General features: G+C 35.6%; 2 protein-coding genes across 6 annotated transcripts; one reads left to right on the top strand and one right to left on the bottom strand.

The window, feature by feature from the left end:
• Positions 1-16,489: 16,489 nt before the first annotated feature.
• LOC131150900 (mitochondrial phosphate carrier protein 1, mitochondrial-like) lies at positions 16,490-20,183 on the top strand. Its single transcript, XM_058101973.1, has 6 exons — positions 16,490-16,877; positions 17,980-18,329; positions 18,411-18,454; positions 19,304-19,518; positions 19,619-19,743; positions 19,887-20,183. Exons 1-6 carry the CDS (start codon positions 16,734-16,736, stop codon positions 19,936-19,938), a joined length of 930 nt encoding a protein of 309 aa, XP_057957956.1. The 5' UTR covers positions 16,490-16,733; the 3' UTR covers positions 19,939-20,183.
• Positions 20,184-23,035: 2,852 nt separating this feature from the next.
• Positions 23,036-52,751, bottom strand: LOC131150874 (eukaryotic translation initiation factor 6-2). Of its 5 annotated transcripts, none has more exons than XM_058101934.1 (9): positions 52,486-52,751; positions 51,157-51,198; positions 48,186-48,245; positions 47,867-47,963; positions 47,668-47,753; positions 47,509-47,553; positions 33,422-33,552; positions 23,595-23,705; positions 23,036-23,516 (listed from the first exon to the last, which is right to left on the bottom strand). In XM_058101934.1, the coding sequence occupies exons 3-9, from the start codon at positions 48,193-48,195 to the stop codon at positions 23,259-23,261; spliced, it is 738 nt and encodes a 245-aa protein (XP_057957917.1). In that variant the 5' UTR covers positions 48,196-48,245; positions 51,157-51,198; positions 52,486-52,751; the 3' UTR covers positions 23,036-23,258. The 5 variants fall into 5 exon arrangements, with proteins under 5 accessions (XP_057957917.1, XP_057957908.1, XP_057957926.1 ...); XM_058101925.1 differs by lacking the exon at positions 51,157-51,198 and adding an exon at positions 52,258-52,374 and having other exon boundaries at positions 52,486-52,746; XM_058101943.1 differs by lacking the exon at positions 52,486-52,751 and adding an exon at positions 52,258-52,374.
• Positions 52,752-72,089: the final 19,338 nt, after the last annotated feature.

Raw genomic sequence — 72,089 nt, 5'->3', positions numbered from 1 at the left:
TTCAGTATAGAGTTGTAGATGTCCCCCTGGTAGTTCGGACCAAGGTGGGGCGGGCCCATGGTATGCTAGATATATGAAAAACCTATTTCGTGTGACATGAGTAGATTTTATTATGAAATACTATTTTCTGGGAATATGATAAAGATATGGATTTTTATAATGGAAAACTGGCGTACGAGCCGAGATTTTTATATGTTTGCCAGTGTACGGGCCGAGCTATGTATATGATTTGTCGGCGTATGGGCAGAGCTATGGAAATGATTTGCCAACATACAGGCTGTGCTATGGATATGATTTTTCGACGTACGGGCTGAGCTATGGAAATGATTTGCCAGCGTACGGGCTATGCTATGGCTATGATTTACCGACGTACGGGCCGAGTTATGGTAAAATGTGAAATACTGGTGTACGGGTTGATGATTTTCATGATATACGTATATATGCAAAATGATATGACTGATTTGATAATTAATGGTATGAAATATCCATATATCACAGTTTCAATATATGTAATATGTTATCAGAACCTGGTTGGCTTTGTCTAGGCTAGCACTTGCACGGTACTGATGCTACGTGTTCATGATTTATCATGATATTTGTGTTAACGCCACTGTACGAAGTGGTGTGAGATTGGATGGTCGATGTGATTTTAAGAAGTGTGTAAGCGCCCCTAGTGTACGGACCAGGTCTGACAAACCCATCGGACTTACAGACTGTACTTTTGACTTGGCAGTGATCGGCCAACCATTGTCAGGTCCCACCTTCGGGCCACACAACCTAATCATGTGGGGGTAATACATGACAACAACCAGCTAACCTACCAGGATTGTTTTTGTATTATTATTATATGAGATCAGTTATACCATGAGAATATAGTATGTTCTGTCATGTTTTGATTGTACATGTTTTTCCAAAAATGTTTTATATATACACATACAGTTTTATAAGTTATGTTTATGAATATATGTATACCACAGAAATACTTATGTTGCCATACACTAGTGTTAGTTTATTTCCCTTATTGAGAGGTGTCTTAACTCGAATTTCATAAACATTTTAGAAGCCCCTGATAGGAGAGCGGGTAAAGCTCCGCTATTATAGTTCTGTTGATCTGCCCTCTCTGAAGGGTAAGTTTTGGCAGAGACGATTGGATTTTTGTGAAAATGTCCTTAGGTCTTTCTTTTTGGGATGTATAAACTTAAATACAGTGGTTGTAGTAACTCTGGTATTGTGATGTATGGTATAATGAGATGTATATGATTGTATGTTTCTTATTGCTTAGGCTTCCGTTATATGTTCTAATGTATCCCTGGTACCCACGGGTCCAGGTGAATTATGATCTGCTGAGTTTTGTCATATTGATTATATTTTATAATGGAAAAAAAATTTATGAAAATTAAGCAGGTCGTCACACATCATCCCATGCAAATCTGGCATTCTTCCTGGTTAGTCGCATCAAAGGCCCTAATAATCCTGAGAATCCCTCTACAAACCGTCGGTAATATCTCGCCAGTCCCAAGAAACTCCTAATCTCTTGAACATTCCTTGGCCTTTCCCAATTTACCACTACCTCTATTTTACTGGGATCCACTGAAACTCCATCCCCTGATATAACATGCCCCGGAAAATGCAACTTTCTCTAACCAGAATTCACATTTACTAAACTTGTCATACAACTTCTTTTCCCTGAGCGTCTGAAGTGCCAGTCGTAAGTGTTCCTCGTGCTCCTCAAAATTCCTTAAGTAGACCAGTATATCGTCAATGAAAACCACAATAAACTGGTCTAGATATTGTTGAAACACCCGATTCATTAAATCCATAAATACTACTGGTGCATTAGTTAACCCAAACGACATCACCAAAAACTCGTAGTGCCCGTATCTAATTTGAAATGTTGTCTTGGAGATATCTTCTGCTTTAACCTTCACCTGAGGATAGCCTGATCTGAGGTCAATCTTAGAATAGACCCGTGTACCCTGAAGTTGATCAAATAAGTCATTTATATGGGGTAGAGGATATCTATTCTTAATGGTTACCTTATTTATTTCTCTGAAATCTATTCACATGCTCATAGACCCGTCTTTCTTCTTTAGGAACAACACCGATGCTCCTCAAGGCGATACGCTGGGTCTGATAAACCCTTTATTCAATGGATCCTGTAATTGGTCCTTTAATTCTCCCAATTCAGCTAAAGTCGTACAGTAAGGAGCCCTCGAAATCGATGCTATCCCTAGAGGTAAATCTATAGCAAAATCTACCTCACGATCAGGAGGCAACCCAGGTAACTCTTATGGAAAAACATTTGAAAATTCCCTTACCACTGGCATACTGTCAAGCTTCGATTCACTTTCTGACACCTCCACTATAAAAGTCATAAACGCCTGACATCCGCTTAAGAGCAGTCTATTCACCCGCATGGCTGACACTAACTGTGGTGAGGCATGCACACGTGAACCAAAGAATCTGTATTCTTACTTACTAAGGGGTCTAAAAATTACTTCTTTCTGATGGCAGTTAATACTAGCGTGATTAGTTGCCAGCCAATCCATACCCAATGTTACATCAAACCCTTGCATGTCTAATATCACAAGATCAGCTAGTAGTACTTTCCCTTGAATGGCCACTGAAAAATTCCTAAGTACCTTCCTACATCTCACAGTAGATCTAGTCAGCATGGCTACACCCAGCTCAACATCTAACAACTGTACTTCGATCCCAACTAACTTAGCATACCCCAATGAAACAAAAGAATGGGTGGCACATGTGTCAAATAAAACAATAGCTTGATACAGAAAAGCAGTAGAAATACCTATAATTACGTCTCCAACTGCTTTAGCATCTTCTGGCATCAACGCATAAACCCTCGCCGGAACTATATTCCTCTGCTGGCCTCCACAAGGCGCTTGATAACCTCTCCGATAGGGTTTAGGAGCTAGGACCTGGATCGGCAGTCCTGGGTATGCTCGTACCATGTGGTCGGGTCTCCCACATTGATAAAAAACGTCTCTCCCAACTCAGCACTCTCCTAGATGTCATCTCTTGCACGTCTAACACACAGGGTAGGTCTGCACTCCCTGATTCTCACGAGGTCCCGTCATCTGCCTCTGACCTCCCCTATAACGGTCTCCTCTCCATGGGCCCCAACAAGAACCTACCTGAAAACCCTGAGGCACGGGCCTCTTTCTCTGACTTTGAGCTGCGATGCCTCTCTGCATGCCACTCTCAATAACCACAACCCTATCCACGACCTCCACGAATGTCTGAACCCAGAAACCGATAACCTGCTCAAACAAGTTTTGCCTCAGACCTTCTTCAAACTTTCTCTCCTTCTTCTCCTTGTCTGGTGCCAAATGCGGGGAAAATCGAGATAACTCAATAAATCAAGCTGCGTACTATGATACTATCATCAACACCTGAGCTAAGTGCATAAACTCTGCTACCTTTGCACTCCGAACGATAGCAGAGAAATATCGCTCGAAGAACAGCTCCTTGAATCAACTCCACATAGCTGGCATTGGATCCGACCTCTGCTCCTCAATCAACCTCGCTGATCTCCACCGGCGTTTTACCTCTCTTGTTAGTTTGAACGTCGCAAATACTACCTTCTGTTCGTTTGTACATGGAAGCACTGTCAATGTCTCCTCAATGTCCTAGACCCAACTTTTGGCTACAATCGGGTCAGTTCCTCCAGGAAAATATGGGGACTTCATCCTCGTAAACTGCTCGATTGTGTAGCTACGCTCCCCTGAGCTCTTGACCATCTCAGCCATCACCTGCTGGGTGACTCTGCGCAATACTGCTTCAATATCTCCACCTCCCATACTGGAAGGTCCTGCTCTATCACCCCTTGCATTCTTACCACTGCTCCCTAGGTCCATCCTGCAAAGACAAAAACACCATTTAAGAACCCTATCTCACAAGTAGATCTAATTTATTCCATTCAACTAAGATCTCATATTCATTATTAACTATCCTCTCTGATCTTAATTCAAAATCAAATCCTGTAACCTAGACACACGACCCGATAATAGTTTACTATGACTTTCCTGAAATCGTTACCCAAGGAAAAACACATAAACCACCATGGAAATCCTGTACCCAGACTACAGAACAAAACCTCAAATTCTTTCCTATACTCTGGTATTGTTTTCGCTGCACTTTTAAGTTTACAGAACCTAGCAACCTAGGCTTTGATACCAAACTGTAACGACCTGTTTTACATGCCAATTTTTTTTTTTAAACTGTACTGTAAAATTTCTACTGCTTTGATATCTTTTAATATATTCAAACCATCATCTAGGTCCAGTCAAGACCTGTGATATAAGAGACACAATAAACCACCTAAATAGCGAGAAGCATAATACATACAACCATATCAATATATACAATACCAGAGTATCATAATATTTTCCAAAATATACATACACAACCATTCCAAAAATACCCTAAACTGAACCTAGGGACTACTCAAACTGACTTCCCAAAATACTCACCTTACAGATAGGGCAGTATTGAAGTCCCCTCTATTTGCGAGCCTGATCTGCTCGCCTAACTGGATCACGTGAAAAATATTAAATCATTGGGACGAGACAATGCTTAGTAAGATGAAATATGCTATTACTAGTGTGTGGCAGGTGAGTACACATATTTGTAAAAACTGATTTAGAAATACCATAAATAATTGAGTCTGAGAATACACGTGTACTTATTACAATATAGCTCACACCTATGTTGCTTAACTTAAACTTTTTTTCTGAATTTTATAAACATAATACTTCTAATATTCATAAGTATATCTATGGTTTCTGTAAATTTGGATATATATATATATATATATATATATATATATATATATTCCTAGATGGATAAGTGAAAGTCATGATTTAACCCCTCATGACAGGGTTATGCGGCCTAAAGGCGGGACCTATCTTGATTGGTCGACTAGGATAAGTCAACTGAATTCTGAAAGTTAAATCGACCTCCTCAACCCTAGCTGACAAGGAGCCTTTCCACAACATAGGCACAATCGACTGCTGAAAATCCACATACTATCTGAGTTATGTGGTTACACTCTAAATTGAATATAGTTACGGTATTGTGCTCTGATAACTGAATCTAGTACATTAGGGTCTGATACTATATATGTAATTGATGATTCTATAATACTGTTTTCCCATGATTTTGAAATAACCATAACATTACAAAACTGATCTGAAAATCTGAATAACTTTCTGAATATTTAATGTCTGTATATCTGTGTATCTGTCTGTGTATATGATAATCTAGGTGTTGTGGTTCTGAAATCATGGTGGTCTAAAACTGCTGAAAATATATGTTTTTGTACATATGCTATAAATTATGTTTCTAAATATACTATATAATTTCTATCTATATAAGTACTGTAAATTCATCATTCTATAATATATATATATCCCATGATATTTTCTGTTAATATACTATAAAACATGGTATTTGTAGCTGCATAAATACTGTACTAATTTGCTATAAGCTCATGCCACACGATTTAAATAAATAAATTCACATGTTCTAAAATTTGTATTTTCTACTATACAAATATTTTATAATCTGAATATTAATAATCTGGTAAAACATGTAATTTCTGCTGATAATCATACTAAAATTCCTAGCATAACATATACCCCTTACCTAATTATCTAAGTACTAACTGCTATTTATAGTTTCACACGTGCGACATTTATAATTTCAACATCCTGAGATATACACATATAATTCCTCAATCAAACAACTGAATTCACCTAAATAATTATCATATACATATTTCCCCAAATCCACATATGCACTATTCCTAAACTATAATCCATATATCATTTTATCTGAGTTCCTGAAATACCACCCATTGGGTCCTCAACGCTTGCCTGTAGGGTCCCAAAACACCTTATTCCTAAAAATATAATACCCTAATTTTACTTCACAAAACTCTAGTATATTCACATATAATACAGAATCTGACCTCAAATGAACTGGATAATACTGAAAATGCTCAAATAATCCACTTACCCTGGTTTTGGGATGGTTCCCAAACTTCTCAAATCGAATTTTCGCTCCAACTAGGTTGTAGAGAATCTCCCCAGGATTACCGTGGTAGCTTATGATCATCAAACAGAGGAGAATCGAATCCGAAAACCTAGAGAGAAGGAGGGAGCACCAACTTTTAGAAAGGGGAAGTGAATTGGATGAAATTCTGTACTGAAAAATGAAATTTGGCATACTTATATTGCTACCTTCATCGACGAGAATCTACTTACACATATGACAGAGAATGAACAAGATCCTGCAGGTCATCTGCAGAAAAACCAACCTCATCTAACAACACATGGTAATGTGTGGGCCTTGTGGTCCCCAAAAAATTAAAGCAAATAGTAAAATAATTACAATTAGCATATATAGTTGAAAGGCATAAATAAATCTAATTATCCCACCTCATTAACATGTGAAAAAGTAATTGGAATTCTGGATCGTTAAATAGCCAGTTTAAGAATTTGTTTATATCTCCTAACCCACGAGACCCTAGAAGACAGAAGAAGAAAGAAATAGTGATGTTTTAGCTAGGCACTAGTTCACATTTGAAAACATGGTATCTATAGCTACAACATTCCTTTGGACTATACCAGAGTCCTCCCGAGTACATCTCATGTGGAGACTACCTAGTTGATCTCACAGATAAAACATGGAAGGGCTTAGATGCATTGATTTTAGTATTAATTAGAACTAATCCAACCAGTAGGTCAATATGAGAGGGGAATATAAATGAAAACTGATGAGATAGATAACCAAAAATGCACCGACAATTTAGTTGCAGCTTAAGATCAATCATGTACATTAAATTCTGCACAAACAAAAAACATGAAAATTCAACTGTCAAAAACCAGGTTCTTAATTAATACCACAACTTCATGTTTATACTCATAATCATTCCAACATGTGCGCATAGGTAGAAATCATTGTTTCGGGGATGGCAAACTTTGTTGTCTATGACAGTTCCTGTAAAGTGAAAAACCAAAACAAAAAAAGAAACAAAATGAGAGATATGTATGCTCAATGATGTAACCAGTTTTCCAGCTTGAGCTTATAGAGTAGCATACTAGGAGGAACATTGTCTGGACACCCACCAGCTTGGAAGAACTTGGTGTGATGATTCTTCTAAGCAACAATTACCACAAATTTGGGACATCACTTCTCATCAAGGAACTTACATGCTTGTACATATGAAACATTGTTAAAAAAAATTTTTAAAAATTTATGATCACAGATCTTTTTCAAATTAATTCAAGGAAATAGTGGGAGTAACAAGTGTAAAAAAAAAAAGAAGGACTTGGATAAGCACAAACACCTCTATAATTTGATCCAACCCAATGTTCAAAACCTGGTTGAACTGGGAATTGCTAACCCCATCCCTAAATCAAAGAGTTAATAAACTAATGAGTGAAGATTAATCTAAGATAAATGAAGAAAATAATTGATAAGAAAATCATCCTTTTAATACTTGATAACATTAATACTTTGGATCCAAAGGAAATGGATATTGATGTTATCAAGTATTAAAAGCCATATTTTTGTTTCTATTTAGGCGAATGATTCAAGCAACAAAATGAATTTTTTTTTGGAGGTTTCAACATGCTAGTAAGGCCAAAAGATTATCTTCATACAATGCTGTAACTTCTCTAATATCTATAAGATAGTTAATGAACCGTACAAGCTAAAGAGAAATGTTGTACTATGGATCGATGAATGAAGATGCACAACGGAATAAATAACAACAAGTAAATAACACTCAATCAAAACAAGAACAACAACATGAATTATGTGGTTCGGCAAAGCCTATATCCACGGAAGCAATGACAAACAAATTTTACTATGGAAATCACAATGTACACAATACACTTCTCAAATGATCACTCATTCTTCAATATATGCCCAGAATAACATATATAGAAGTTCCTCGGAGGTTTCCCCCCTTTTGCCCAACCACCCAACGTTTAAAAATTCAAAATTTAGAAAAACTGCTTGCAGCCCAGATGGCCTTTGTCGATGAGTACAGGGCTTCATCGATGATCCGTATAAGACCTTTCGTCGACGATGACAAACTTTTGTTGACGAATCCAGAAGTTTGAGATTTCATGCTCTCTGTATTTTCTCATCGACGAAGTTCAATGCCTTCGTCGACGAACCATTGCTGTCACCTCGTCGATGAACACACGACATTCGTCGACGATCTCTACTGTGCTGCCCCTTCATGTTTTTCCTTCTTTCTTCTTTGTTTACAAAAACCAAAGTATAAGAGCCACAAATAACAATCTCCACCTTGGCGATTAAATGCCTCTTAGGAGAATCTCGAAAAACATGAGCTGCTCCATCTTGAACTTGAAAATGCTTGGTTGGGTATGTCTCCCTTCTTTCACTTGGAGACATGGAGTAAGTCTAATCAATGCTTGAACTTTTTAGAAGTAACTAATTTCGTCAGAATATCTGCTACATTTTTAGACGTGTGAGCTTTCTCCAACACAAGTTCACCTGAAGCAATCAATTCCCGAACCCTGTGGAACCTCACATCAATGTGTTTGATTCTAGCATGGTATATTTGATTCTTCGCCAAATAAATAACACTCTGACTATCACAATGCAGCACCACACCATCTTGATGTAACCTCAACTCTTTGACTAACCAATAAGTCATAAGGCTTCCTTTGCAGCTTCGGTAATTGCTATATATTCCGCCTCTATCGTGGATAATACTACCAGAGACTGTACCATGGATCTCCAACATACTAATCCTCCTACAAGGATAAACACATATCCCGTTGTAGACCTTCTGTCATCCATATCTTCAGCATAATTTGCATCAACAAACTCCATAACTGAAGGACAACTCTATTGCTTGCCGAACATGATGCCATATCCTGATGTACCCCGCAAGTATTTGAATATCCATTTTACAGCTTCCCAATACTACCTTCTTGGATTAGAGAGGAACTTGCTCACCACGCTCAGTGCATGAGCTAAATCTAGTCTCATACACACCATGACATGCATTAAACTCCCCACAGCACTAATATAGGGGACCTTTGACATGTCACAAATTTTCTCATCCGAACTTGGGCAATTTGCAGTAGACAACTTGAAATGATTCGCTAGAGGTGTATACACTGGTCTTGCATCAGCCATGCTAAACCTCTCCAACACCTTCTGCACATAACCGCTCTGAGATAGCCATAATCTCCCTGTAGTCCTATCTCGGCGAATCTCCATCCCAAGTATTTTCTTGGTTGAACCAAGATCCTTCATATCAAATTCCTTATACAATAGGTCATTTAACTGATTCACCTCAATTAAATCTTTTGCAGCTATCAACATGTCATCGAGGTACAATAATAAGAAAATAAGAGAACCATCCTCAAGCTTGTTCACATATATGCAGCAATCATACTCACACCTTTTGTAGCCAATCTTGATCATGTAAGAATCAAACCGTTTATACCATTGCCCTGGAGACTGTTTCAGCCCATAAAAAGATTTATTCAACCTGCACACAAAATTTTCTTTTCCTGGTTCAATGAATCCCTCCGGTTGTACCATGTAGATTTGTTCCTCCAAGTCACCATGAAGAAACACCATCTTCACATCCATTTGTTCCAAATGAAGATCGTAATTAGCTACCAACCCCAACACAATTCTGATAGAAGTCTGTTGGACCATTGGAGAAAAGATCTCATCATAATCTATCCCCTTCTTCTGTGAGTATCCTTTTGCCACCAATCGTGCCTTGAATTTCTCTCATTCCTTTTCTAAAATTGCCTCATTCTTCCTATATACCCATTTGCAACCTATCGGTCTCTTCCCATTTGGAAGTTCCATCAAATCCCAAGCTTGGTTCTTATGTAGTGATTCCATCTCCTCAATCATCGCTCCCATCCATCTATATTTCTCCTAGCCATGCACTACCTCTTGAAATGTACTTGGATCGTTGCAACAAGTAAGGAAAGCATAAAATACTAACTCTTCAAAACCATACCTTGATGGAGGCCTGATAATTCGTCTGGATCTCCGTATAGGAATATCGTCGACTTGCTGGTTTCTCAAGCTAGAGCTCCCTACAACTGTAGGACCATGATCATTTTCATTGCCCTGAGCTTTCAACTCCACTTGCACAACATGTTCATCACTGTCCCAAATTTTTGGCTTTTGTTTCTATTCATCAAACTCTTGAGTAGGCTTCACCATAGCCTTCTCATCAAAGACTACATCCCTACTAACCACCACCTTGTTTGCCACTGGGTCCCACAGCTTATACCCCTTTACACCTTCTGGATATCCCAAAAAAAATGCAACGACGAGACTTCGGGTCAAGCTTAGACCTCTCCTCACTAGACACATGAACATAGGCTGGACACTAGAATACCTTCAATTCGGAGTAGTCTACTGCATTTCCTGTCCAAAGGTCTTCTGCCACTTTACTCGCTAGTGATGCCCTTGGTGATCAGTTTACCAGAAAACAAGCCATACTAACTGCCTCAGCCTAGAAGTTCTTCGATAGCCCTACATTCAATCTGAGACATCGAGCCATTTCAGAAAAAGTCTGGTTCATTCGTTCTGCTACACCATTTTACTGAGGTGTCCGGCGAACTATAAAATGTCTCTTGATGCCCTGCTCTGCACAAAACTTCATAAACTGAGAATCGGCATACTCGGTCCCATTATCCAACCTTAAGTATTTGATTCTCCTCCCTATCAGCTTTTCCACTTCAGCCTTCCAAATCTTAAACTTGGCAAATTAACGTACTAAATTTGTGACGCATGAAGTAAACCCAAACCTTTCGTGAGTAATCATCAATGAAACTCACATAATACACATGTCCACCCTTTGATGTAACTCTTAACGGGCCCTAAACATCTGAATGCACATAGTCAAGAATTCCTTTCATCTTATAAGTAGCCGATCTGAACTTTGCCCTATTCTATTTTCCAAGAACACAAAACCTACAAAATTCCAACTGTCATGATTTCAAACCTTTTAACAATTTTTTCTTGTGTAGTTCTTTCATGTCATGTTCCCCCATATACCCAAGGCGCATATGCCACAAGGCGGTCTCATCTGATTCATTATCCAGGGTTGCAACTCCATCTACAACGGTAGTTCCCTGCAACGCGTAAATATTCCCATCTAGTTTCTTCCCTTTCATTACAGTCAGATTACCTTTCCATACAGTCAAGACTCCACCTTTGGACTTGTAATTGAAGCCATTACAATCCAAAGTGCCAAGAGATATCAAACTCTTTCTCAATTCAGGTATGTCTTACATTACACAATGTTCTTACAGCACCATCAAACATTTTTATCTTTACATTTCCTATGCCAATGATCTTGCAAGAAGCATCATTACCCATAAGAACTAATCCAGATTTCACTAACCTATAAGTGCTGAACCGCCCCTTATACGGAGTCATGTGATAAGAACATGTCGAGTCAAGTATCCAAGAGTCCGTTAGATTATCCGACTTCGCTGAAACTGATAGAACATCACCATCCGCTGAATCTTCTTCTTGAACAACATTCATAGATTTTGAAATCCCCTCATGCTTTTGTGCATGTCTATTCTTCAAATCTGGACACTCCGGTTTCACATGCCCCTTTTAACCGCATTTATTACACTGGATTTCCTTCTTCTTCTTGTATTGATTTCAGGATTTTTGATTACACTCATTCTTAAACTTTCCTTTGCCTTGATCATTACTACCCTTTATCACAAGTCCTTCTCCTTCATCACATATCTTCAACCTTTGATAAAGATTTAACAAGGCACTTGTTACCTATTCCAGATCAAGAGTCTCTTTTCCCCACGTAAGAGTAGTCACAAGATTTTTGTAGGTATGAGTTGAGGGCAAAGAATTTAACAGCATCAAAGCCTTATCATCCTCATCAAACTTCACATCAACCCTCATTAAATCACTTATAATTTGATTAAAGACATTGATGTGTTGATCTAGACTTGATCCTTCAATCATCTTAAGCCAATATAAACGCTGCTTAAGAAAAAGTTTGTTATTGAGAGATTTAGACATGTACCGACTTTCTAACTTTTTCCAGATAGCTGCTGGAGAATCCTCCTCCATCACCCGATATAAAACTTTGTCGACCAAATACAAGCGTATTGTTGACACAGCCTTTGCTTTCAAATCGACCCATATTGCCTCATCCATTCCTTTTGATTGAGTATCAAGCAAAACCTTAGTCATTCCTTGTTGCACAAGAATGTCATTCACCCTCCTCTGCCATAAATCAAAATTTCCGGTTCCATCAAATTTGACAACGTCAAATCTTACAGAAGACGATCTCGATGTCATAACAACAATCGCTTTGATACCAATTTGTTGTATGGATCGATGAATGAAGATGCACAGCAGAATAAATAACAAGTAGTAAATAACACTCAACTAAAACAAGAATAACAACACGATTTACATGGTTCGGCAAAGCCTATATCCACGGAAGCAATGCCACACAAATTTCATTATGGAAATCACAATGTGCACAATACACTTTTCAAATGATCACTCACTCTTCAATATATGCCCAGAATAACATATATAGAAGTTCCCTGGAGGTTTCCCCATGTTTGCCCAACCACCAAACATTCAAAAATTCAAAAATCAGAAAAACTGCTCACAACCCAGATGCGCTTCGTCGATGAGGATAGGGCTTCATCAACGATCCATAGAAGACCTTTCATCGACGATGACCAACTTTCGTCGACGAATCTAGAAGTCTGAGATTTCCAACTCTCTATATTTTCTCGTCGATGAACACAAGGTATTCGTCGACGATTTCTACTGTCCTGTCCCTTCATGGTTTTCCCTCTTCCTTTTTTGTTTACAAAAACCAAAGTATAAGATCCACAAATAACAAGAAAAAAGAAATCTCATACATACATGGTGCACAAATCTAGAAGACTACATCAAACGAGAGATGCAGTTTCAGGACTTCCAGAATGTATAGTCTAAAGGTAAGTTGGAGCTTTCAGCTTTTTTAAACAATTAGGAGAAGAGAAGCATATATATAAGTGCTAAAAACGACAAATAAAACAAGATCAAAGCAGAATGTAATTACCTAAATAAGACAGATCAAGCACCTAGAAAATGCTCTGATCAAAGCCACTGCTGATGATCTCCACTAGTACACTTTAACTATTAATTAATTATATCTTCAAAAGAAAGAAGAAGAAGAAGAAGAAGAAGAAGAAGAAGAAGAAGAAGAAGAAGAAGTGAAATGATAGTTAGGAAAGAAGAAATTGAGGCTGCAAGGATGGTATGGCCACACGTCTTTCTAAATTCTTGGCACTCAGGCTGAGATAGTGAAACTGGAGTCTATTCCTGTAATAAGCATATAATGATGCTACGTGGCTCATTCCTATTGAAGGTTGGTCATTGTACTTGAATAAGGATCAACCAAAGCAAAATATATTAAAGCAAAAGAATCCATCCATCTGTTACCTTCTACTGTTACAAGCTCACATTTTAGAAATTTTATTAAGACATTATTTGACAAATAAATAATGCTTGTATGAAATTCATAGTGGTGACGCCAAATAAGTACCACAAATTCTGCATGTACAAATTGTATGATCTACTATAATCAAGAAAAATAAATAAGTGACTTGGAATTCCTTATGTAGAAGTGTTGAATTTAATAAGTGTTGGATTAAAGAAGCCCTGAAAATTATAAGTGGCATTTGATTGTATTTAAATAAGTGTTATTATTAGTTTTAAATATAATTTAAATTAGAATTATTAAGATTTTTAGTTAACAATTTAAATAATAATTATTTTTAATTAATATTTAAATATTTTCTAATAAATAAAATAATATAAGATTTCCCTTTTTAATTAAATATAATCTTGTTATTAGTGTATATTTATAACGTATGACTGTTATATTAATTTATGATAAAAATTGTTGGCCTAACTAGACTCTTCAATCTTGTTTTGATGATAACAAATGAAGATATTTTTTTACATGTGTTGTTGAGTGACTGTATTTCAGGATTACATAACCCTACACTCATATTTGTCATGAAAGCAAGCTGCAACTCAAAGCCAAAACAAGAGAAAACTTCACCGAGTGTTTAAGCATTAAAAGACAAATGAAAAATCTTAAAGACCTAGAAGGACTCGAAGTTAAGAGGAATATCAAGAGACTTGCAGATTTAGTACTTAAATGTCATATTCAATAAAGTTGTTTGTAAGTACTCCATATCAAATATAATTTAGAAATATTAAGCTCTTTAGGGGAAATACATGGACTTAGAGACCTATTTTAAAATCCCAAAAAATGTTTTATGAAAGACCAAAGCAAGAGAGCAAAACTAAAATTGAAAACCAAAAATGAAAAATCAGAAAGAGGACTGATCAGCTGACTGATCAGAAATACTCTGGGTTCACTCAGCTGACTGGTAGAAAATCTACAGCAAAGTTAACTGCCCAGCCGACTGACTCAATGAATTGAAATCACCCAACCGATTGACAGTGCCCAGCTGACTGACTTATTTTGAACTGTGTCACGCCAGCCAAGTGACAATTTCCTTATTTTAATTTCTAGCAGACAGAAGGGTGTCAGCCGCTGTCCAGCTGATTGACCCTGTGGAAATATACTACCCAGTCGTCTAGTCAGCTGATTGACTCCATGGGATTTGATTTTTTAAACTCCAACGAAAAAAATTCAAAAATTGGTTTTTCAATTATGAACGTTATAAAAATTTGGTGGACACTCCAAGTCACTTGGGGAACAAGGAAACTAATCCTAAATTGCCTATAAATCCTCCTTTAATCCTAAGAATTCAATCACCAAGTAATCACTCGACACTCTTACATTCAAAGCTTACAATCTCTCTCAAAGCTCTCTATTGCTCACACTCTATCTGGGAGATAACTTCTGAAATCGTTGCTGAATCATCAAACCACGGTTCTTACACTAAGTTTTATCAATCAACGAACCTTTAGTGATCTCTATACTTTAGCTTCATACTTTTTTTATTATTATTTGATTGAAGTATAATCTGTGCTCTAACTTGTACAACTCTACTATGTTTTGAGAGTTTCTTTGTACTCAAATTATAGTAGCCTTCTCATTGTATTATTGACGGTTCAAAGTTGATTTGAATCGTTGTACCAAACGGGGATTGATTGCTTGGAGAGGTTTCTTCCTGAAAAAGAGGGAATATTGTAAAAGGTTTGCTCTGCCAAGAAAGGAGCATACTTAGCAGAATCTTTTGGTAGAATTGACCAAAGGCGAGGACGTAAGCTAGGGATAAGCCAAACCTCGTAAATCTCGGTATTTTTCTCATCCTTACTCTTTTTATTTTCTGCACTATATATTCTTGTGTATGCTAAGTGTAGGTTGCAGAGCTTAAAATCAAAATTCTAAGAAGACTCTTGATTTTAGAAAGTATGTTTCAATTAACCGTTTGCGGAAACCCATAAGGGAGTACGTTGGTTAATTTGCGGAAATCTTAATCAAGAGAAACGCAATAAAATTTCATTGAAAGTAGGGTTTGCAAACAACTACAGGGCTGCTACCAAAAAGCATAACATTCTTGAATGATTGATTGATTTTCATATTTTGGTTGGTTGGATTGTATTTTTAAATTTTTAGTACTTTGTGGTGTGATTTGGTTGTGATCATAAGTTGATTAATTTACTTACATTATTGTTGTTGCCTTAAAACAAATAAGAAGTTGAAAAATAAGTTAAAATTTTTAATTAATCCAATTCACCCTCTCTTGGGAACGCTATTCTAATTTCAAAAATAATATTTTTAATTAAATTTTAAAATTTAATTTATTCTATGTGAAAATTTAAATGAATAAATGATTCTTTGCTCCAAAAATTTATTTTATTATTATAATAATAAATAAATTAAAAAGGAGAAGACAAAAAATTAAAACAGCCCATGTTACAAATTGCAGTTAAACAGATTTTTGGAAATGGAATATTTAGGATTATTAATAAAAAAAAATTAAATGCACAGTAAATCTTACTGGAATAAGCAGCGAGATTTAAATGTTAACCCAATGAGTGTTGATGCGTGATAAGAAAATCTCGCTACTTAGTGCAGCGAGATTTACTTAGAAAAAAAACTGGTCTTGACACGTGACAAATCTCGCTGTTTGGTCCAATGAGATTGCATAAGCGTCATTTTGAAAAATATTTTTTCGGATAGGGTATTATTTAATATATTATTTTAAAATAATAATAAATCAGGAAAAAAACATTTACACATTTATGCATATTTATTTATTTATTTGAAAATATGCAAATCAAGGACAACCAAAATTGACAAAGATTACAATGGATGTCATAAAATAGATCTCTTTCTTTTATTCTATTTCAAATATAATTTTAACCAATTAAATTTTACAAATATTTCTTAAATACCTATTGTGCCCCTCCTCCCGCTGTTCTTACAAGAAGCTTCTGTTCTGTGCCCCGACCGCCTCAACTCCTAATTGAAAACAGAAAAAATGGAGGGAGGCGTTCCGTTTGGGAAAAGGTGGCTCTTTCTACAGGGAGGAGGAGGAAGAAGATGGTTTGATGCATGAAGAAATAGCACTGGTACTGAAGCTTTTCTGTTTCTTCTTCTTCTTTGGGTCAATGATTCAATGAGGGTTTAAAGAGCAAAAAGTGGGTAATATGCACATCTTATGATGAGGAGAGGGGCAGAAGGAAGAAGCTGCGATGAACATTCGCCAAAGTATTACGGGGTTTGTGCTGTTGGAGGAATGCTCAGTGCTGGAACCACCCATCTCGCCATTACTCCTCTCGATGTCTTAAAAGTCAATATGCAAGTGAGCTTCATCTTCTTCTTCTTTTCCCTGCTCGTTTCATTCTCGTAGGTTTCTTTTGTTCTTCTCCTTCTTCTGTTTTTGTTCTGTTTGTTTCTCTCCAAATTCATTTGTTGCCTATCAACTGTTGCGCGCATGGGTGTTTGCATATTTTCCCTTTTTTTTTTTTTTGGGGAGCTGTTGATTCAATGTAATATCTTTGGATTAGGTTAACCGTCACTAATACTTCGATTGAAGGTAGTGCCCTTTTGAGTTTTCATTGCAATCGTGTATGTTCGGCATCAAAAACCTTTATTTTGGAATTTGGGTTTGTGGGTTGCCTCAGTCGCGCGGTATATACTTTGCAGACTCTTAAACAGTTAAATCAGACGAACCCACACTATAAATGCTCCTCTTCCCATTCTTTCTGTGAATTGCCCGATCTTTACTGAAAAGTAGAGAGAAGAAAAAGAAGGAGAAGGAGAAAAAAAATCTAACATTATGTTTGGGAGTTCAAAAAGGAGGGAATGGAAGAGTTCCCAAGTTAATTCTAAAGGAAGGGAATGAAAGGGAAAAGACTCGAGAAAGGATGAGGCGCTTACCCTCCCCTTGTTTGGATGTTAAATTAGTTCTCATATTGAAATTTGCTGCTTTGAAGGGTTTGCATTTTGGGGTTTCAGCGGGAATGAGGAATCCCTGCAATCTCCTTCCCCTTATATATATATATATAACTCCCAAGCAGAGCTGTTATTAGATTCCTTCTTCCATATACTCTCCGACAAAATGTTTAAGGAGGGAAAAGAAAAGAAAATGAAAACTAGTGTTTTCATATTTTTGAATAGTTTGTCCCCATTTCTACCCATCTCTCTGATTTGGGGGAGAAAAAAAGTGGTTCTTTTCCTGCATTTTTTTTTCTCTCCACTTTGCTCTTGTTCTTTTCTCTTCTATCACTCTATGGAAACCATACAAAAGAAATGGAGAAAAATCCAAATATTTTCTCTCCTCTTTTTTTCACATCTCTGACCAAATGGAGGGTTAAACTTATTATGACTTATTTGGGAGGTTTCTGCCTCAATGCCTATTTTTTGTATCAACAAAGCTTGACATATTAATCCATTATTTTTAGGTGCATCCAATCAAGTATTGCAGCATTTCCTCATGTTTTGCCACTTTAGTGAGAGAACAAGGCCCTTCAGTTCTTTGGAGAGGTTGGTCTGGTAAGTTCTTCGGTTATGGTATTCAAGGTGGTTGCAGATTTGGTTTATATGAATACTTCAAGAAGCTTTACTCAGATGTGAGGGTAGATGGCAACATGAGTGCCACTTTTTTCTTAAGCAGTGCATCTGCTGAAGTAATAGCCAATGTGGCTCTCTGTCCTTTTGAGGCTATTAAAGTTAGGGTTCAGGCTCAGCCTGATTTTGCAAAGGGATTGATTGATGGCTTTCCAAGAATATATGCTTCTGAAGGCCTCTATGGGTAAAGAATCTTAGAAAAATTTTTATCTTTCTGTTAAATCTCTCTTTTATTGGAGGCTATTTCTGATTTTTTTTGTTGCAGATTTTACAGGGGTCTTGTTCCACTTTGGGGTCGAAACCTTCCATGTAATCACACAGTTATTTGAAATTTCTAAATTCCTCTTTTGATTAATATTGGATGCCTTTCTACATTTTAGATCACAAGATTATCCTTTTCATCTAATATTTTGAAAGTTTGGAGTAATTATGATAAAAGTTGACAGATGCATGGGCAGTTGGTCTATCAAATATCCCCACTAGCATATGAATCAACACAACAGTCAACCAGGTATTGAAGAGTAAATTACCCCTGGAGGCTGAGAATCACCTTCTTAATTTGGTATCACACTACATATGTACTGCTAGTTTACTCCCTGACAGAGAATACCTGATTCATTGATTGCATTGACTGATTGTGGTTAGAAGTGGATTAGGCTGACATTAGGCTAGACTACACTTGGCTCCAAATATCTTAATCAATTGTTAGATTCGTAATATGCTTGACTATTAAGCATAAATCTGTTATTTTCCTAGCTGTAAGTTTGGAGTAATTATTATAAAAGTTGACAGATGCATGGGCAGTTGGTCCATCAAATATCCCGACTAGCATATGAATCAACACAACAGTCAACCAGGTATTAAAGAGTAAATTACCGCGGAAGCTGAGAATCACCTTCTTAATTTGGTATCACACTGCATATGTACCGTTAGTTTGCTCCCTGACAGACCTGATTCATTGATTGCATTGACTGATTGTGGTTAGAAGTGGATAGGCTGACGACAGGCTAGACTACACTTGGCTCCACACATCTTGGTCATTTGTTATGTTTGTAATATGCTTGACTTATTAAGCATAAATCTGTTATTTTCCTAGCTGTTCAATGTGTATCTGTTGCTTATTAGTTTTTCTGATTTTTTATTTATTTTTTGTTGCAGTCTCAATGATTATGTTCTCAACTTTTGAGCATTCTGCGGATTTTTTATACCGTAATATCATGCAGAGAAGGAAGGACGATTGCTCTACAGCTCAACAGCTTGGGGTGACTTGTTTAGCGGGCTATGCTGCGGGAGCTGTTGGATCCCTTGTTTCTAATCCTGCTGACAACATTGTTGCCTCTCTTTATAACAAAAAGGCTGATAGCCTCATGTGGGTAAGTCCCTTTATTTTGTTTTAGTTTGTTTAGTATCGCCTCCTTGGCTCCAAATTATAGTTCAGCTGTTAGGTTTAAACTTGAACTTTCACATAAGCAGGTTGTCAAGAAAATTGGGTTTGTCAATTTATTTACAAGAAGCCTTCCCATTAGGATAATGCTTGTCGGACCAGTTGTTACACTGCAATGGTTATTCTACGACACCATTAAAGTGATCAGTGGATTGTAAGTTCATTTTGCTCAACTAGTTTGGTATTCTGTTCATTAGATGCGTGTGCTACTGTATTTGAAAGATATGTCGTTTGAAAAATGTTATCCTTTATTGCTTTTATGATGATGTGGTCTTTTAAATGGAAATTTTGCTGCAGGCCAACGAGTGGTGGGCTTAGCACTGATTTAGGAGGGGAGGATGGATCATGAAAAAAGGGTGCAGTTGGAGACTTGCAGTTCAGTAATTTTAGAAACAGGGGGCACGCGTTTTTTTTTTTTTTTTTTTTCCAAAATTTGAGAAACTACCAGAGAGTTAACTTTTGGGATTCTTGTGAGGGTTGCTGTTTTCTTTTCCTTTTTTTTTGCCTGCCACCATTTTGTGGGAATATTGAGTTTGCTTTCTGGGGAAAGAGGATATGACTTTGTTGATAATAAATTTGTACTAGACTTTAAAGTTAGAACCTGAGTGGAGTTAGAAAGGCTTTACTTCATAAAGGATTTATGCTAATCCCATAGCGTAAATCAAGATATCCCTAATTAGTCATCAATTTACATTGGTTCATTTCTTTTTGAGTGAGAGGATGAGTATTGATGCACAGTGAGATAGAGATGGCGTGTGCGTGTGAAAGATAGCTAAGTGTGAAGTAACTTTTATGAAGGTATTAATTTTGCATGCGAGTTTAAATTTTTATAATTGAGATGGCTAACTTAGATTCATGTTATGAAATTTCCCCCCTATCGTCATTTTATTTTCTTGGATTCATGCACGATTCCACTTTTTCTTTCCTTTTTTAATTCAAGTTACTTTAGTATGCTTGCAAGTCGAGGTCAAGCTCATGTACTCAGCTCACAGGTTTGTGAGGTTAATCATTGTTTAATTTTAAAATCATAATGTGTACTATATATATATAGTACACATTATATTGGTATCATAATTTATTATATATTATAAGTTATATAGATAAGTTTCCAATAATGGAGTTGAATTTGGAAGATGGGAAAACAAGTCATTCTCAGGAAATCACTTGGGTCTGATCATCCAATCTTGGCTTTGATTATGTCATGGCCCATTTATATTTGAAAGATTTTTTTTTGACGTCTCTTTGAAAGCAGCGCACCCTTTCCTATGAACCATAAAATGAAATATGGTTGGTGGATGATAGATTTGTCAATTTTGACTGCTTGCATGGTGAGAAAAGAAAATAAAAAGAGAGATTGAGAAGAGAGAGAAGCAGAAGGAGAGAATTGGAAACAAAGAAGAGTTTGAAAAGAAAGAGAAGCAGAGAGAGAGAGACAGTGAGAATTACCAAAAAAGGAGCTCCAGCAAGCTTCAATAGTGGTCACTGGTCAGCCAAGGCGCTTGATAGTATGTCAGTAGCAGCGACGATGGATGCCTATAGGTGGCTCAGTCGCCCGCCTAGGGGTGGCTCGACCGCTCCGATCTCCCCATGTGTATGCATAACCGAGATTGTTTACACCGGTGGGGCTTCATATGCTATCCATCCCATTCCCTTCCCATCTTATTACCACACTACACATTACCGCAGCATAACAAGTACATCTTTCTTCAATATATTCACTCGCGCACACACACACACACACACAGATATATATATATATATATATAGACCAACTAGATTGTAGAGGAACCATCACAGGTTGCCTTCATTCTCCTTGGTACCTGAAATGCAGAAGTTTGGAGCAATCAAACCACATCTCAGTAGAGATCCTTGTCACCCATTTTGGTGAGCTCATGGAGTATTTTAAAGAATATAAAATTCAACCCCCAACATTTGAATGAGATTTATTGATGATAAATTAAAATAAAGAATAGTTCTCAAGAATCCAATTTATGCCAAGATGCTCCATTATGCATATCCTTCTAAATTTTATCATAGATTTCAACCATTTGAGTTATCATGCCAAGACAAGCAAATTTACTATCCTTCTAAATTTTAATCAACAGGTGGAATCTCAAAATTGTGAAGCAAATAGGCTAAAGCATATAACATCAGACTGAATTGATATTTCGTTTATGACATTGATTTCATGTTACATCCAAACAATGAAATTAAATCATATATTCCATTACAGAAATTCAATTCTAAACTTCATTCCATTTCCTTCGTCATCCCATTCAGTGAACCAAAGAGACTTGTAAGCTCTTAGATTTTCTTAGAGACAAAATTACAAAAGGTTGTAGCATAAGACAAAGCAAAGTTGACACTAAACCCAACAATAAATATGTGCCCTTCCATCTTAATTCCTTCTTGCTCAAAGGAAATTGATGTGAAAATATGTCACTTGTCAATGCTCCAATGTAACCTATCTTCGAATAACTTGTACATCAAAACCAATATTTTAAAAGGCGAAAGAGAGGATGTGTGAGCCTTAAGATGTTGGAGAATAACCCTTTTAAGAATTTTTTTTATAAATAAAAATATGTAAACAAATTACATGTATTTTAAAAATTAAGAAAATCATATATATAATGTAAACAAAATCAAATATCATTTGCAAACTACTTATTAGGCATTTAAAAATTATTAAATTAAATATATTATGTAGATCATGACAAAAGATAATTATAACTTTGCGAGGTTCAAATTATTTTTAAGACCTAAGATGTTATACTTCAAAAAATCAACCCATTATATCAATTCACTTATTTTAGAAAGTTCAAGGTTCAAAAATTTTATAAATAATTTCTTATTTTATAACAATCCTTTTATACAAAATGAACTTAAAATTTTCTAATTTACTCAGATTCATGTTAACAGGATTTGGTGAATTTTACGTTGACCATCAACTACCTAACATAAATGCTACTCCTTTATCCAAGCTGGCTGCAGTGTAAGTAAGAACAATTTGTGTTACACAAGTAGAACATGTACATATTGTTTCAATATTGGAAAAAATAAAAATAAATAAATAATCCAAACAATTTACAAAATTAAGTAATCTAGACAACTTAAGAAGAAAGAACTTAATAGCTCTTAAACTAGTAAAGGACTTGTTATTATCGTTGTCATGATGCACTGAAAATTTTCTGACCAAAGTCACTCCCCCAAAATGCCTAAGCCTCACTTTTATACTAAATACGTTATGTAATGCATTAGTCTTCATGAGATTTGATATTTTAGATTAAGCCCTAAATTGTTTTAGGCCTTCCCCTGCCTTGAGGCAGACGTCGCTGGAGCCTTTTGGAACATTGCAAAACAATTGCAATACCAGTGCCCAGGACTTTATTTTGGAAAAAACTAAATTTAAAAACAAAAAACAAAAAACAAAAGCAAATTACAAGCAATTGGCAAGGATATGATCTACAGCAATATATATCATCAAATGACCTGAGACGTGCTTGTAGATAACAGCATCACACCATTAATGGCAGCCAAAATCCCATTCTGTATGATAAGGCTACTCCAGTTAAAGCAATTAGGAAAAAGAAAATGAAAAAAAAAAAAAAAAAACTATTTATTTAGCAGCAATGCTTCGGATTTGAACTTTGAAGCCAGCCAAAATCATTCTCACACATAGCTGTCGATCAGTGATTTCCTCATCTCATCGACAATGGCACTTGGTTGGGCTTCCCTCAATTTGAAGACGCTCTCAATAACAGAGAGTTCAGTAGCTGTGGTGTCTGACCCACAAAAAGCTGTCCAGTCATTTACCGTCATGCCAGCAGCAATCACTTCGCTACCACGGTTCACAGTGCCAGCCACTAAAGGCACCTGAAGGAGTGTAGAAAGTTCATCCAAATCTTCAATGGAAGTATGGGGATGAACCTGAAGCACCAAAAGATTTTGGTGAAAATGCAGCAAAACAATATCCTTGGACATCAGCTCAAAAAGAAAATTTCTTACCAAGCCACCTCTGTTCGAAAATGCACAATAGCTACCCACAAGAATATTGCCAGCAATTGTCTGCCTAAAAACTTCCACTCCAAGAACATCTGCGATCATCTCTTCAGTTTCCTGATCAAAATACACAAACCAAGACCATCAGAATCCAGAACACAGTATAGATTAATTTAGTATGCAACAGAGTGAAACACCATACTCAACCTAAGCTGATCAGAGTAAAGATCCAATGCATTAAGTTTCAAAAGAAGAGATAATATCAAAACACTACAACAATAGCTTGGTATAGGAAGTTGAGGCATAGTGACAACATCTTTTCAGAGCATCTTGAACTTATTGGGTATTCAAGAATCAAGGCTCGAGAGGCCTTGTTAGAGAGAGAGAGAGAGAGGAGGGGGGGGGGGGGGTTGATCATATTCATACTCTTCCACATCAGTGATGCCTTTGTAACAGAATTATTTGGATAATGGATTTCTTCTCCTAAGTTGCATAGTAAATATGGAACATTTATTCAGGTAAAATGTCCCAAAAGGTATCGATTCTTTCAATCTATGGTTACACCCATGCTGACTTTGGCCAATGAAAAGCTTTTTCAGAGTTAATCACAGAAGGTAACTGATGTTGATTTAGGAGGGCTTCAAGAAGAGCAATTCAATTTGTGAATCTGATTAACTTCACCACCATTATTGCTGTAGATGATTATGTTGATTGGAAAATTGAATCTACAGGAATATTTTTTAAAAATTCAGCCTGGAATTATCTAACGAAGAATCTGTAGGTGAATTGGTGTCCAATACTCTGGTCTGAACATTAAATTTCTAAGCATTCATTCATTGGTTGGCTTGCCATGTTACTCCCAACTTTGGAAAGACTCGTCTCTTGGGGGAAGATTCATTCTTCTATTGTGTTTTTTTGAGGCTCACCTGGAGGATGAGGACCGTCTGTTTTTCAGCTGTATTGTCTCTAAATCAGTTTGATCCTGAACTGATCTTACCTGGGATTGCAAATCCCAAATTTGTCTATGACGAGTGAATCTAATTGAGTTAGTGCCTTCAATTGATTTCTTCTGTGTAATATACTAATTGATAGGGCCTCACTGGTAAGTGCCACAAGATCTCACACATTGGAACCCATGGTTATGGACCCAATCCATTTGTATGAATTTTCAAGCTACTTATTAGACTCTGCAAGAGCTTTCATCAATTGGCAAGAAGATCTGTCCTGGATACTGACCTTTAGTTCATAATATTCTCCAACATGTAAGATGTAGATACCATGGAGATAGGAGACACAGTGGACTCCTGCAGCTGGCTGTTCTTTTTTTTCATTTTGTTTGATTTGTTATGTATTTTTTCCTTCAAACTAATATATTCTTCTTATCTTCTTGTTCTTATTCTTCTCATTCTAATAATAACAACAACAACAACAACAAACCAAGCGTTATGTCCCACTAAGTGGGGACAGCTATATGAATCCTTTTCCTACCAATTTACACAATCATGGGCAATTTCCTCCAACAAATTCAGGGCTATTAAACCCTTACTATCTCATTCCAAGCTATTTTAAGTCTAGCCCTATCCTTTCTATTGCAAATCATAGTAACTAGATCACTCCTCAATGGCGCACTATTTGGCCAACGTTCTACATACCCAAACCATATGAGTCACCCTCCCTTATCTTTTACAAGAATTATGTCTAACTCGCAGCAAATTTTTTTTAATAACAAAGGAAGAAATGTTAGGAAATAGAATGTACAATCATAGCAAGAATATTAAATACTCAAAAAGAAAAGGAGAAAAACAAAAGCTAAAAAACAAAAGATTCACCTCAGATTTGCCATCATCAAGCCTAACTTCATTTTCTCCTTGATCAGACAACATGAGGCCCAAGTCATCCAACAAACTTTGAGTTTCAAGGCCCTTCCCAGAAATTTCTTAAATTGGAGTAGCCAAAATTCCATCCTTTACCTTTTGTTCTTCTATAGGAACATCATCTTCAAAAATATTAAAATTCCATCTAAGCCTTCTAAAGGAGGCGACATGTAAAATAAATCTCTAAGGTGATCAGTAGAGGAATCAGAAGAATAACCATGTTGATCCCGAATTTGATCCAAAAGCAAGCCTCTCACAGAATCAAAGTCGCTGCTGCATGCACTATCATCATCTAAAACATCCCCCCATCTCTTATTATCCTTACAGGTACTGGCCCTCACCAATTGGTTCCTCCCCTATACTTAATCCACCTTTCGGATCTCTCAATAATTTTTTTTTGTTATTTCACTAGATGAATCTCAAATTTCTTCAAGATGTTTCTTCATTTCAAAAACTTACTATGAATATGTTCATTCCTTAATTTATATTTTATACCATTCATCCACTTTTAACATTTCCATCTCGGCAACTTTTACTTTTTTGATGTATTGTTTCTTAGTTGCCCAACATTCTAATCCATATAGTATAGTTGGTCTTATAGTTGTCCTATATAATTTTCCTTTTAATGTTAACGGTATTCTACAATCACAACACACCTTAAGCACTTCTCCATTTTAACCAACCTACTTTTAACTCTATGGATTACATCTTCTTCAATTTCTCCTTCAGCTTGCATAATAGATCTAAGGTATCAAAATCTACTAGTGCTATTGATTTTTTACTATCAAGTATAATCTTTTATGCACCATTCCCCCAACTATGATTGAAATTACATTTATATTCTGTCTTATTTCTACTTATCTTAAAACCTATAGATTCTAAAGCTTCTCTCCATAATTCTAACTTATATTCTACTTTGACCCTAGTTAGCTAGTCGTTGACCTAGCAGAAGAAAATGCTCTCAATTCAGTGAATTGGAGGAAAAGAAATCATGTAGCCAACCCCACCTAGTGGGACTTAAGGCTTGCTGCTGTTCTTTTTGATCAATCAAGACAATATCATCTGCAAACATACATCACATAACTTCATTTTAGATTATTCCTAGTAAATTCATCCATCACTAGGGAAAAAAGATAAGGGCTCAAAGCAGATCCCTAATGTGCACCTATTACGATTGGAAGTTCCCCAGCCTCTCTATGTGTAGTCCTAATACTAGTCATTACTCCACTATACATATCTTTAATATCATCAGTATACCTATTACATAAGCCCTTTATAAAAAAAATCCACCATAGAACTTCCTTAGAAACCCTATCATACACTTTCTCTAAGCCAATAAAAATAACATGCAAGTGCCTTATCTTTTCTATAATTTTTCCATTCATCTTCCTAGAAGATATAGGACTTTTTAAGTAGATCTCCCATGCATAAAACCAAATCTTAATCTTTATCCAACTATCTTTTCACCGTTTCATTATATGATCCATAAGTGTAATTTCACGATAGTTATTACAATTTAAAATATCTCTTTGTATATGACTATTAAAGTGTTTTTCCTCCATTTGTCTACCAATTTTTTAATCTTTTTAATTGTTTTAAATAAATTTGTTAACCATATAATCCATTATCACCTAGGCATAACCAAACTTCAATTGGAATGTTATCTGATCTCGTAATTGTTCCATTTTTCATCTTTTCTAATGCTAACCTAACTTCATTAACTCTAATAAATATCATATTTTTAGCCTTTTCCTTATTTGTCAATTCTAAGATTAGTCCTTCTACTTGATTTTCATTAAATAGCTTATTAAAGTAACTCCATTATCTTTCTTTTATGTGTTCTACCCTAACCAAGACAATATCATCCTTACTTTTTATACATTTTACATTCAAATCCTTGCTCTTTCATTCTCTAGATCTAGCAAGTTTAAATATGTATCTTACTCCTTCTATATACAATTTAGTATATAAATTATTATGTGATCTATGTTTTGTTGACTTTTTGAGTCTTATCTCGTTTTGATAATAACAAATCACAACATCTCATTTGTGCGTCAAGTGTATGAACATGAATAAGTTTCAGAAAGCACAAATGAACGATGAAAAATGGAAGCCATGAAGCACTCAAACGAGCACATCATTTGGCACATTCCATGGTATACTGAAGAGCAAAGCTTGAAAACATGTGTATTTTTTAGTTGTAATGCATTTAAGTTTCAAATGTACATGCATATCTTATTTGATTTGAGATGAGGCTCACTCATGACCTTAGATTGACCTTAGGAACTCAAGTTTTCAAAGAAAACCTTTTTATTAAAAGTGATAAACAAATACAAAAAGGTTTGAAATAAGTTTGAAATTGAAAACGGCTGAAAATCTCAAGATTATAAGGGGTTTAGTCAACTGGATATAAAGCCCGATCGACCGAAGTTCATTAGTATTATGATTCGGTTGACTGGATCATTGCTCAGTCAACCGAATCTCACGAATATGGAAAATCGCCTTGGGTTCAGTCGACCAAACCTCCATTCGGTCGACCGGAACTCTCAGGTAAGACCAAGAAATGCCAGATTAATGGCCATATTTTTAAAATATAATATTATTTTAAAGGTCAAATGGTCACATAACGGCTATATCTTGCTTTAGCCTATAAATACCAAGCTAAAACACTTGGAGAAAACTTTTGATGAATCATTAAATACTCTTGAATCATTTGAGCATATTTTGTACTCTTTTCTCAAAATCAAAAGTTCTCATACTCTCTTTATTTGCAAAAGTCCATTTGTGAGAAAATCATTTCCTACTCCTTGAGCTTTATTGTTATCATTTGAGAATGCATTAGAAAGTTTATTCATAGTACGTATCAGCTCTTGAAGGAGCATTTGTTGTACACCAACCTTTATTTCCATTCGTATTTTGCGGTTCGGGTTTGAACCGTGCCAAGCGAGAGCATATCGCTTGGAGAGGTATCTCCCCCTACAAAGAGGGATAATGGGTGTCTCCGCCTGAGTGAAGGAGGGTTGTAATAGGTATCTCCCACCCGAGTGAAGTAGGGATTGTAGTGGCAGCTCCGCCCTGGTTTAAAGGAGCAAGATAGTGGAAATCCTCAAGTGGTTGTCTTGAGGCAGGACGTAGGCGAGTATAGCCAAATTTTGTAAATCGCGGTGTTGTTCTCTTTATCCTTACTCTCTTAAATTTTCCGCATTTGCATATTTATATTTATATCGTTGTGATTGTTGTACATGCTTTAAATTTAATTTCGATATCGATTGGGAATCGACTAAATAGTTAAATTTTTTAAAATACCCAATTCACCATTCTTTTGGGATAACACCAATCCTAACATGTTTAGTTTCACTAATGGCCTTTTTTACATCTTTTCTTCCCTTTTTATACTTTTCAAAGTCTTCCATGTTTCTACATTTTTGCCATGTTTTATACCATTTTTTTTGGGGGGGTATTTATGGCTTTTTGAACATCTTCATCCCACCACCAACTTCCTTTCCTATCCAAGAATCTTCCTTTTGATACACCTAAAATCTCTTTTACTATCTTTTTAATAGAGCTAGCTATCCTAATTCAAAGAATGTTTGAGTCTACACCATCCCCAATAGTCCAATCACTATATTTGATCATTTTATCTTTAAATTTTATTATATTTTCTCCTTTTAGGTTCCATCACCTAGTTCTCTTCCCCTCATTTATGTTATCCTTTCTCTTCCATTTTTTAATAAATATATCTAACACGAAAACATTATGTTGTGTAGTTAAGCTTTCAAGTGGGATAACTTTACAATATAATAATAATAATAATAATAATAATAATGTTATTATTATTATTATAAACAGCAACTCTCCCTCCCCCTCCCTCCCCCTCCCCCTCCCCCTCCCCCTCCCTTCTTATCGTTTTTTTTTTCCCTTCTAATAATAATTATTATTATTATTATTGTAAACAGCTCCTTATTCTGGAGACATGATAGTTGGCAGGACTACAGGACTGAGTTTGGGGCATCTTCTTCTAAGAATTTTAATTCTTGAAATCAGGATTTTATTGTTGGTTCAGAAGGGAATTCTGAAGATAAGGGAGTCAGCTCGGATAATTTGAAGAGTCAAAAGGTTACCTCTCATCATAAGGAAGTACAATTGGGTTTTAAAAGAAGTATTTTGAAAATAATTGGGATTCGTCTTGTGAAAAAAAAAATTATTTTGAGAGATTTTAAAAGTGTTTTAAGTATAGTGGGGGAGCCAATCGTTGAGAGAGTTAATACAAGGATATTAAGAGATGAGGGGGATGTTTCACAGGATGATAGTGGAGTTAGTAGTGGTTTTGAATGTGAGAAGGTTTACTTCTGGATCAAATTCGGAAGCAGCAAGGATATTTTTCCAACTCTTCTTCCAATTGTCTTGGGGATTTATCTTATGTGCCGCCTCCTCCTCTAGAAGGTTTAGATGGAATTATATTTTTGAGGATGATGTTTCTGAAGAACTGAAGGTAAAATATGGGATTTTGCCCACTCCAGTTCAAGAATCTGCTAAGAAAGACATTCAAACTCAGAATTTGTTGGATGGCTTGGACCTCACGTAGTCTGATCATGGAGGAAATGAAGTTAGGATCAATGGTGGTAAATCTAAGGCAAAAGAAGGGTCAGAGGGAATTAGTGAATTTGAAATGTTGGGTGAATTGTAATGGGAATGGACTAAAGAAGGATTTTTTTGCATAATTTTAACTTTATTTTATTTATTATTATTTTTTTATTTTATATTTTCTTTTTGTTCTTTGTATTTGTATTTTTTTTTTGAGGATTTATTATCCTTAATCTGATTATAAATTCTCTTTCTTAATTTATCTCTCTCCCTCCCTCCCTCCATTTAGCAAGTGAACTAGATGTAAATCTTGTCCTCATATTTTGCTTGAATGCAGAACATTTCTGGGGCAAGGGAGAAATCCAGAAAACTTTTAGGCCCCATTTGGAACTCAGAAAATATTTAGGAAAGGAAAATATCAAGGAATCCACATTTTCATGTTTGGTTATCAAGGAGTGAGAAAGAAAATAAAAAAATATACCAAATTTATGAACAAAAAATTGATTTTACACATTGATATTTAGTTTTTCCTAATTTTAAGTCACAGTAAAACAAACTTACATTTTTGATAGTATTTTATATAGAAGGAAAATAAGAGGGAATATAAGTTTCTCCTTATTTTCGTTTCCTTTCCTTTTCTCCAAACAAAATCCTTAATCCAAACGGACCCTTAATCTTCAGTCAGAAATTCAAAACCTTTAACCCCTAATACCTCATTTTGATATCCAGCACTGCCAGCCTTGTTATCATATTAGAGTCAACCATGGTTTTAAATCGCAGTAGCGGGTAGCGTAACATAACGGTAATGGGTGTAACGGGAAATGGGAGTAGCAGATGTTACGTAACGGGAAGCAGGTGTAACGGCCGTGAATTTTTTTGAAGCATGCAAAACCTTGCGCATATAAGCATACTTGCATGTTTTAAGCTTTTAGCTCTTCTTAGAAAGAGTTAGTGTATTTTGGATCCTTTAGTTTGAGTAACTAAGTTATTTGGTAAGGACAACAAGTTTACATTTGTTTTAAACCACCATTGATAGAAAAATTACGTGTGCGCATATTTATACTTCTCATTGTTCTTATCTGTGATAAATTCTCATGTGCGCTAAATTAATTAATAAAAAAAAATACATTATACACTACATTAATCTATTAGACACGTAAGACATACGAATAATACAAGTATAAAATAGCTAGAAAAGAAAGAAAAATGAAGTTGAAAAATATAGAACGTAAATATCACATTACTAATATTATCAAAATAAAATATTTTCCTAACAAGTTAGTATTTTCAAATTGTTAATTAATGCATCTCTTGTGAGTATTTAAAGAAATAGTAAATTTTGTAACATTGTCATCCTCATTTTAATCTTTTCCCCCCCACGCTAGATGGTATATTGAGAATGATTTATGAAAGAGAGGGGAAAAGTGAGAAGAAAAAGTAAAAAAATAAATTAAATTTTTTATGTAACAGTTCTGTAGCGGTTACGTAATGGCTGTAGCAGCCTTTACGTAACGGTCGTGGTACATAACGGCCGCTACAGCCATAATTTTTCTTCCCACCAAATTCGCGGTGTGTAACGGTATCAGTAACCCAAGAAACCGTTACGTAATGGCGTTACGTAAGTAAAAAAAAAATGAGCTTGCCCTAATCAGTTTACATGCTTCCTCATACTAAGCTCCTAAGGGAAAAAAAAATCCATCTCAAGTTTTATCCCAATTTGGAATTTGCTTTCCTATAGGCCTGCTCTAGAATTGAACTACTAAAGAATGAGTGGTCTCTTGTTTCAAAATAAGAACTCACGGATTTTAGATGTAGGATACGACCCATGAAACAACTTTCTCCAAATTATTGAGTCTATTTTGTACCGCAACCCATGCTACAATTAAATGACTTGAGATACCATGCTTAGTCCAGATTGCATTTGCCCAACTAACAGGATTCCTCCCATCACTGATAGCATCCCATGCTGAAGAGGATTAAACTACAGTAGTAGTTAGATATTAATAGATCTCATCTTCAGTAGCAGAATAAGGGGAGAAATTAAGAGCTGCTATGAAGGCTGCCCATTTGTCGTTATTCTTGGCCAATTCCAATTGTTGTCCTTTATGATGGAGATTGTCTTTTGAATCTACAGGAATTCCCAGTTCTACTGGACAGCAAAGTCCATAATGTGAAATTATGAGACTATATTGATGCCAATTGTCAAAGAATAAGAAAACTGATCTTCCATAACCTATACTGCACTTGATATTGTGGTAAACATAAAGGCCTTGCTTTGAGAATTTTTTTCCTGTGTCCATGAGCTCCCTGTAGAAGTCTTAGGCTCCATTTGGATCAATGGTTTTGTTTAAGGAAAGGAAAAGAAGGAAATCCATTTTCCTTTGTATTTTCTATCCACTTCAAATGTTTTAAAATGAAAATTTGTTCTAATATGACTAAAAATTAAGAAATATAAAATGTTAATCATGTGTAAAATCAAACTTTCATTCATTGATTTGCTATCTATTTTATTTTCCTTCTCACTTTCCTCAATAACCAAACAAGAAAAATTGGATTCCTTTATATTTTCCAAGTTCCAAATGGGGCTTAAATATCCCATATATTTTTCCCTTTGTTCATAGGTATGCATCCATATAACCCATAAGAGTGTTTTTCAAAAAGCAAATACGCCAGTGGAGTTTAGTTGCAGACACTATACTCCATTGAGCATATGCTTTTTTTTGTTTTTTTGGGTTGGGGGGGGGGGGGGGGGGTCCACGTCCCCCCAGGTTTGCCATGGAAACCCAAGAGAGAGAGAGATAGCACCTGGCCAAAAAGCACTACAGTGGCAACAGCAAGGTTAACCTCCTTAAGATACGATTACAGCACAGTACTTGTCAACTCAAAACCACGAGGAGGTAATCCGAAGTGGAGGCATTATCACATGGAGATCTATTCTTCTAACTGAATCTCTGGGTGATCATCACTATTTTATGAGTACATGCAGACAATTCATGGGTACAGAGTAGAGGATGCAGCTGGTGTTTTGCTACTATAAAATAAAGCAATCCCAAGAAACTTCCATATATCCACAAAAGAGGATTACTCTTTGTGGTTTATTTTAACATTTTACTTTTACCAAAGGCAGCATCCATCTAATGGGATCATAATACATACACACATGAAATTCCACTGTAATAATGTACAAAAGGATAAGCAAACTACAAAAGGGTCACTTAATCAAACAAGTATTATAACATTCTGAATATTTCTTCCAATAAAAGAATTCTTTTAAGAGCAAACTAGCTGCGTGTAAATATAAACAAGGAAAGAAATATGTGAACCAGTGGAAGTCTCTTCTTCAAATTAATTAACAATGAAAGAAACAGAATTTACCTTGTCAAGATCAGTGTGTGTAAGAGCAACATGGTCGTTGCATGCTATGCAGTTTCCCAGAGCAGAAAATCTCTCTTCAATGCGCTGGACAACTACTTGATCAGGCAGACTGTTTCTCAAGTGTTGGAGTTCTTCAATAGGAACAAAAAATAAAACGAATGCAAATCATCAAAAGAATGTCATTAAATGCGCATCAAGTAAATTAAAACAAAAGAAAATATAGTTAACAACTTAAAATGTATCTAAATAAATTTTATTGTATGTTTTTGCACAAGAACAGAAGCAATTAAGTCATACTGAGAGCACACAAGATGCAGGAAACACAATCTTCTTTCAAAACACAAACTTATTCCAGATATTCTTATTACGCTTATCCCATGCACTGTGACTTGAACAAATAAATTCTCCCAAATTTACATCAAGAATGGCATATCAAGGTGTAAAACGCAGGCATGCACCTCTTAGAGATGGTCAATCTCAGGCATGCATACAAAACTACAAATTGATCAACAATCCTACATGTAACAGTAAAGATGTTTTCCAGTGCTAGGAACAAATCAGTTCATTCAGCACAAGAATTTGATGTCATTGAACAAACTTTGAATTTAAGTTAAGCTTTAGCATGCAAGCTAGTTAATCTGAAAACATCATCTAATATAGGTCACAACTAAGAGAAACAAGGAACAATAAATTAAGACTAAAAGAGTCAATTGATGCATGGGCCCAAAATTTTTAAAAACACATAGATTCACATGTTTCGATCCCAGAATCTTATATTATAATGCTTTAAGTGAATTTTAGTAAATTTTAATCAATTTAAATATAGCATATACTACAAGTATTGGATGTCTCCTTGGTTTCTTTAGTTGCTATTGGCAAGAAGCAGCATGCATTTGCTACTTTTCACTACTTCACTAATTATAAGTGAAATTCAAACCAAGAAATCATAAATTTAAAGAAATATAAAATATAGAATGCCATATTTTGCACTCTTTTTAGTCTTCAATAGAATTTTTGTTATCCAAAAAATATAATATAGAATGGTCATGTGTGAAACAAAACAAAAATGAATACAATAGAACATCAAACAACAGAAAATATAAATAAATAGAATTGAAAAAAGAATTTAGAAAACAAACATATAGAATTAAATGGAGAAAAAGTTGGGTTAATTTGGATGTTAGTTATTAAAAAAAATGCATATTGAATGTCAAGGCAAATATTCTTTAAAGTAAAATTACTAAATAAACCAACTTAAAATTGAGTTTCTAAGCTTCAATACAGGAAAAGGAGAGGGGAAAATGCAAGGTACCTCTAAGATATCACCTTGTAACAGTCATTATGCACTGATTTTTAAATATATGGGCATAAGTGTCCAAAAAATAAAAAATAAAAGGGATGCCAATGAGATTTTTGAAACCTCAGGAAAGCCTGCATCTTTTTGCCAAACCTCAAATAAGGTCATGAGATTGTTGAAAACTTTGGGGAGTGTGTCCTTTTGTCAGACCTCATCAAAGGTAAATGTCTTTGCCCCCAAAAAACAATGTAGGATTAAAATAAGCCACAATACCAAAGTTTGAACCATGAAAATAATTTCTCAAACAAAAGTTATTACCTTAATCCTACAGATGTTCACAAAAAAAATAAATTATTTAATAAATCAAGGGGAGAACATTATACAATTAGAACAAGTCACGAGCAAATTTTAAAGCCATGACAAGAATTCCTTAGCAAAGGGTCATTACCTTAATCCTACAATTTTTATTTTTTAATCATTTAGGGAAATTTATTTAAAGGGCATCATGGGAATGCCAGCTCAGAGTACAGAAAGTCAACTTCCATGAAGGGTATCACAAAAATCAAGAACTATATTGTAATCATTCACTACAAGACCACTATGTCAGCTAGTCACTATAATAGAGCACTGCTCTTTACTGATTTGAAGCAATGAGGTTGAGTTTTTTTAAACACATTCTTCTTCCTCTCTTTCCAAATGCACTAGAAGATTGCAAGAGGAATGAGAGAAAATTCTTTCTCTTTTCTTTTGTTGGCCGAATCCCTCTCCACACCCACAGCTTGCCTCCCATATAGTTGGCAGTTACCCACCTTTGTCTGATAAAATTCAAAGCCATATTCCAAAAAAATATGGTCCATGGGCAATGGAGAAGGATGTGCTTAAGTAATTCTGCATTAGCCATGCAAAGGGGACATCTGTTGGCGATAGACAACTCCCTTCTCTGCAAGTTGTCCAAGGTCATGATCTTACTATGTGCTGCCTCCGAGGCAAAAAAGGCAACTTTTGCACAGGCCGTTGTTTTCCAAATAAAAGTCCAATTGGAGTTAGTGCTGTTTGACTCCGAAGGAAAAAGATCTAACAATCAAGACCCCATTCTTATCTAAGGTCTAAACTAGATGATTTGGAGTGTTGTCGTGCTGGAAGTTGTAAAGATTACTATAGAAGTCTCTGAGCTAATAGTTCCCAGTCTACCACATTTCTATGGAAGAGGATATTCCAAAATAAACCTCTGATTGATGCTTGAAGGAGTCAATTGATGCAGGCATCTTTGTCATAGGCCAAGTTGTAAGCGGCTGGAAATAACACTAAGAGCCTCCACTGGTCGCACCACACATCATGCCAAAAATAAATGTTGTCCCCATTTCCCACATGGAATCTACTACAAGAGAAATAGACATTCTAGCCTTTCTTGAAGAATTTCCACACCCCTACACTGTATGGTCCTTTGCCAGCCTGGGAAGTCCACTCATTATGCCCTAGTGCATACTGCATAGCCCATATTTCAAGCCAATGATTTTCCACCAAAGATTTCTCTATCATGAATCTCCACAACCATTTTCGAAGGACTTCACTGAAAGTGTGGAGGGACTTCAAACCCAAACCTCTTGAACAAACAGTTTGCTTCACCATGAGCCATTTGACAGGGTGAAACTTGAAATCTGCCCCTAAGCTCCCCCACTGGAACCTCCTTTGAATTCCTTCAAGTCACTAGGCAACAACAAGCGAAATGGGAGAAGGGAGATGAAATGAACAAGAAAGATTTGTAAGTACTTTTAATAAGAGTGAGTTTGCCACCTTTTGACCAAAAAAACTTCTTTCCATCCTACCAGCCTTTTCTTGAACTTCTCAATAATACAGTTCCACACACCCTTTGTCTTTGAATTTGGCACCAAGAGGTAGCCCAAGATAGTTGATAGGGAAAGATCCCATCTTACAACCCAATCATCCAGCAAGAAAAGGCCCTCCTGAACAATCGCTAATCGAATAATTTTGCTTTTTCAAGATTTACTTTCAAACCTAAGGCAGTCTCAAACCCTGCCATCACTAAGGCATCCATTGATCAGCACTAAGAAGCTTGGTGTATTATGCAATGGGCAATCCATCTATACCAGCGCTCACCAAAACCAAATTTTCTAATAAGATAGATAAGAAAGTTCCATTTGACATAATCAAAGGCTTCCTCCATGTCAAACTTGCAAACCACACTGCTATTCCTTTCCCTTCGATAGGGGTATCCACCACTTCATCAGCAATGAGGGCCGCATCCATGAAATATTTTCCGGCCATAAAGGCATGTTGTCGTTGCTCAATGATTTCCAGTATGGCTTTTTCCATCCTTGTGGCAAGGACTTCAGCAAGGATCTTGTAAATACTTCCCATCAAGATGATTGGAAGAAAGTCCTTAATATAGACAGCCCTAGATTTCTTCGGAATTAAGGTAAGGAAAGTGTCATTAATGCTGCTCACAAATCTACCTAATCCAAAGAATTCCTCAAAGGTGTTAATAAAGTCTTGCTTAAGCGCACACCAAATTGACTAAAAGAATGATAATGAGAACCCATCCGGGCTAGGCGCTTTGTCTCCATTGAAATCTCTAACGGCTTGGAGGACTTTTACTTCTTCTAAAGGCCTCTCCAGTCACTCCATGGTGGAGGATCTAATCTTGAACTCATAATTATACAACCACCACAAAATTTAAGAGACTAGCATATTTGCTTGTTTAAGGATCCTGGCTATATCACTTAAACATATGTTGTTTTAGTTTCATTCCAATATTCTACAAGATTGAATGATAAAAGGTTGAGCTTAAAAACATACACACGAAGGTACAATCAACTGAAACGAACCCCAAGCCATAGTTGCAAAAATCACTATTCCAATCGTACAATTCAATTCGATTCACTAGCCCACCAATTTATACCTAGGAGGTGAGTCAAAATATCCAAGAATAGATCATGAATCACACAATTCTTTACTCGAATCTTGCGATTCATGATTTGAAGCAGGTCCAACATATTAATTTAGTGTCAATCAAATTTCTTTATATAGCAAAAGAAGAAATCCATTAATAGATTAAAAATATACAGCAAGGAGATTAAGACAACTCCTCAAAATAATATGAAACAAACCAAATAAAAATTAAAAAAAGAGATAAAAAAGAAAAGGAAACAAACGAATAATTCCAGGCCAGCTCACCAACAAATATCGACAATCACGCTAAATATCTGAAAAGCTTACTCCCTTGAAATTCCCATAACCAACACACCAAAGAGATGCCATGCAATGAATCTTCTCTCAAACCAACAAAAGGAACTGCCAAAAAATCCTCCAGTCACTAGACACCCAACACACACACCCCAAAAAACCAAATAACGTATTCCATGCCTCCAGGAAAAATTACACCGTATAAAAAATTAGGTGCAGACTCAGAACAGTTAAAACAAAGCACACAAACATGTGGAGAAAGTGCCTTCATCAGTCTCCTAATCTGCAACAAATTGTTGGTATTCATTCTATTAAGCGCAACCAACCAGATAGAAGACTTGATTTTTTTTTGTTGGGGGGGGGGGGGGGGGGGTGGCTTTCCAAATAGAATTGTAGAGGAAATGAAAAGTCATAAATTTACAAAAGGAATTGCAAGAATACACCCTAGAAGGATCCAAGGACCAAGAACGACTATCCGATTCCGAAGAAACACGACAGTTATTCAACCAAGCTAACAAAGAGGATAACTTGTCTGTGATGTAGGACGGTTCTATAGGACGGTTCTAAGTAGCCCTAGTCCACACAATATCACAATCTATGGGAAGAATTGAATTAACCAAACATGAACATTACAAACATATTCTAATGATCACAAGTTGTTGAGATTTTGAAAACGTATATGATTTGGTTAAAAGCCTTTAGTTGATCATTTCATTCAAGTAATCAATTTCACTTAAACGATGTTATATTAAAAGTCTTAGATCACAAGTCCTACCATACAAATCTAATATCCCTAAGCACGGTACTAGCAAGCATGCTCATGTTGAAAATCTAGGAAGATTCAAAGAGAATGAACAAGGTTTTTTAATCAAGGATTTAGTAGAGTTTCAAGGCTTACAAAGTACCTTTAGGGGCTGTTTTAGATGATCACAAACAAGGAATTGAAATGAGCTTACCAAAAGGTCCAGAATGACAAACACCAAGACAAACGAGTACTCAATCGCACCACGAACAAGCTTGTTGATCCTTAACAATCTTGAGACAAGAATGAAACTTGAGGAAGGTTGTGGCTGTGAGCTATGAAAGAGGAGTGAGTGATGATGATAACGTTGATGTTGTTGTGGTCTCTCACCACCCAATCTCCGGGGAGACGGAACGTAGCCTCACACTACTCACTCACAAGGAGAGGAACAAGATTCACAAGTTTAAGCACGGGCTTCTTTTTTAATTGATAATGCAAAGATACCTTTTACAATACAAGTGATGGCATATTTATAGCCTTACATGAGCATGCACATGGAGGAGTGCTTTGTGATAGTAGAATACCTTTAAATGCTCTATGGATCAAAATGTTGGGCAACTAAGAAACATATCCAAAATGTAAAATTGCCAAAATGCAAATGTTGAGGTGGGTGAGTGGTATAACATTCAAGGATAGATTATATCCGCAATAAGTTAGGCATAGTGCCAGTAAAAGATCAGATATGGGAGGAGTAGGATGGGCAACTTAGATGGTTTTGGCATTTGAAACATAAGCCAAGTAGTGCACCAATAAGGAAGAGTGAGCTAGTTAGTGTACCAAGTAGTAAAAGGAGTAATGGTAGACCTAAAATAACATGGAATGAAATAGTGAGTAAGGAAAAATGCCCTTAATGGGACTTAAGGCTTGATGATGTTGTTGTTTTTGTTGAAGGTTGTTACATACTATTCTGAAATCCTAGTATTTATTTGTGAATTATTCTGCTATTCCACACATATTTGCATTGCTGCAAGGGAAGGAAGAGGAAATAGGAGCCCTCGAGGTAGATATGTGATTGTTGAGATGTTTGGAGAGCTCCAAGAACAACTTGGACAACCTACTCAACTTGTTAGCAATTATACAAGCTATGAGTAATAGAGGCTGCGAAAAATGATGATAATGAATAATATTTTGTAAGGGGAGCGAGAAATGAAGTAAATGAGCAATCTGAGGCTGAAATTGACAACTCTAATGATGAAAGAAGTTCTGAAAATGAAAGGCTTGCATGACAAAACGAAAGAACCCCGAGATGGGAAGATCACATTGTACATGCTACAAAATTCCAAAGAGTGTGGTGAACAAGTAAATATTCCAGAATTTGATGGTAATATGGAAGCCAAAGAATTCTTTGACTGGGTCAATAGCATTGAGAGTTATGTTGAATGGAAAGATGTGCCCGGAAGAGAGGAAAGTGACATGCAGGAGCAAAGCTCAGAGGACCTGCTTCTACTTGGCGGTGAGTGATGCCTATCAACTTGAACTAAAGGTTGAATCACAACTTACCCACAAAATGCCAAAGAAGCTTGGGACAGAACATAGCAGGGGTGCATCAACTAGTAAGGTAGGTGGTAGAACAAGAGGTGGTCAAACAGCTGCCCCTATGCATGCTAACCAACCAACCAGCAATAATAGTGGTAAAGCAACCCAAGTAAACCAGGGGGAATAGTGGTGAAATGCTACAAATGCTTTGAGCTTAGCCACAAGCCCAATAAATGTCCAAAGGGAACAGAAGAATTAATCTTGCCGACAATCAAGAGGGTTGCAAAGAAAATTTTGCAATTATTGAGGACCAAGAGCAGCAACCAGAAGCTGAAAAGGATGTGGTGGAAGATGCGGTTGAAGATAATGCCCTTGGTGAGGCTTTAGTCATTCGAAGGTTATTATTTTCCACTCTAGCCAGCAGATAGTTGGTGGAAAGCTCTGCAACTTGATAATTGATAGTGGAAGCAGTGACAATCTGGTTTCTCAAGAGACAGTAGACAAGCTGGGATTGAGAATTGAAAGAATCCGGAGTCATATGGGATCCTATGGTTCAACAAAGGAAATGATGTAATTGTCTCTTCAAGATGCCTTGCTAATTTCTCAATTGGTTCCTAAATAATATGTTTATTGTGATTTGGCACCCTTGGATGCATGACACATTCTTCTTGGGCAGCCTTCACAATAGGACAAAGGCCCAATCCATGATGGTATTAAGAATTCTTATGCATTTTTTGTGAACAATGGTTAGAGAAAGAAGAAGCTTGTGCTGAACTGGTAAAGGATGATGATGTTAAGAGGCGAGAAAATGGTTGTTCACTAGCTCTCTTAAATAAAAGGGAATAGGAATTGTTAGGAAAAAGAAACTATACATATATATATATATATATATATATATCTGTGTGTGTGTGTTTGTATATATCTATGTGTGTGTGTCTGTGTATGGATGATCATTGCTTCGCGCGCATGCATGATCAGAATGGAATTGAACCAAAAACTTATTCATAATTTCGACATGCACCCCATTTTACAATTTTAATATTGCTTGCCTTCCACTATGATTAAACTAATCATATTTATGCATTCCCACAATTTGCATACCCACTTGAATTTTGATGCATACATTCATGTGCTGAATCTTTGCCAAAATATATGCATATGCACTCCACTTTGATTAATCTTTAATTCTCAATAAGCGTGCACACTATCATCCCAACATTTGAAATATATTTCAATACCATTTTTTTTGCAGACTATTCTTAAAGGCTCAATTCCTACTGTAGGATTGTAAGCAAACCTTGTACTAAAGGGTTCAAAACTTGAGGCAGCAAAGGAAGTCAGTCAAGGAAAAAAGTGAATGGTCTCAACCATACAAGACCAGGTAAGCCTGCAGGGGATTTTACTCAAAGGAAAAAAGTGGCTGATTTAAATCCTCTTTCAGAGGAAGGGGAAGCTACAGATGGAGTTCCCAGAGATGCCTTGGAGATTTTTAGTGAGTTCAAAGAAGCGACGCCAGATGAGTTACCTGACTGGCTTCCTCCCATCAGGGATATACAACACTGACCAAGTGTTACATTACCTAATCTGCCCCACTGTTGAATAAGCCCAAAGGAGCATAAAGCGTTCCAGAATCAGGCTAGGGGGGCTTCTTAGAAAGGAATTTATTCAAGAAAGAGTAAATCCTTGAGCCATTCCAGCTTTACTCACTCCTAAGAAGGATGGAACTTGGAGAATGTGTGTGGACAGCAGGGCTATCTACAAAACCACCATTGAATAAAGGTTTTATATTCCAAGATTGGATGATATGCTTGACATGCTAGCTGGATCTCAGGTTTATTCCAAGATTCACGAGAGTAGTTACCATAACCAAATCAGAATCGAGCCTGGAGATGAGTGAAAAACAGCCTCTAAGACTGAGGGCTCAATGAGTGGCTCTTCAGGTTGTCCAATGCACCTAGTACCTTCATTAGATTTATGAATCAGGCATTAAGACATTTCATTGGGAAGTTTGATGTTGTTTGTTTGACAATAATTTGGTGTTCAGCATATACAAGCAAAGTCACATTAATCATTTGAGGGTTATCCTACAGCATTAAAGCAGAATCAGCTTTAAGCTAACATAAAGAAGTGCAGATTTATGGTGGATAGATTGGGCTTTACAGGATTTTATGATCTCGGCAAAGAGAACAGAAGTTGATCCATTAAAGATTGAAGCTGTTACCAGCTGGCCTACTCCAAGAAAGATTGCAGAGATCAGCAGCTTTCATGGTTTGGCTGCATTTTACAAGAGATTTATAAGGATTTTCAGCACTATAGTCACTCTTATCACCAAGTGCCTCAAAAAGGGGATTCAAGAAATTTAATAAGCTCTTTGAAGTTGGTTGTGTTGCATCAAAGATTGGGTTGGGGCTGTCCTGAGTCAAGAAGGAAGGCCAGTGGCTTATTTCAGCAAGAAACTCAACAAGGCTCGGCAAAACTACTCGACTTATGAGCTGCAGTTTTCATGCTATTGTTCAAGCATTGAAAAATTCTACTGGCATTACCTCATTCAAAGGGAATTTATTCTAAATTCCAACCACGATGTCCTGTGATACCTCAATTCCCAAAAGAAGCTAAGTTGGAGGCATGTTAAATGGTGGTATTCTTGCAAGAGTACACATTCACATAGAGACATCAGGCTGATTTGCAAATAAGTAAGCAGAAGCATCAAATAGAAGGGCATATTTGCTAAAAACTATGTCTACTAGTGTTTTTGGGTTGGAGCTGACCAAGGAAAAATACAAAGAAGACCCTTATTTTTCAGAAGTTCTTGAGAAATTTGCAGCTAGGGATTATGATGTATGTGCAGAATTAGTGGTGAAAAATGGGTATTTGTTCAAGGGTATTAAGCTATGCATTCCCAAATGTCCATTGAAGGAATACTTGATATCTGAATTGCATGGGAGAGGTTCAAGAGGTCATGTTGGCAAGGGATAAAACACTAAATTTAGCGGATGAAATGTAGTTTTGTCCTCTCATGTGCGCTGAGAAGCGTATAACACGGTATAAGTATGTTGATCGGTGTTGCACTTGCCAAGTTTCAAATGGATAGTAACAGAATACAGATCTTTACACTCCTTTACCAATACCTAGAGCCCCATGGGTTGTTGTTAGCATGGATTTGTGCTCCATTTTGCACGAAAAACTAGGGTGTTGACTCCATCTTTGTAGTCGTGGATTGCTTATCAAAGATGTAACGCTTTATCGCATGCAAGAAGACATTGGACGCAATCCATGTGGCAACTCATTTCTTTCGGAAAGTGGTCAAATTACATGGGGCATTAAAGACTTGTCACATCTAATCAAGACACAAGGTCCCTCAACAATTTTTGGAAGACCTTATGGAAATTACTAGCAACAAAATTGTAGTACAGTAGCACCTATCACGGTATCACCCTCAAACAAATGGGCAAACAGAGTTGGTGAACAGAAGCATGGGGAATTTATTGCAGTGCCTTGCAAAAGACAACATTTAGCAAAGGGATTTGATCTTGCCACAAGCTGGATCTGCTTATAACAACACCATTAATAGACGTATGAGTCAATGTCCTTTTCTGGTGGTGTACAGTAGAAATCTGAATCAGGTTGTTGACCTTGGGGATATCTCTAACCAGCCAAAGCCTAGTGGTGATGCTTATGCTGAAAATTTAAAAAAGTTCCAAGAAAATGTCCGAAGGAGGCTTGAAAGTGTGAACCAACTCTACAAGAAAGCTGCTAATCAACATAGGCAGTTCAAGGAGTATCAGCCTAGTGGTGATGCTTATGCCGAAAATTTAAAAGAGTTCCTTGAAATTGCACGAAGGAGGCTTGAAAGTGTGAACCAACACTACAAGAAAGCTGCTAATCAACATAGGCAGTTCAAGGAGTATTGGGTTGGTGACTGGGTGATGGTTTTCCTTTGGAAAGAGAGATTTACAATAGATGCTTACCTCAAGTTGAAAAGTCGGAAGGTTGGGCCATGCAAAGTTTTGTCCAAATTTGGTGAAAATGCTTATGAAGTTGAACTCCCTCATGACTTGGATATATCACTAATATTTAATATGGCAGACTTGTAATATACACAATGTTAAGTACAAAAACTCCACCAAAGTCACTTCTAGAAAGGCAACAAAAATTGAGGTTGTCATACCTGTGCAAAGGGTGAAGACAGGGAATTGATTTCAGATTCTTCATTCTTGGTAAAATGAGTTTGCATACCTAAATATGAGAATTAATGGATCAGTGAGAAGGAATTCATAATGATTGACACTGACATTGCTGGGTAGCCAAGATGACAACTCGCACAGAGATGAGTCCTTTCTAAGAAGGGGGAAATGATGCAATTCAGCAATCTCTATTTAATTTTCTGCTAATATCAAGCGTTGCTATTTACGGGTGCTGGGGGTATTTTTGTCATCTCTGAATTTTGAGGTTTATTTTGGTCAAATTAGCTTTTTCCCCCCTGGGGGGGGGGGGGGTGGAGGTGTTTATTTTATAATACTCGAAGGTATTTTTCTGATGGTAGTAATTTTTGACAGAGTTTTAGAAGATAACTGGTGTTTAGAGGGGATTATGCACAAAATAGGAGTTAGCATCTCTTGGAAGCTTTTGGCCTAGCATAAATAAGAGTCTTTAGCCACTTTTCCAGGAGGTTTTGGGCATTTATCTTTCAGAAGATTTCTCTCCAGTGATCAGCTCCAGACCAACTAGATCTTGAAGATTTGGAGGCTTGGTCTTTGACGATTCAACCCTGCAATGCCTACCGGCTACCAGTCCCTCCATCACTGCTAAAGGTGTGACAGGCTAGCAGAAACCACTGTTACTTTTCTGATACAGTGCCAAAACAGATACAGATCTGAGGAATAAGTTGCCTATTTAAAAGACTGAAATTCACAGCACTAATCTCTTAGTTATTTTGAGGATTCCGTAATTATTTGAGTCAGAGTTTGTTACAATACTATTCTGAAATCTTAGTACTTTTTGTGAAATTTTCTGCTATACTACACCTATTTGCATCAGATCTAAGATTACCCCTCGAAAAGAATAGGACAAGGGCCAATCCAACACACCACACCCCGCCTCCGAAGACAGCTCACTAGCATGCTCATCAAACACATTAATAGCAGCAATCCCACTCTTTCCCATGTTAATCTTGAAAGCTCAGAAACCACTCAAAATTATGAAAAACACTTAAAAATATTCAAAAAAAGGCCTGTGATCATCTAAAAAGAAGGTAGTGTTGTCAGCAAACTAGAGGTGAGAAACCAACATCCCCTCCAGACCTTTTGTGAAACTTCTATCCACGGCCTATCAACCAACCTACTCAAAACATCAGCACCACTAAAACGAACAAAAACGAGGGGGAAATGGTCACCTTGTCTTATACCCTCCAATGCCCTAACACATGATTTAGGCACACCATTCACTAAAACCAAATAGCCCACACTAAACATACAACCCCTCATCCACCAACACCATCTCTCAGCCATCCACTTTCCCTCAAAATCTTATCCAAGAAATTCCAACTAACATTATCATGAGCTTTCTCAAAATCCAATTTAAAGATTAGCCCTTCTTTCTTCTCTAAATGTCCTCTACAACCTTATTAGCAAAAAGGCATCCACAGACTGTCTACTCCCCATAAACACACTTTGAGCCTTAGAAATAGTCTTACCAAGCTCCACTCAACCTATTAGCTAATACTGGGTGATAATCCTATACATACTAGAAACTAGACTAATAGTTCTATAATCTATGATTTTGATAGATCTACTTTTGTTTGACACCAAAGTTATTAAGTGGAATAATACTCTTGCTCAATATACCATTCCAATAAAAATCATAAAAACCTTAAGCAAGTCTCCCTTAATCACATTCCAACAATCTTGGATGAAGATCAAACTAAATCCATCCAGCCCCGAAGCTTTATCACTCTCCATCTCAAAGATGGAAGCCCTCACTTCCTCCTCCTCGAAAAGTCTCTCTAACAAACCCATCTTATCTCTAGATAATAGATCCCATTCTAAACCCGGATGAGTCTACGTGCATCCTCCTCCGAATACAAATAATATAAAACTCAATGCTATTGGAAGGAACCCGACTAGCATCTAAAATAACCTCCCCACATTCCCACATCTATATCTCTAACCAAGTTCTTCCTCAATTTCCCATTTGCTATCCTACAAGAAAATTTAGAATTATAATCACCATCTTAATCAATTTAAACTTTGTCTTCGGCTTCCAACATCCCATTTCTTTGAAAATCACCTCTTCCAAGTCATTTTTTTCGATGACATTTTTTCACCTCCTCACTCTCTAAGAGATTAACAACTTCTTCATTTCTATCTAACAAGTGCAAGTTGTCCAAAACATCTAAAACACTAGCCTTTCTAAAGGCTAGTACATACATTTGGGTACATACATTTTTAACTTCCAATTGATAATACACTTCTCATATGTTAATAGGCATGTATGCATTTAATACTCTTCTCCTTTGTATGTACTTACAAAGGTGTTTTACAGTTTGCTCTAAATCATACAAATTGATTCAATTCTTTATTCACAAAATTAAGATTTCTATTTACGCTTCAAATTTCAACTATGAACTATGCCAATAGTTAGAGCACATTAACCATATTGACTAATCAATCAAATGAACTAAAAGGACAAATGAGACTGTTGACAACAAAGGATGTTAAAAACCTTGAATTTACTATGCTATTTTTTTAATCCTTTTAACAAGGAATCTTAACCAAAAATATCTGAAGTTAAAATGGAAGCACAATGGTTGTTGCTGACCCCTGTAGAAAAATAGGAGCTTAAAAACTTGCTAAAGCCAAGTAAGGCAAATTAGTATAATTAGTGGCAGATTTTAAAACCATGGTACTTTTTAAATGAAACACTCCCAGAAATTTCAATGTTCATACAGATTAAGACCCTCTCAGGTGATAAACACAAATGCACATTGCTATTACTACAAAACTAAATTATTTGGGCAGTCTCTTTTCGTGTCCATTGCAGGAAGCATCTCTTCCATTTTGAAATCCCCACATATACATTCAAATTGGTTATATCAACCCTGAAGAAGTGTGTGCCCGCGCATCCAGAGTCTTTCTCTCTCTGGTTGAAAACCATTATAATTTTACATTGCACACCAGTAAGAACATCTAGCCATAACAAAGATGCAGGAATGAACATCCTAATCAATAAAGTGTGACCAAAAAGTTTAATAAAATAATTTCACAAGAGAAATGTACTAGAAACTGAAGCAGCTAAAATTATTAATCCTACCTTGGTCAGTGGTGGTGTGTGGTAAAAGAAGCCCATTTTTGTTCCCTACAATTAAAAGCAAGCAATCACAATTAGTGTACACACACACATGGTAATAAAATTCAAATGCAATCTCTAAAAGTCACCATTATAAAGCTATCAGGGACTTCAAAGTCCTACCAGCGCAAAGTCGTCCAATTATCCTAGTTCCATCGATGGAGGTTTTAATCACAGGGATTACACCTGCTAATTCAGCCTCAAATGTGCTGCATGCAAAACATTCACAATGTTGCTGCTGCTGCTGTTGTATATCTATTATCTAACTAAAATGAGTAATACCACACAGCACTCAAAAACGAAAATTAAAAAAGTTACAAACCTGTAGAAGTTCTCAGATCCTCCAATTGCAACTAAACAGTAAGCATTAGTAAGCTTGGAGAACACCCCAACTTCACAGGAATTCTCAAACTGAAGTCCTGCACAAAACTCATGTGCATTACAGGTATACATATTCGCAAGAGCTGATAGTTTATAGTGAGAGATTATAGAATACACAAACCTGGTCATGTATAGTATGGAAGTAATGAAACAGCAAGTATAAAGCATGCACAGTTGTGACACCGAAGAAAACACAACCAGATAGGATTGAAAATCAGCAAGAAATTAAACAAGTCGGAAATTTTTTTTTTGGAACTTACTCGTTGCCATGATGAGAACAGAAAGAAGTCCAAAAAGCTGAAGCAAAGAAACTACACAAGCTGCTCAAAGGTAAAGAAAGAATAATTAATCTTTTGACAAACATATGAAGAACATTAAATATTGACCCAAAAAATTATTTTTTTTAAAAAAAGACAGCAAACAAATAACGAAATCAAATGAATCGAATGGGGAAAAAAATAATCTATTATTTTAACCAACTGTCACAGAAAGACTTGATCAGGAGAATCAAGCACCAGTGGATGCGTATTTTAAGAGGGGTATTCTGGCCCTGGAGAAGGAGTGTCAGGGTTTATTATTCTGGTGGAAAAGGCAAGGCTAGTGATCAACATGCGGAAGTCGTTCGGTCGAGCGACGAGAAAACGACATCCAAATTTGGCTGACACAAAAAGAAAAGAAAACAAAAAATAAAAATAAAAATAGGTGGACTCATTTACTTACTACCTTGCAGAATAAGAAAAAGAAAGAAGCTCGCCCTGAAGCTCAGGCTGGGCTGCGGCAAAGCGGCGTGCAGGTTTGTCGCCGAGCAACAAAGAAGGGTGAGCCTCGTGGTGTCGCGATGCGTTTGCGTGTAAGGATGACGGTGGCTATGGACTGTAGAGAGTCTAGAGCATGTGAATTGTGATTTATTTATTCTTGGGAGGGCTTTTAGAGAAAAAGATTATGTTTTTTTTCTGAGAGACACTGCGTCCACCGCCCAAACGGCATCGCTACTTTAATCGGCTCCTCCCTGCTTTCCCGGGACATAATCTTGTCCGTGCACGTCTTGACAACAACGCAATTATTTAAATAAAATAAAATAAAATAATTTTAAAGTAAGATGAAAAGTAAAAACTAAATCTCACTTATCTAAACTTTATTCATATATATATAGAGCCAACAATGATGATTACGTGTCATTAGAATACCATTCACCAAATTATTCACCTAGGTAAATATCGTCATAAATTAACAAGCATGCATCAAAAAAATATCAAAAAGTATTAGATGAAAAGAATCATTTACACCTTTTTTAAACTTATCTAGTTGAGCCATATGACAAAAGAATCGCCTTTAATGACCCCAAAAATATTTATATGGGATTAGTGTAATAATATTAAAAAAATAAAATAATATTATAATAATAAGATAATACTTATGTCCAAGTATAAACTTGAATTAAAAGGACAAACTAACATGTATATATAATATATTACCATTAGTATGTTAAACTAATATAAACATAAGCCTTACCTTTCCCGAATCTTCAGGAAAGGTTCAATTTAGGAATTTGGAAACAGAGAAGCTTTGATGGCCAACCTCACTCTTTCTCTCTCTAAGATCTCTCCCCACCCGTAAGCCGAATCGAAAAATGAACACCACCACGAGGTCCCGGCTTCAATTCTTAGCATTTTAATCGGAGCAAATTTTTGGGGATCTTGGGCACCACTTCAAGGTTAAGGTGAGAAGTACAAATTATGTCTCTTGTTTTAAAAACTTAAACGTTTAAATTCTAATATTTAATTATTAAATTTTAGAAACTGCAGGATTGGATTATATTAGATTTTTGGAAATATTCTTGAGATTAAATTAAACTGCAGGATTTGATCATATTAGATTTTTAGAAATATTCCTGGGATTAAATTAAACTTCCGGATTGGTTTATATTAGAGTTTTGGAAATATTCCTGAGATTAAATTAAACTGCAGGATTTGATTATATTAGATTTTTGGAAATATTCCTAAAATTAAGTTAAATTGCAGGGATTTGACTAAATTAGATTTCTAAGAATATTTTGAAATTAGATTAAACTGTGGGGATTTGATCACATTGGTGTTTTTAAATATGTTAGAAATTAAATTTAAATATGAAAAGTGGATCATACCCGTGTTTTCTTTAGAATTTAATCGATTAACGGGAGCGTGTGAGCCTAAGAATGTTATGATAGTAATTATTCTGAGGTTGAGTTGATTAAACTAGGGTGTGTGAATACTAAGATTTGTGCGAACGCCGCAGGCACTACTTTAGGCTACAGGCATTTCTCCAGGAATCAAGTAAGGGAAATAAATTATGTCAGGAACTTTTGGAAATTAATCGATTAAATTAAAATATAATATGAAAATATTATCTGTCTCCAACAAAGCCATCTTATCTCTAGATAATAGATCCCATTCTAAACCTTGATGAGTCTACAAGCATCTTCCTCCGTATACAAATAATATAAAACTCAATGATATTGGAAAACTTTCAGGACTGGCAAAAAGAACAAGTTTTGTTAAAAATTCCCTCAATAACAGATATTTATTCAATTTGTGCTTGAAAAGCTTCCACATGAACACATCATGAAAGATTTTACATTCGGTCAAAAAAGTGATTCTCCATTAGATGGAGATCACTCCACAAGACAAAGATATTGTGCAAGTTCAAGCTCTTTTTGTAATTAACCCCACTTAAAAAAAAGGAAAAAAAATAATAAAAAAGTGTTTGTATCTTCATCTAAAAAGATAGTGTCACACAAGAAAATTTTCACAAAATCATATGTTCTCTCATTAATAGATAATTTTGAGAAATGTATTCTATAATAAAACATTATCACACAAGAAAAATTCACAAAATCATCTCTTCTATTCTTCTTACTTATTGATTTTATATTTCATATTATTATTTACCGATAATTAAGAAGTTTTCGCCTCCAATGGGGGAGGAAGAAACAGAAATAAGCCAAAAAAATAAGAGGAAAACAATAAACAAAAAACAATTATAACAAGTACACAAATAGAGAAGAACAAGAAAAAAGATCAGCAACTAGCTATATGCGAATGGAGACGAACTAGAAGAAGGCATGAACAGTCGAACAGTAGCAGGAAAAGCAGAGGTGCGTACGGACCTTTTTTGCTGAGATTTTTCTTGAATAATATTTTTTGTGAGGAGAGGAAGAAGCAAATCTGTAGAAGAAGAAGAAGGAAAACTTACAAACTCGCGAAAGCTCCTGACGAACTCACAAAGCTCCTAGACCTGGCAAAGCAGATCGGGTCAGATAATCCATGGCAAATAAGGCGGATTATCAGGTGAAGAAATTATAATCCATATTCAACTCGTTTAAATGGCGGATTAGGCAGTTTCGGGTCGGATAATTCATGGTGGATGGGCGGATAATCCGCCAATCTCAAATATAATTTTATTAATAATTTATATTGTGTCTTAATAATTTAAGTTGTATACGACAACTTGCAATTAGTTTGTGTATTAACTTTTCTAATAACTATATCAATTATTCAATCGTTTATACTAATTAACAACTCATGATTCATGTAAGTAAAACTGTAAGCATTAAAACAAAATAGATTAGTCCCAATCCAACTCAAAATAGAAACTCAAACCGTGTGACTCGTGTGAGTCTCTCTAAAATCTAAACATTACAACTGTTCTTAAAGCATGCGAGTTTCTTTAAACACAGCTATTTTCAAATTCAGGGAATCTATCATAATAGACATTCCCAATTTTTCATATTAAAAATAGGATATTATCATTTTCTATTCAATGTTATGATACATTCTTATTTACATTACTATGATAACATCTTTTAATTTTTTTAAACTATCAATTTCTTATATCATGATTTTATATCCTTAAAATAGACATTGATTGAATGAAAGGTAACCTTAATTCTTAAAAATTATCTCATTATCTCTTGCTCTACCAACAAAGTAGACCAGCAATGCTCAAATTACATATCTCAAATTGCATTGACCTTTTTTTTTTTTTCAAATTCACAACAATTAAAATCATAAGTTCGAAACTCATACTCTTAACCACGATTGAATGTTCTCCCCACATACTTGCTTTTTTTCAAATAAGTTGTAGAATTATATTTTTAGTGTGAAATTATACTGAATACCATCTCAGTACAAAGCTCGAAATCAACTAACTCAAATACAACTTAAGACAAAATTTTTATGGGCTGATTGGTATTATTGTCAAAAATTAAAGAAACGAAATCAAAAATTAAAATTAAAAATCAGAAAAACAAAAATCAAAAAATCAAAAACCAACAAACAACTCAGAAGTCAGAACTGAGAAGACAAATTTCCCCAAAGAGAGAAAGTTGAACGTGGTTCCGTGGTTCGTGAAGCTGAAGCAGCAAGCGAGCGATGGGCGGCAGTCGACGACGGCGACGGCGAAAGTGAAACCCTAAAATGAGAAGTGAGAACGCAGAGAATGAGAGAATAATCAAAAGATTCCTATTTCAGACTGTAGAGTGCTGTCAGTGCAGTGTAGTGCGTACACAAAGTAAGAGTGTACACTGTAACGACGAGCGACTCGAGCGAGAGAGCGATGGGCGAACAGCGAACTGGCGAAGGTACGGCAACACCGCGAGGTGAGTTGTCAAAGACTCACAAGGCTCCGCGAGCGAACGATGGGCGGCAATCGACGACGGTGACAAAAAATGTAAGTATGAAACCCTAAACGAAAGTGAACGGGAACTGGGAAGCTAGAACGAAGAGAATGAAAGAAGAATCAAAAGATTAGATGAGTGAGACGTGGTCACGTGTGCTGTCTGTGGCCTGTGCTGAGAATTTGGGCCGGGGGGTGTGGGCCGTGTGGCCGCGTGCGCATGGGGACTGGGCAGTTGGCAGTGAATTGGACGTGGGTAAAGTGGGTTGGGGGGGTTGATGGGCTCTATGCGTTAATCATTAAAGGAGTTTTAAGCGAGTTGGCATATCTCCGCCCAATAAACCCGACCTGACCTGTTATTGGGGCGAATATAAAATGAAAAATCATATTCGATTCATTTAACAAACAGTTTAACTATAATCGATTAAAGCGGATCAGATTCAGCTTGAATTAACAAATTTTTATTTATTTTGTCAGGTCTACGTGTGCAAGCTCCTGACAAACTCGTGAAAGGTCCGGCTAGTTCAAAGTGTTGAAGATGAACTCACGAAACTCCTACTGGTTTGAAGGATCAAAGGTGGACTCGCAAAGGGTCGAAAGGCAAAGGGCTTCGAAGGGTCGAGGAAGAAGGGTCTCTCATGTTGGCTCTCAGCTCTCCGAGTCTCTATTGGCTCGAGTGACGAACAAATAGGGCATTAGGGCTAGGGCTTGAATCGAATAGGGCATTAAGGGGGGGCTGGCCTGAGAGTGGGACTGTGGGAGGGGCCGAGCAGGGTGTCTCACGTGTGGGCACTTGGGCAGTGGGCTGACTTGGGCTGGGCCAGCTCTGGGTTAATAATGTAAGCGGGTTGCCGGATATTCATCGGATAAATCCGACCCGACCCGCTATGGGGGCGAATATGAAAATGAAAAACCATATTCGACTTATTTTGTAAACGGATGATTATAAGCCAGTTAAAACAGGTCGAATGCGGTTCGGATTAACGGATTTTTATTCATTTTGTCGGGTTTATGTGTGCCGATTGAAAAACAGAAAATATCACTAGGTTCCTATCTCAGCCACCAACATTTTTACAGGAATGAATTTGTCGTAAAAGCGTCGTAAGCACTTCTTCTCGGGTGAGGTAAGGGGATTAAATTATGTTAGGAATTTTTATAATTTAACTGATTAAATTATAATATGAGATTATATGAATTATGTTTACGTTTTTCTCAATATTTTGGCATATGGAAATTAAATTTTAGATTATTATTATTATTATTATTATTATTATTATTATTATGAGTTAATTAAATTGGTGTTTGTGAGCCTAAGGATTTTATAATAATCGTTATTTTCAAAATTAACTTATTAAATTGCAGTACTTAATTATTAAATTGTAGTATTTGATTAAATCATATTTTTTAGGAATATTTTGGAGTTAAATTAAATTGCGGGGATTTGATCATATTCGTATTTTTAAAATATATTGGGGATTAAATTTAAAAATGGGAATTGATCATATCTGGGTTATAATTAAATTTACCCATTATGTATTTTGAAAATTCTACACGTAATTGGTGAAATTATAATTATTGAATAAATCATATGGCATGAGATTTAATTATATGTTACTGCATAATTGAATCTGAGTATTTTACTGCCGAATGAAGCTTCTCTCTCCTTCGTCCACCTCACTCTCTCTCTCTAAGATCTCTCCCCACCCGTAAACCAAATCGAAAAAACGAACACCACCACAAGGTCCCCGGTTTCAATTCTTAGCATTTTAATCGGAGCAAATTTTTTATTTGAGGATCTTAGGCATCACTTCAAGGTTAAGGTGAGGAGTACAAATTATGTCTTTTGTTTTAAAAAATTTAATCATTTAAATTGTAGTATTTAATTATTAAATTGTAGAAACTGTAGGATTGGATTATATTAGATTTTTGGAAATATTCCTAAGATTAAATTAAACTACAGGATTTGATTATATTAGATTTTTAGAAATATTCCTGAAATTAAATTAAACTGCAGGATTGGATTATATTAAATTTTTGGAAATATTCCTGAGATTAAATTAAATTGCAGGATTTGATTATATTAGATTTTTAGAAATATTCCTAAGATTAAGTTAAATTGTAGGGATTTGATTAAATTATATTTCTGATAATATCATAGAACTAGATTAAATTGTGGGGGTTTAATTTTATTGGTGTTTTTAAATACGTTAGAAATTAAATTTAAATACGAAAAGTTTATCATACCTGCATTTTTTTTCAAATTTAATCGAATAACGGGAGCGTGCGAGCCTAGGGATGTTATGATAGTAATTATTATGAGATTGAGCTGATTAAACTAGGGTATGTGAATACTAGGATTTGTGCGAACGCCAATTACACTGCTTTATGCAGCAGAAATTTCTCCAGGAATCAAGTAAGGGAAATAAATTACGTCCGAAAATTTTAGAAATTAATCGATTAAATTAAAGTATAATATGAAAATATTATCTGTCTCCAAGAAAGCCATCTTATCTTTAGATAATAGATCTCATTCTAAACCCTGATGAGTCTACAAGCATCCTCCTCCATACACAAATAATATAAAACTCAATGATATTGGAAGGAACTCGACTAGCACCTAAAATAAACTCCCCCCATTCCCACATCTATATCTCTAAAGAAGTTCTTCCTCAATTTCCCATTTGCTATCCTACAAGAAAATTTAGAATTATAATCACCATCTTAATCCATTTAAACTTTGTCTTCTGCTTCCAACTTCTCATTTCCTTGAAAATCACCTCCTCCTAGTCATTTCTTTCAATGACATCTTTTTCACTTCTTCACTCTTTCAGAGATTAACAATTTCTTCATTTCCATCTAACAAGTCCAAGTTGTCCAAAACATCTAAAACACTAGCCTTTCTAAATGCTTGTACATACATTTGGGTACATACATTTTTAACTTCCAATTGATAATACACTTCTCATATGTTAATAGGCATGTACGCATTTAATACTCTTCTCCTTTATATGTACTTATAAAGGTATTTTACAGTTTGCTCTAAATCATACAAATTGATTCAATTCTTTATTCACAAAATTACAATTTCTATTTGCGCTTCAAATTTCAACTATGAACTATGCCAATAGTTTGAGCACGTTAACCAAATTGACTAATCAATCAAATGAACTAAAAGGACAAATGAGACTGTTGACACTAAGGATGTTAAAAACCTTGAATTTACTATGTTATTTTTCTAATCCTTTTAATAAGGAATCTTAACTGTTAGCTTTACCGTGATCCCAAGAGGGGAGTGAATTGGTATTTTCAAAAATCGATGCCCTAAGTCAATTCCCTAACAACAGTATTACATAACCTTAAGGTCAATCTAGTGCAAATAAATTAACTCAATTTAAATGTATAGCGGAAATTAGATAGCACAATTAAATTAACCAATCATGCACGAGAAAACTGTAAATAAAGATGACACCCAAAAATGTTATCGAGGTTCGGCAAACTGTCTACGGCCCCGCCTTGGCTAACAAGTACAAGAATTACCAATATAAGGCTCACTTAACGGGTGGAGCGGCACCTAAACAATCAGGTCAATTAGCACAGGGCTGACCTCAACCTTTACAGACAATCCTTACCGGGCTGGATTACAGCCCCCTCAAGCCACGCATAGAATACAATAGTATTTCTCAATCAAATTTGCGTACAACAGATATGCTTCTCAACTAAGCAGATTATGTACCAATGTAATCAATCACAACAACATCAACAGTATAGAATATGTAAGCTCAGTGATGTTATTATTTGTGCAAACAACACTCAACAAGATATTATCACCGGAATGTTCAAGAGTGTTATAAACAACCTATATCTTTGAAACAAGTTGTATTAAATCACAATAACGAATCGAGGTTTCAAAGATGCAAATCTCATTCTTGGTTCGGTAGCCCGAACCCAAGTCAAACTACTAACTTTCCAGCAGTTCAGGTGCCCAAGGAGTTTTGAACTCATGGGTTTCGGTCGCCCGACCTCACTTATTTTGTACTTATTATGTTCAATTCCATTCCTTTTTACACACCTAATTATAAACGATATTTGTGCATGAGTGTTGGGTACTAAGGTCTTACTGAGCTTACAGTATATCCTATATGCATGACATGCAGGTAATTATTACAGACCTTATATCCTATTTACCATTACAGAGTCATATTGCATAAAATAACTTTACAATATGAAACAAAACTTCAGGATCTTCATGCTTTCATGTGTCATTACTTGATCTGCTAAGATGAACCTGCACATACACTTGAAAACCATCAAATATCTGAATATTTTTCATTATTAAAATCGGGTGTGACCGATAAAGTCAACATTCTCCCCCTTTTTGATGATGACAAATACATTATGCAAAAAATAGGGATAACCTTAGAAGGCTTCCCCTAACAATACGCATAATGTAAAACTTTTAAATAATTTTTCATTTAAGTTCAATTCAACTCAATTTTCAAGTCAACCCAATTTTTGCTCAACCTAATTATTTGCCCCCTTTATCCATCTCCCCCCTTTGGCAATAGAAAAAAGGGCTATGAAATTAATAGCCTTAGGTAATAGGTATAAATCATTAGTATACAAGCTAAGTTTGAGAATTTAAAAAATTTTTACAGCATGCCATTTGAAAATAGGACATTTCCCAAAAAAACCTGTATAAAAATGACCTATTTTGAGTTTTTAAGATCTAATAATTTATCCACAACTACCCAACTCAAACAGTTCCAAAATAATCAATACATAAAACATAAATACAATCATCATCATACAGTAGATAAAACATAACCAATTCCATAAAGTCCAAGCTAATGAAAGATACCAATCAATTGTTATATTAATTGTTATATAGCATTTTTGGGGTTATAGAAAGAGAAAGGGTATAAACATTTTGATAATATTTTTGGGATGTGTATATTTTATCTTGTATGTTTATGTTTTAAGTCTTCTAAGATATGGATGGTTGTGGAACATACTAGTGTTTATGAATACTGAATGTCTTTGGAGATATGTGTATATACAAGAATACATGTGATGAATGGTTATTATGGATTATGGATAGAAATAGTAAACTCTAGTATTTTATGATTGAGGATCATAGTTATGCTTTCCACTGTGTATTTAATATGAATTATCAGAATTTTATTGGGTATAACGCGTTGGACCGGGTCAAGGGTTCGGGGCGTTACATTAAAGATCGGCAAATGTTGAATATTATGTTGATTATAATCTCATGTTGGCCACATGTTGATTTAATATATTATTTCTTCCTTTACTGAGATGTGTCTCACTCGAATACAAATTTATCTTTTTTAAGACCTCCACAAGATCGAGCTTAGAGATTTCGAGGTTATCATAGCATTTTTTAGTTATAGAAAGAAAGGGTATAATTTTGATGTAAATATTTTATGATTTATGTTTTATGTTTGAAGTTTTATGAGAGATGGATGGTTGTGAATACTGATTGTTGGGGATATGTAAATATGTGAGTACAGGTGGATGAAAAGTTGAGTTTGGTATATAGATAAAAGTAGAAAACTCTGGTATTATATTGTTGGAAGATTATATTTATGTTTTTTGCAGCATAAATGATATTAGAATGTTGGTTAGCAAGTAAATGAATGAATTAGTAGTATTTTAGGCCCACTTAGAGGGTCAGGGCGTTACAGATGGTATCAGAGCAAATGTCTAGTTGTAAGTGTGCTGAGATTCACATCGTCTGGTTATGGAAATGTTAGAGCATTAGGTTTTGAGATTCTGCAAACCTAGGGATGATTTATACCAGAGTATAGGAATCAGTTAGGATAAGGATACTAGATGGATAGGTTAAGTTGGGTGTTGAGAAGTATAGGATTTTGTTTTGTAGTTTAGAGGCGGAAATACGTTGACAATTTCCTGTGATTTTTTCTAAAGCAGTTGACGGCCTCAGAAAAGTCATAGTAAACCTTAGATGATTTTGTTTCTGAGCTGTGAGACTAGTATTTATATGGAGAACTTGGATGTATATTAGATTTAAATTATATAATTGTATTGTTTGGGGTTATAATATGGAATTCTCACTTCCTTCTGTCCTATTTTTAGGATGGATCATAGGGATGAGGATGTAGAGGCTGAAGGAAGGGATGATTTAAAGACTTCCAGTGAAGGGGACATTGATACATCTGCAATGCTGCGGGGTATAGCACGACAGATCAGAGCCAAAATGAGGAAGGATCCGACAGAGCAGAACTGTCCACCTGCAGGTTAGGGTTGCAACATCAAGGAGTTCATGATAATGAATCCTCCATCCTTCGTAGGAGGACCTGATCAAGTGGTTGCAGAGAATTGGTGTAGTGAGCCTAAAAGAAAAAAAATGAGAGTAACTATTAATTAATTAATTAATATTAAATTAATTAATTAAATAAACAAATAAAAATGAATAGTATGAAAAAAAAACTAATTGAAAATTATATATATATATATATATATATATTTTATAATATAATATAATAAAAACCACATTAACAAATTCAACATATCATATTCAACCTGAACCCGTGGGTACCAGGGATATATCAGAAACACAATGCGGAAGTCTAAATAGTAGGAAACATAAAATCATAAATTAACTCATAATACCATATACAATACCATCCATCACAATACTAGAGTTATTACATCCATTGTATTTATAAATATACATCCCAAAAGAGTCCTAGGGTCACTTCTCACAAAAATCTATCTGACCCTAACAAAATACTTACCCTTTGGAAAGGGCAGGTCAACTGTATCTATCTCAGCAGAACTTTATCCACTCTCTTATCAGGGGCTCATGAAAAGTTCATATAATTCGGGGTGAGACACCTCTCATCAGTAAGAGAAATAAACTAATACTAGTGTGTGGCAACATGAGTAATTCTGTGTTATACATAAAATCATATACATAAGCATATCCAGTAAAACTGTATGTATCATTTATGGGAAAAACATATATAATCATAACATAGTAGAACATACTGGATTTCTATAAGCGTAATTCATCTCATAATAATAATAATATGAAAACAACCCTGGTAGGTTAGCTGACTATTGTCATGTATTACCCCTACATGACTGGGTTGTGCAGCCCGAAGGTGGGACCTGACAATGCTTGGCCGACCACTGCCAAGTCAAAAGTACAGTCTGTAAGTACGATGGGTCTGCTAGACCTGGCCCATACGCCAGGGTCGTCCACACTTCTTAAAACCACATTGACTATCCATTCTCACGCTACTCCGTACAGCAGCGTTAACACAGTATCATGATGATCATGAACACATAGCAGTGGTACCATGCAAGTGCTAGCCTAAATCAAGCCAACTAGGTTCTGATAACATATAACATATAATCAAATTGTGATACATGGATATTTCATACTATTAATTGTCAAATCAATATCATCACATCATTTTGCATATATATATACATTATGAAAATCATCGGTCCGTACGCCGGCATTTCATATTTTACCATAGCTCGGCCCATACGCCGACAAATCATATCCATAGCTCGGCCCGTACGCCGGCAAATCATATCCATGGTTCGGCCCGTACGCCAGCAAAACATATCCATAGCTCAGCTCGTACGCCAAAAAAACATATAAAACTCTTGACCCATATGCCGGTTTTTCATTATAAAAATTCATATCATTATCATATTCCCAAAAAACAATAATTCATCATAAATTCTACTCATGCCACACAAAAAATGGGTATTACATACATTCCGAACATATTGTCATTTTCAGCAGTATTTTTCAACTTAATGCATAATTATATATAAATACATATATTTTCCCTGAAATCAAATGCTATAAAATTATACTTATTTTTTATAAAACGTCTAACTTAGTTTATTCCCTTACCTGATTCTTGAAAAGCCCATAAGATAAACAGTCCTGCACCCACAGGATTCCCCGTTCAACACCCTAAAAATGATATTCCCCAGAACTAAACTTCAATATTTATATGCGTACTACACTTCTACAACTGTCAAGAAACCAAATACTGAGTAGAAAGCCTTACCCTAAATCTGTGATAAGTTCCGAACTAGCCCCACCAATGATTCACTCTAGTAGATATGCAGACAACTTCCCTAGGAGTGTCGTGGTGGCTTCGAATCATCGATTCGGCGAAGAACGGACCCAGAAACTAAGAGAGAAGGATGGAAAATCGAAGAGGAGAGAGAAAATGAAAGTTGTGCTTGAGTTTTTGGCCAAAAATGGAGATTTGGCCTATTTATACACTGACCTTCGTCAACGAGCCACGTCACCTCGTCGATGAGGTCAAGAGGCAATTCGTCGACGAACTCTTCCCTCATCGACGAAATTCAAAGATACCTAAAACATCTTTTCGGTACTTTCTCATCGACGAAATGCTCCTTCATCGACAAGCCCCTTATGCTCTCTCGTCGACGCACCCCTTAAATTCGTCAACGAGGCCCTGTTTTCCTTTTCTCCTTTTCCCCCATTCTTTTATTATTTAAATATTATAATTTCTCTAGGTCACTACCTATATAGTGGATATGTATACTTAAAAGCTTCTTCAAGAAGCTTGATCCAATGTTAAAATTAGATTTTACAGAAGCCAGAAACCTAAAGCCTGCGCTCATCTCTACTTCTCTCTATGTTCGTCTCTCTCCTCCGTCCTCCTCCTCTCTCTCCTTATTTTTCAGCAAATATTCGGCTGATCGAAAAATTGAAGATACCGTTGGGTTCCTATCTCCGCCACTGACATTTCTACCGGAACGAATTTGTCGTGGGAGTGCCGTAGGCACCACTCCTAGGGTAAGGTAACATTTCCCTGTTTTCTAAATTTCTCCTTAAATATGCCGCTAAATAGACGATCATGCACCACCAAGGGGTCCTAGTCTCGATCGTCGTCATTTTGGCCAGAGTAAATTTTCAATTTGGGTTTCCTGAGCACCACTCTAAAGCGATAGTGGGATTTAGGGAATTAGGTAAATTGGTTATATTTAAGGGTATAATTATTCATTTGGAATTTATGGGCCTAGGAAATGTTAAAATAGTATTTTATTTAAGCTTGATTTAATGGAACTATGATTTTTGATTCAGGGTTCGGGTGAGCGCCGCAAGTATATTTTCGGGGTCCCCTATTGGCGTAGTTTAAGAAACCAGGTAAGGGGGAATATATATTAAACCAGATTTTTATGAATTAATTGGAAAATGAAATATGTTATGAATATATGTGTATATGTTTTTATATGGGTTTAAAATGCCAATTGTTTAAAGTACGTTTTCTGAGCCTAGGGCTGTTTATTTAGATACGTATATGTGAAAATGAATTGATGTAAGTGAATGATATTTTCAGGATAATTATGTAAAAAGGAAAGATATATTTTCAATATAGAAATGTTAAATGTAGGTTGACTTATTTTACAGGAAATATATATATAAGTTTTACTACTAAATAGTGTGGCGTGAGTAAAATAGAATTTTGGGTGGAATTATGTTATATGTATGAGATGCGGAATATACAGGAAATGAATTGAAATGAAAATGTTATATGAAATATGCTGCATGTGTGTGTTAAGGCAACCATGGAACCAAAAACAGCTGAAAGATATTGGGACTAACACAAAAATAGCTAAAAGATGCTGTGACGAACACAAAAACAATTGAAAGATGCTGGGATTAACACAAAAATATGTGAAAGATATTGGGACTAACACAAAAATAGCTAAAAGATGTTGGGTAGCATATTAGCGTATTTCTATGTGTACTAACACAAAAACAGCTGAAAGATGCTGAGACTAACACAAAAACAGCTGAAAGATGTTGGGACTAACACAAAAATAGCTGAAAGATGCTGGGACTAACACAAAAATAGTTGAAAGATGCTGGGTATGAAATGAAATGAAAAATGAGAATGAAATGGAAATGAAATGTAAAATGTGAACAATGTGAAATGGAAAATGCCACGTAAAGTGAAATGAAATGAAATGTCAAAGATGGAAACATGAAGAGTTAAGAAATGTAGAATAAATCACATACAAAATAATGTATTATGGTATTATTAGTATTTATGCTAGTAGAACATGTTATGTTTGGGCGAGGCAAACTTTTTGACCGAGGGCTTTTTGAGAAAGGCGAGTGCCCTGATTAGTATCAGGTGTAGCAATAGACTGCATAATGTACTAGTGCAGGGGGAAACTACTTGTATGGGCAGGTAGATTTTCCTATTCTCGGGAGCCTTTGCTGGTAAACCTTTGGATGAACCGCGTGAGTACGAGATTACTTCTTTACCTAAGGACTTACTGAGTAAGGTGAGTGCCTTGGTATGCTTCAGTTGTGACCTTCGGGTTACCTAAAGTATCAGAGCAGAGGGATGCTACTTGTATGGGCGGGTAATCACCCCTATGCTTAGGTTTTTCTCGTGGGTAAAAAATCTTGCATGTGATTGATTAGGTTTAGAAAATGATTTCAAAAATTATGTTAAAGATCTGCAAATATTGAATATTATGTTGATTATAACCTCATGTTGGTCACACGTTATTTTAATATATTGTTTCTTCCCTTACTGAGATGTGTCTCACCCGAATAAAATTCATTTTTTTCAGGACCTCCGCATGATCGAGCTTAGAGAGTTCAGGGATGTTATAGTATTTTTGAGTTAGAAAGAAAGGGTATAAGCTTCATGATATTTTTTGAGTTGTATTAAGTTTTTATGTTTTATGTTTTAAGTTTTCTGAGTTATGGATGGTTGTGAATACTGGATGTTGGAGAAATGTATATATATGTAAATGCAGGTTGATGGATGGATTATTTGGGTTGTTATAGTTAGAAACTCTGGTATTATATTGTTGGAGGATTATATTTATGTTTTCCACTGCATAAATGATAATAGAATGTCAGGTATTAGGTAAATGAATGGATGACATGGCACTTGAGTCCCACCAGGCGGGTTCGGGGCGCCACGAAGTATAGTTTATTCAGTTATAATGCACCGGACCGAGTCTTCGAGTTCGGGGCATTACAATTGGGTACAGGAGACAGAGGAGATCATGGCCGTACTCGACTGCATGGCGAGCAAAAGGTCCGTTATGCCGCATTTAAAATGACTGGAGACACGAAACGCTAGTGGCTTTCTGTGAAGCTATTAAAGGAGCAGAGGCTGGAAAACATAACACTGACCTAGGAGCGATTTAAAGAGTTGTTCTTTGATAGGTATTTTCCCTTATCTATCAGAGAGGAAAAGTTTGAAAAGTTTACTAACCTGGCCTAGGGGAATATGACTGTTGCGGAGTATGCAATGAAATTTGTGGAGCTATCATGCTTTGCACCATTTCTGAACCCAAACGAGGTAAGGAAGGCCAGGAAATTTGAAAAGGCCTAAGACGCAGAATTTATGAGTTGGTGGTGGGATTGCAGGTCCAAAATTTCTCAAACTTGGTTAATAAGGCTTTGGTGCTGGAAAAGAGCATCCAGGGTGAAATTAAGAATAGCTTCCCAAGAGGGGGGGGTGAATTGGATTCTTTTTTATTTTAATAATTTTTGAGTTTTTGCTTATGATACCAAGAAAAACACAATTAATAACTGATAATCACATTTGAAAATACTGAAATTTAAATTCACAAGCCAATCAATGAAATCAAAACAATTCAACCACTCAACCAAGAATATTAGTACTTTTGTCAATTTCCCTGTGATTGTTTACCACCTTTTTTGAGTAACCTCTTCGTATGCACTTCTCTTGATCAAGATTTTCATAGATTAAACAACGTACTCCCTTTTGGGTTTCCGTAAACGGTTAATCAAAACGTACTTTCTAAATATCAAGAGTCTTTGTTTATGTCTGACTTTTGAAACTTGCTACCTGCACTTTAAATCACACAATAACAGCAAGTATAGAAAATAAAAAGTAAAGAAGAGAGAAAGACACAAGGTTTTTATGAGGTTTAACTTCAACACAGCCTACGTCCTCGCCCTTGGCAAAATACCAAAGGTTTCCACTATAGCAGTTTCGTTACCGGGTGGAACAACGCCTGTTTACAATCACTCCTTAGCCAAGGCTAGAGCCTGCCTTCTCCAAACAATATACCCTTGTTTGGTCAATAATCCAACAGCCTAGAATCGTCCAAAATCTACAAGAGAGATATCAAAAAGCTGGTGTACAAGAGATGCTCACACAAAGAGCAGATTAGTACAAATAGAAACTATGTACTTCAAAAGATAAATATTAAGAAAGAAATACACTTTTGAAGCTTTAACAGGGATTTCACCAAATTCCTTTTCTCTAGATGAGAAATCAGTAATCTTTCTTCAGGAATTGATGAGTAAAAAAATCAGACTCACAATACTTTCAGCTTGCAAGAGATTGATCAAGGTGAGATTTTGAGAGGAAGAGAGCTTGAGAGATTTTCAATGCTTGGTGTATTTTTAATTTACAAGAACTATGTATTTATAGGCTTCCAAGCAAGTTTCCTTGTTGCAAAAGTTTCCTTTGAGAGTTTCCCAAGTTGTTAGAAAATTTGGGGTTCAAACGGCTATAATTTAAAAAATAAGATTTTTTAAAAATTTGCCCGTTGAATAGTGTTCAAATGTCTGAGGATTCGAGGTCAGACATCTGAAGTTCCTCAAACCCTTTAAAAATTGAACTAGGTACAGGGTCAGATGTCTAAAGAGAAGGTTCAGACGTCTGAGGTGTCAAGTTCAGATGTTTGAAGTCGCAAGTTCAGACGTCTGAACTGCTACTGCCTGTTTCTATTTTGATCCATAAAATCTTCAGACGTCTGCACTTAATCTTCAGACGTCTGAAGTAATTCTTCAGATGTCTGAACATGAAGTTCAGTCATCTGAAGTTGTCACTTCAGACATATGAACTGAAAAGTTCAGTCATCTGATCTACCGAGAACTTGTTTTAGAAAGTATTTTTCTTTAAAAACTGATTTGCTCTCTTATGATTTTTACAAGACTTATTTCATAAAACTTCAATAGGTCTTTAAGTCCTTATAATCTCTTGGAAGAGCTTCAAAAACATAGTTCAAACGATATTTTAGCTTTTGAAATACTTACAAATTGTTTCCCAAGCTTTTATATGTCATGCTTGAATTCTTTCTCATTCGTTGTTCTTGAAGTTTCTTTGACAATTTGCTTGAGCTAACTTTTATCTGCAAATACCTTAGATTCTCCTTGGATCATTAATTAGTTGGCCCACACTTGATTCATACTTGATTTTTACTTGAATCACATTTAATCTTTACTTGAACTATACTTGATCTTTATTTCCTGAAACACAAAAACTCAACCTTTCCAAGTTAAATAGTCCTTTGTTTGTTATCACCAAAACCAATTGAAAAACCTTGTTAGGCCAACAATCTCCCCATTTTTTGTGATGACAAACAAGGAGTAAATATAAAGGATTTATAAAACATTAATAAGCAAACCATGAAATAAAGTACTCCCCCTTACTATGAGCATTAGTAAGCAAGCCATAGAAAGATAGAAAGTTCATCATATATCCATATCAATTTAAATTCCATTCATCAAGTTTTCATGTGTGTCCATATATGTTAAGATTCATATAGTTCAAGTTTTCATATGTGTCCATATATGTTAAGATTCATATAGTTCATTATGATCTCTATATATTTTATCTTTACTAAGCACTCTCTCCCCCTTTGTCGTTAGTCAAAAAGAGTAACAAGATTATGAAGAACCATCAAAAAGTCATTCTTATAACAAAAGGTAATCAGTACAAAGAGGCAATACATAGAATGTTCATATGTTCCCATACAAAAACAGAAATACAACAAAAAGCTGCATTGTAGCATGATTATAGATATTTGAGGTAGATAAGTCTTGATACTTTATGACAAACAAAAAGTTTCATAGTAACCTAAGCTAGGTAGCTTCTAACTATCCTAATCTTCTTCTTCAGAGCCATCTCCTTGCTCTTCTTCTTCTTCTCCTTCTTCTTGAGTTCCTTCTTCTTCAGTATTCCCTTCATCACCTTCTTCTTCAGAATCTCCTTCTTTTTCTACAGAGTCATCATCATTATCATCATCATCATCATCTCCACTTGGAGGAGCAGAGCTAATGTCCATAGGATCACTTCCTTTAGAAGATTTTGTATGATATTGTTCTATATGAGTGACCGGCTTATCAAGTGATGTGACTTTTTCTTTAATGTTCTGAAGTCCAGTGCACACTTCAGATGAAAAGTTGGAGAAATCCTTTTGAAAGGATAAGAACCATGAAGGTGTGTCTTGAGATGAGCCAAGGTCTTGTGTAGAAGAAGATTGTGCTGTTGTTAATACTGGTGCAGAGGCTGAGGCTGAGGGCTGCAGAGGCAGGTGGTGCATGTGTAGTCCTTCCTGTTTTCAAGTACCATCCTAAACTTCCCTTGTCATACCCCATTTGCTTGAGAGAAGTCTCATTGAAAAGATCATATCGGGTTCTTTTTATGAAAAATTCAGAGATATTGGTAACATTAAGATGAGTAAAAAGAAGAGTAAGAATTCCTCTATAAGGAATAATAACTCGATTAGATTCCAGTTTGGTCCACATCCACCTAACGATTAAACTAGCCAAATCTAGTTTCTTTCCTTTAAGTAGACACCAAAGAACAAAGCATTCAATATAAGAAAGATGATCAAAAGAGCCTTGTTTTGGTATGATATTGTTTGAAACAAGTTTTTGGAGAATCTGGCCTTTTAAGTTTAGTTGCTTGTATAGTGGAGGATGTGCAAAATAGATAGGTTCATTTTCCATGATCAGTGGAAGAAAAGCTTCAGGAGTGAATCCTTGTTCTAGGATCCAAGATTGAGCAAACATAGGACAATTAAAATCTCCTGGAGTAATTTTGAAAATGGGAGACAATATTTCAGAATTCGGCAAAATTTTCTTTCCTTTAACTTCCGAAGAAAAAATCCTATTTTCATATGTCATATTTGCATAGAAAAATTTTGACCAAATGAGGAAAACAACCTTTGGGTTATTGAGTGATGAAATCAAGCCAACCAATGTCATGAAACAATGAAAGGACATTTGGAAATTCAATAGTGAAGAATGATACATCCAAGATTTTACCTAAGATTGGTTCTACACAACTCAGTGAATTTCGATAGCGGATTTGAGCTCGAGGAGCAACCAACCATTTGTCAATATTTTGAGTATCCTTCCCCGATGAAGAACCCTTGTTTGCAGTTTGCTTGATTCGAGGTATGAAGATACGAGATTTTGGATGCCCTAGGTTTTGTGAGGTGAATCTTTGTAAAGAAGAAGCTTTAGTTTAAGTGAGGATGGGAGAAGATGAAAAGGGAGGTGATCGGATGAGTGAAGCAAGCAACTTCAGAAGTCTGAAATTAGGGTTTAGTGTGCTAAAGGTATATAAACTCCGCGACTTCAGATGTCTGAAGTTTTTAAAGCCTGGAATTTGAAAAGTCAGTAGGCGCTCAGACGTCTGAAGTCCCAGGTTCAATCATCTGAACCTGTCTGCTACAGTGCTTAGACGTTTCGTGTGAAGTTCAGACGTCTGAAGTGCATGAAAATTTTGAAATTTCATTTTTAATATACTTCTCTGCTATGGATTAGCCCAAGTTCTCTCCTAATATGTATAAATCTTTCTTCACTTAGAAGTTTTGTAAATATATCAGCCCATTGATCACTTGTATTTATAAATTCAAGAATTATATCCTCTTTTTGAACATGATCTCTCAAAAAATGATGTCTTATGTCTATATGCTTAGTTCTTGAGTGTGAAATTGGATTTTTAGATATATTTATAGCACTTGTGTTATCACACTTTATTGGTATTGTTTTATACTCTAGATTGAAATCTTTTAATTGTTGTTTCATATATAAGATTTGTGCACAACAACTTCCCGCTGCCACATATTCAGCTTCGGCGATTGATAAGGTTATAGAATTTTGTTTCTTTGAGAACCATGATACTAAGGATTGTCTTAGAAAATGACATGTGCCACTTGTACTTTTTTTATCACTTTTACATCCGGCATAATCAGCATCGGAGTAACTTATCATATTAAAATCAGTGTCCTTTGGATACCATAAACCTAGATCAATTGATCCTACCAAGTACCTAAGAATTCTCTTGACGGCTGTTAAGTGAGATTCCTTGGGTGCTGATTGAAATCTAGCACACACACATACACTAAACATAATATCAAGCCTACTAGCAGTTAAATATAGTAAGCTACCAATAATTCCTCTATAGTGTGTTATGTCTACTTGTTTTCCTTTTTCATCTCTATCAAGACTTGTGGATGTACTCATAGGAGTTCCTATGGGTTTTCTTTGTTCCATATCAAACTATTTTAGCATATCCTTGATGTACTTAGTTTGATTTATGAAAGTTCCATTTTTAGCTTGTTTTATTTGTAATCCTAGAAAATAATTTAGCTCCCCTATCACACTTATCTCAAATTCTTTTTGCATACATGTGGCGAATTTTTTGCATAAATCTTCATTTGTAGCTCCAAATATAATATCGTCCACATATATTTGAACTATTAGCATATCTTTGTTTTTTGATTTAATGAATAAAGTACTGTCAATCATTCCTCTTGTAAATTCATTTTTAAGTAAAAATTTACTTAACCTCTCATACCAAGCTCTTGGAGCTTGTTTCAAACCATAAAGGGCTTTTGTCAATTTGAATACATGGTTTGGATTTTTAGAATTTTCAAAATCTGGAGGTTGTTTGACATACACTTCTTCATTTATATATCCGTTTAAGAATGCACTCTTTACATCCATTTGATATAGCTTAAAATCTTTATGGGCTGCATAAGCTAAAAGCATCCTAATTGCTTCCATCCTTGCCATAGGGGCAAAGGTTTCATCGTAATTAATTCCTTCTTCTTGATTATACCCTTGTGCTACTAGTCTTGCTTTATTTCTTACAACAACTCCATTTTCATCCTTCTTATTTCTAAACACCCATTTAGTTCCTATGATTGATTTATCTTTGGGTTTAGGGATAAGTTCTCATACTTGACTTCTTTCAAATTGACTTAGTTCCTCCTGCACAACTATAATCCAAGAATCATCATTTAAAGCATCTTCAATGTTTTTGGGTTCATCTTGAGTTAAAAAGGCATAATGGTTGCAAATATTTTTTGGTGAGGCTCTAGTGGTTATTCCTTTTGATGTTTCACCAAGAATTTGTTCTTTTGGGTGATTTTTATCATGTTTCCATTCTTTAGGAAGTTTCATATTTTCTGTAGAGTTTTCATTTGGAGCATCATTATTTTTTTCTTCTTTTATTTCAAGGACTTTTTTCTTTTTATGAAATGACTTCTTTTTCATCATTCTTATCTTTAATGTAATGATTATTTGATTCATCAAAAGTTATATGGATTGATTCTATAATAGTAAAAGTTCTTTTATCATAAATCCTATAAGCTTTACTATTTGTAGAATAACCTAGAAAGATACCTTCATCCGACTTTGCATCAAACTTTCCTAAATCATCTTTAGTATTAAGTATAAAGCATTTACATCCGAATACATGAAAGTAGAATATATTAGGTTTTCTACCTTTCCAAAGTTCATATGGTGTTTTATCTATTTTTGATCTTATTGATACCCTATTTATAATATAACATGCTGTATTTACAGCTTCTGCCCAAAAGTATTTAGGTAAATTATTTTTATTAAGCATTGTTCTTGCCATTTTTTGTAGAGTTCCATTTTTCCTTTCAACAACTCCATTTTGTTGTGGAGTTCTAGGTGCTGAAAAATTGTGAGTTATTCCATGTTCATTACAAAATTTATCAACTTCCTTGTTTTTAAATTATTTTCCTTGGTCACTTCTAAAGCTTGTTACATTATAGCCTTTCTCATTTTGTAATTTCTTGCATAAGCTTATTAATTGGTTACAAGCTTCATCTTTGTTTACTAAAAAGATTACCCAAGTAAATCTTGAATAATCATCTACTATTACAAAAGCATATTGTTTTCCACCTAAGCTTAAGGTTCTAGTTGGACCAAATAAGTCTAGGTGCAAGAGTTCTAGGGGTCTTTTGGTGGATATGTATTTTTTCTTTTTAAAGCTTGTTTTTACTTGTTTTCCCTTTTGACATGCATCACACAACTTGTCTTTTATGAATTTAGTATTTGGTAGTCCTTTTACAAGATTTTTCTTGGATAATTTGGATAGTAGGTCCATGCTAGCATGACCTAGTTTCCTATGCCATAACCAACTTACTTCATCCATAGCTGTCAAACAAGTTATATTTTGATTTGCTAATTTCTCAAGATTTATGCAATAGACATTATTTATTCTATGAGCCATAAAAAAAGTTTCTTTATTTTTAGGATTTTGGATACATTTTTCTTTCATGAAAATTACTTCGAACCCTTTATCCCTTAGCTGACTAATACTTAAAAGATTATGTTTTAGTCCTTCCACTAATAGCACATTATCTATAGTGAGCGAAGGTTCTTTACCAATTTTCCCGATACTAATAATTTTACCTTTGGCATTGTCACTGAAGGTGACGTATCCCCCATCCTTTTATTTTAAAGTAGTGAACTTGGTCTTGTCACCGGTCATATGCCTTGAGCACCCGCTGTTCAAGTACCATTTTTCTGTTATTGTTGTTGTCCTAAGGCAAACCTACAATGAGGGATACTATGTGTTAGTTTTTGGAACCCAAATTCTTTTGACTTTCTTTGTTTTGTTGTTAGTTCCATTATTTGCTTTCCATTCTCCTTCAACTTTAACATATTTTCTTTTTAATGGGCAATTAAACATCACATGACCTTTATTCTTGCACATATAGCAAGTGGTGTGTTCATGTTTGTTATTTGATGAAGTGCTAGCATAAAACTTAGCTTCCTTAACAAAGTATCCCATGTATAGCTTTTTATTTCTTTTATTCGCTTTACCGTTGTAGCCTATTCCATCTTTATTCCCATGAAACCTTTGCTGTCCAATCATCTTTTCAAAGTTTTCTTTACCTTTGGTAAAGTTATAAATAATCTTTTCTTTATCTTCAACTGCATTTTTGAGTTCATTTATTTCTAGATCCTTTTTATTCAAATTATCTTTATGAGTTTTACCTAACTCTTGTGTTGCTATATTTATTTCTTCTTCCAACTTCTTAATATGAGAATTTTTTTCTTCTTCAATAGTTTTGAATGATTCAAGTTGTTTCACAAGTTCTTTATTTTGATCTTTCAAAATTATATTTCTCTTATAAATTTTTATAAATCTTTTATGTAGCGAGAATAACTCAACTTGTAATTCCTTATAAGAAGGCAAGCTATCACACGACTCATCACAAGACTCATTTTAAGATTCGGTTGAAGAGTAGTAAGAATTTACCTCTTCGTCATTCGCCATGAATGCATATTTTCCATCTCTTGTTCACTTGATTCGATTTCAGTTTCTCTGGAGCTTGAGTCATCCCAAGTAGCCTTCATAGCTTCCTTCTTTTTCTTCTTATCTTTCTTGAACAATGGGCAGTCT

This window comes from Malania oleifera, chromosome 1, assembly GCF_029873635.1.
Source record: "Malania oleifera isolate guangnan ecotype guangnan chromosome 1, ASM2987363v1, whole genome shotgun sequence".
Lineage (NCBI taxonomy): Eukaryota > Viridiplantae > Streptophyta > Magnoliopsida > Santalales > Ximeniaceae > Malania > Malania oleifera.
Note: the sequence above shows the minus strand (reverse complement) of the source record. Positions and strands in the feature narration are given on the sequence as shown.

Coding starts and splice junctions, on each gene's coding strand:
- LOC131150900 (XM_058101973.1), top strand. CDS start 16,734: ATGATGAGGAGAGGGGCAGAAGGAAGAAGCTGCGATGAACATTCGCCA. Junction 18,455..19,303: donor TTGGGGTCGAAACCTTCCAT/GTAATCACACAG, acceptor TTTTTGTTGCAG/TCTCAATGATTATGTTCTCA. Junction 19,744..19,886: donor ATTAAAGTGATCAGTGGATT/GTAAGTTCATTT, acceptor ATTTTGCTGCAG/GCCAACGAGTGGTGGGCTTA.
- LOC131150874 (XM_058101934.1), bottom strand. Junction 47,554..47,667: donor AATTGGACGACTTTGCGCTG/GTAGGACTTTGA, acceptor TTTTAATTGTAG/GGAACAAAAATGGGCTTCTT. Junction 23,706..33,421: donor CACACACTGATCTTGACAAG/GTAAATTCTGTT, acceptor TATTTTGATCAG/GAAACTGAAGAGATGATCGC.